At 39.1% G+C, this 60,417-nt stretch overlaps 1 protein-coding gene and 1 long non-coding RNA gene across 2 annotated transcripts; one reads left to right on the top strand and one right to left on the bottom strand.

Moving 5' to 3' along the window:
• Positions 1–1,258: 1,258 nt before the first annotated feature.
• Positions 1,259–52,364, bottom strand: PPP1R3F (protein phosphatase 1 regulatory subunit 3F). The gene is made up of 4 exons (XM_039350648.1): positions 51,155–52,364; positions 19,688–19,743; positions 16,129–16,205; positions 1,259–7,114 (listed from the first exon to the last, which is right to left on the bottom strand). The coding sequence occupies exons 1-4, from the start codon at positions 52,264–52,266 to the stop codon at positions 6,014–6,016; spliced, it is 2,346 nt and encodes a 781-aa protein (XP_039206582.1). The 5' UTR covers positions 52,267–52,364; the 3' UTR covers positions 1,259–6,013.
• Positions 52,365–52,725: 361 nt separating this feature from the next.
• LOC120311305 lies at positions 52,726–56,394 on the top strand. The gene is made up of 2 exons (XR_005557581.1): positions 52,726–52,848; positions 53,371–56,394. It is a non-coding gene; the product is annotated as an uncharacterized LOC120311305 (long non-coding RNA).
• The last annotated feature ends 4,023 nt before the right edge of the window (positions 56,395–60,417 follow it).

Here is a 60,417-nt window from a genome sequence, read left to right on the forward strand (position 1 = left end):
CTAAGCTCATAAGTAATGTATTATAGAATATTACATTGCTGGAAATGTGTCTGTCTTACAGGCTTTCCAAAAATATCTCCTTATCCACTGTGAAAAACAGAATATTGGACAGGCCTTTGTTTTGTTTCAGTTCTGATTACTATTGCTTTGCCTCATCTGGATTGGCTGTCATCCTATTATTTGTTCAAGGCACCACTTTGGATTGTCTACCTCTCAACTAGGAGAGACATGAAAGGAGAAACAAGATCTGGCCTAAGGGGCTGCATGTAGCTAATGTTCTTTTGTAAAGTAAAATATGTTGATTGCAAACTAACCAGAGCAGCAGTCTTCTGCAAAATAAATTCAATGACTTGCACACCCATAAACCTGGATATTTTGCAGTCATAAAATAGTCTTATACTCCTTGTACTGGCTGAAATTTCCCAGCCTTCATTGGTGATTTATTTAATAACTTTCTGTAAAGCATTTATTTGCTGTGATATTTTGCTTCTAATCAATTGTTTCTAGATGGAGCATCCCAAAGGGAGTGAAGACCATACACACAAAGCCTAATTTTTCCAAACATTGTAGAAGAAAAAAATTCTACACATGCTCAAATAAATTGTTACTTTGCCTATTTGGATTGACTTCTCACACTGTCAGAGTTGAGCATTAATGTCTGTATTGTTTACTAAACAGATTGTCATGTTCTTAGATATTAATAAACACTCCTTTCTTAGCCAAGTTCAATGCTTTTTGCAAGAGTCAGTTTAAACTAGCAACTATGTATTTTCAGGCATATTGAATTGTACTGTATTACCAAATACCATATTTCTCTATTTTTCTCCTGAAATTCATGAATTCCAAGTATCACTGAATCCCAGCATCCTTTATTACTGGCCATGTTAACCATGTTCAGAATCAGCAACATTGGGAGGACCCCAAATTTCCTGCCCTTTCCCGAGGTAGAATGTCAGATTTGCTTGGCTAGGTATTCCTCCTGCCAGGAGTCTTTTGAAGAACTTGGGGCAAAGTTAAAACTATTGCATAATACCAACAGTTAAACTAATTTAGGCTTCAGTGCATATCATCTATTGGGGAAGGACAGTCTCTTTGAAGTAATATCCTTGAGTCATTAACTGAATCAAAAGAAGGAAAAGGGGAATATGGAGGCAAATACTTGGGAGGGCTGCAGCTTCCAAATAATCACAGGAGGGCAGGTAGCAGTTATCCATACCGTTTGTTGCAGTTTCCAAAAAAATCCCAAGGACACAAGTGCTATAGTCAGGATGTTTATTAGTGCTTCTGAAGCAGGCACAGCTCAAAAGGATGTACACACATACACATGTAAACACACCCACACCCACACCCACAAATCCCATCCAATTCCTTGCTCTACAGTAGCAGATACATAACCCTGCCATGCTCCCTATAGTCTGCCATGCACAGATCTTTTTCCATAGCAAAAGACCTGGCTGAGGAACATGATCAAAGGCAGCAGCCTCAATCTAGAAGATGGAGTCCAAGACATCTAGAGGGCTCTATCTTGGGGGAAGGCTGCTCAAAACAAATAAGGCTTCTGGGATTGTAATCTAATTCCACACCATGGAGTGATTGCAAAATTGAAGAAAGAATGCAGAGTTGTTGCTTTTAAATCACAGACAAATGTACCACTGCCAATTCTCTTCTTTAGTGTTCTCCAGCAAGCTAAGTTTCAAGGGCTGAACAGGCATGATTTCTCATTCATAAATCCACAGCTTGATACTAATTCAACCTGCACAGCTTATTCCCCCACCCCACCCCACCTGCATGGATTCCGTCTGTTCACAGAAAATAAGTCTCTTATGGATAAAGCCACAAATACCAGTGGCCAAAGTGAAATCTCCACAATGCATTCTGCATGCATAAGTCAATTTGCATCAAGATAAGACTACTGGATAGAACCAGCTGCTATACTACAAGAAGAGGTCAGCACAGCCTAAAAAGCTAGCCACAAAAAGGATCAAATAAATCGCCCTCTCATCTCTAATAAATTAGACCTCTGGGCTATCGCAACCACTTATCTGATCATTTTAAAATAATTCCAAAATCTATCTCCAGTTAGTTTAACTTTGCAAATAATAAACAAACAAATAAATAAATAAATAAATAACTCTTTGACCATTAACAAAACTGTTGAACGTGGTAGTTATTCTTACACTGATGAGCTTAACACATGCAGTGTAATGTGTAATAAAACCGTTGATCTTTTGTTAAATTACTGATAATTTTTGAATTATTGGCCAGTATCTACAGATAGTTTTCAATGTTTCTGACCTTTCTTTCTACCAACTCCATTAACCTATTCTTCCAACTGGCTGTGAATATATAGTACTCTTGTCTCTATTCCAGATATCTAACAACGTGGACTATTATCCACAAAAATCTATGCTATATTAGATGTAAGCGTTCAGGATATCATAGGATTCATATTTGTTCCTGCTGTAGTATACTAGACTAGAATATAATGTTGTTCTGAAAATCACCTGGATTTTTGCAAATATAACATTGGAAATATAATGGGGTCCTGTGCATAAATGGAAGGAGTTATGAATTTGGCTCTACCTAGTTGTTCCTGGCTTGTATTTTTCATGACCCGGAAAAAATGTGTACCTTGTTAATGTAGTACAAACAGTAGCTGTAATTATTACACATGCTAACCTGTTGCATACAATTATATTGGTGCACTCTTACATCTATTTAGTTTCAACATTAATTATAAAGATTACCCAAACTTCCTATCTCCTCTGAATTACATTTTATTATTGCTGCTCAGAGAAGTGAAACCACTGATTTTTCTATAATAATGTTGTTGAAGAGTTAGTATACAGGATCCAGTGGGAGCAAAGATTTATACATTAATGCAGATACACAACAGTGGTTATAGAGATGATTTTTTATAACAACCTGAAATCTAGCTCTTATTGACACTATGTTTAAAGTACACAACCTTGAACTTGAAGGTAGGAGTTCATATTACTGAACATAATTCATTTAAAAGTAAGGAAGAATCTAGTATAACTTTCTTCCACAAACTCTAGCTTCCTAGATGCAGATGGAGAACCTTGAAATTACTGTACTCTAAATTGGCCAGCTGAATGCTGAAAATTAACAAAAACAATATAAAGTAAAAGTACTAAATTAAGCTTGGCTTTACAAGAGCTAATCCAAAATACTTTGAATTTGGGTATCTCCAAAGCCATAGAAACCTCTTATTAACATGAAGCACATCTCACATATAAATTCTCCTGCACATGTTAACTTATATGACCAGTTGTGCAAAAGCACAGGAATGTTCTATGCAGATATTATGCATTTCAATACAAGTTGTGCAGAAGAACTCTCTGAAGGATAAAACTCCATGATATATATTTATATCCCATTGTGTAGTCATTGTTATTCAACAATCTGCCACCAGAGGCAGCCTTGCTCACTTATGAAGATTTTGGCTTTGACCAAGTGTTTCTACAGAGGTATGAAGTATAATCAATGCTTGCTTTGTAGCCAAGTGGAGGTACCAAATAATTTTCAGAACTTGTATGGTGTGGAACATGTATAAGACATATTTGTCTGATGAAGGATCTGACAGTTTGAATAAGGCAGAAGGAACAATATTAGGACAACAAAAAATGTAACCATAGGACAATTAAGAAAAGTATGTGTACATTCTCTCTCTCTCTCTCTCTCTCACACACACACACACACACACACAGCCGTGACTGCTAATTACATTCTGATCTCAGCTTTTATCTGGAAAATGCAGATTTTTCTTATGACGACTGACGTCAGGACAGATCTCTCTTCATGAAGCACAAACAGTATTCCACTTTCCAAACCTCCCCATGTTCCTTAGTTAAGAGCATTCACCAATGGATAGGGAAAGCAGGACCATGTCTGGATCAGCAGACAGAAGTGGCTTCAGAACCCATACAAATATCTCCACTTCCTCCACAAGGCCCCACAAGCTATATCACAGCAGCTGCTGACAGTACAACATTCAAGAGGAAGTTAATGAAAAACATTTAGCAGCATGAAAGTGGGTGGGCTTTCTTCTTACAGCAAGTTCAGTGCCATTTCAACCTATTGCACATAAAGACACAGGATGTTTCCAATCTACTCCTTTGCTGCAGACATCAAACATGTATATATAAATTATTTTAATCTTCTGCAAACCCACCAGCCTGGGTTTGTACTGCTAGTTGTTAATAAATAAAATCTCTATCTTGGGATGAATTCTACGGTAGAAAAAGTCAGCCTTCCCACCAGGTACAAAAATAAATAAGGGGCCATCTGTTTTAGGGAGCTTTCCTGTAGTCCTCTGTGTTGGACCTTGCTAGTGGCAGAGAAGTATAGGATCCAGGAGTGAAAAGGGGTCCTAGAAGCACAGACAGTCAGCAGTCCAAAGTTCTTCCTAAGAAGCTGGGTATGGCTCAGGATTGGGGCATGAATGGAACTTGGCTGTGCGATTGTTGAGGCCATCTGGAATGGTTCTGATTGTATTTTGCAGAAGCTGTACGGACAATAAACTGAAAATGCTGTCATCTTCTTTGGAATGGAAAACTTCTGTCTGTCTCCCTGTTTCATTCAAATAATGGGAAATTACGGAAACGTGGAGCACAATCCAGGATTGCACAAATCCTTCTGAAATCAGGTGCTCAACAAAAGTGCTATTTTGCCTTTGGACTTTTCTTGTTAAATTCACTGAGGCTGGCACAGGAGAACATTCTGAAAGAAAGTGCTTCATGATATTTTCAAAACATATTTACAATTTCCCAGCCTCGTAAAAAATAAATGGGGATTAGGGGTCATCTATTAATTAGTCTTTTTCACGTTGATAGACTGCTATGTCACATGGTAGTCTATTCAGGTCTAAGCCTGCATTCTTTCCCAAAGAGCCAAGGGAACTTCCACAACAGATTAGCACTAGGTGTGGGGCCATTTTTAACTCAATGGGATTTTTGTTTGTTTGTTAATGCAGAATTCACTTAATTAGTAATCATTTGTATTTGCCCATGAGAAAAGCAAGATAGAAACTGAGCTAGCTAGTTGATTTCTCCAAATCTCTTACACAGAACAGGTTGGTATTTTGTAATATAATAAAAACAGAGGCTCCTCAGACTTACTGTACTAGGAATTTAGTTACCAAACGTTGCACTAATATTTTATAGAGAATGGTCAGACAGTACTTAAATAAAACGTTCTATCTTAAGAAGTTTTACATGGGCCATTTTGACTTTTTTCCCCTAAAAATGTAAACGTTTAATTTGTTAAGACTCTAAAATAGTCTGAAATTATCCCTTAATATTAATGTTTTGCTTTGTAACAAGTTACAGTCAAAGCCTGCTAAAAGCATGTATCTGTAAAAATATCAAAGAATATGGTCCTTTTAGGAAATGCTTGCCTCATTCCCAAATTGGAAATAAATTAATCTTATAAGTAAGCTAACTGGATTTCAGCCAAGTACCTGAAAGAGAAAGGCTGAAAACACAGAGATAAAGTCTACTAAATCTTAACAAGGAATTTTGTTTCTAGAGGTGGAAAAGGGAAACATATTATTCTGGCTCTTTTGAGTAGGATTTGAGGGCCTTTAGACAAGGCATCCTTAGTTGCCTCTCCATACTTGCAAATGACAGGATGGACAATGCTGTTGCTTCTAGCTTTCTTGAATGAACAGTGCAAAGGGAGAGTGGGAGGGCTATTGGGGCTTTGAGCCCTCTCTCACCTCCTCTGGGTCTTGCAAATGCTATCTCAGATCCAATTCATGGCAAGTTTTACATATAGCTCATTTTTATTGTCCAAGCAATTCATATCTTATACCAGATGATTTAATAAAAATAAATAGTTCTGAACCTTGGGAAATTTAGAATGGATGTGCTATTAACTCTAAAAAGATCTGACACTACTGCCAAATTTTTAGTTGATCAGGTGAAACAGGAATAGAGCCAAGTTACAGATCTTCTCAAGGGCCTTTTGGCACTTCTGAGAGTCATACCAATTATGAGAACCAATCCAAAAGGAGGTAAAGTGTAACGGCCACCAAAGGCATGCAGCTGTTGAAAACCACGGGAAGGAAGACAAAGAGGCTGAGGAACCGCAGGGAGCGTGTCAAGATCTTTTCAAGTTCATTATGAGGAACGGGATTGGTTTCTGAGGGCTTGTGGACATGAAGGCCCTCACCCAGCCAGAGGCTGCCATGCCCGATCAAGAAGCCCTGGCACCTGCCTTGTCCATGGGCATCAAGAGGGCTGGATGGCAGGTCTGTGGGCCACTTTGGTAGGGGCACTAGTGTCCGGGCTGGAACTACAAGGGGCATCACCATAGCCTCTGGAATTACCGGCCTCAACATGTTGGGTGCCACCACTCTCAAGGGAAAGGAGTCAGAGTCCTTCATTGGACTCTGTTGGAGATTTCCCTCTTCCAGATGATTTAGAAAGCAGCCTTCTAGTAAGACCGGTGGGCTATCACGGCCTGGTCCAACCACCTCAGGTGGTCCCTGTGTTGCATATCCTGCCATAATTCCCTCCTCCTCACTATCTCTGCAGTCATCGCCCCGTTGCTTAGCATAGTACAGTGTGATCTCTTTTGCCAGGGAACTGTTGAGTGCTCTCTCTGGGCCTGTCCAGTTGACTATCAAGTCACGATCAGTCAAGACATTCTGACGCAATGTAATGAGAGATGGTACAGGACTGGTGTTGCTGCCTGAGGTCTCCTCAGACCACTCTCCTCTTCCTCCAAGCTCCTCTGCTCGAAGCCGGCTCAGATGGGACAAGTAAAGCTGTTCCAGTTCTCTATCTATGGCATCTTCCTCCAAGCGATGGGGCATCTCTTGGTATCTTCTCAACTGTTCCTCCATGCATTCTTCCATGAAAGAGCCCTCTGTGGTGAGGTCACACTTGCTGAATTCAGGAGCATCCCACTGTCCCAAGGAATGGGTTTCAGTACCTAGCATGAAACCCCATGGCACTTTCAGCTCCTCATGAGATGTAGTGTGGACCCTGATGGCATGTCCCTGTGGGGAATCAGTAAAATCTACAAGATGATCTTTAGAAGGGTCCTTCTTTTCTGGTGAGTTAGTAGTGATTGTGAGTTCAGGAATCTAGGCCGTGAAAGAAAAAGCAGAAAAAATAGACAGAATGTGAAAAAGGAGTAGCAAAATAATACATTTATTTACAGTATGATGAATGCTCATAGCTAACTATGGAGTGGTAGAAACAGAGCATTACGTTTCATCAGGAGAGTAAGGAATGTGCCGTTCTCTGCCTTAGATGTTATGGCATAACAACTACAAAATTGCATGCCTGTAGAGGAAACATACTTTACTTTCCACTTCTATTTGTACCAATAGGTATTGATTTAATCTTTATTTCAAGCACACTACTTGGTAAAATATGCTGTAAGTCTGAAAAAGTCTACACGATAATTAATTGAACAATAGCTATTCTAAAAAGACCTATAAAAATCTGAAGTTCAAGCTCTTTTACTACCTATTTTTTAATTGTTCATCTTTAAGAGTAGAAAAATTATATTTTTTTATTTATTACGTTTTAACACCCATTTCTTCTGTGTGCTCAAGGTAGCATACATTGGTAGGATCACAATGTTATCCTGTGAGAAGTATGAATCAAAAGAAAGTGAAAGGCCAAAATCACCCAATAAGCTTCAATTATCAAACCTGGTTCATCCCTGTCTAACTCTGCAATTTTAACCACTATGTAACAATTGTTTGCTGCCAAGATTTGGTAGCTCATGACTGAAGGTGGAGGAGGCTACAAAAATTTTGGATTAGATACAGCCCACAGGTTTCAGGATCCCAATCTTATTAAAAATTTTATTCTTAGTCTGTATTAAAAGTGTTAATTTTTAGGATTAAAAAGATTACATTTTAGCAAGAACCATGGGGAAATAAAAACTGCTTATAGAGTTAATAATACATTCATTTTAAGTATACTTATTTCTCCTCAGAACGTACTGCTTAAATGAATGGACATCATATATTTCTACAAGGCAATGTTGATTAAGATAGTTATGTTAAGCAACAGGATAGTAGTCAAACTATATATGATGTATTATGAGAACATCAATTTTATTATAAATATTCTTCCAGAGATTTGGGATAAAGATAACAAATAAGAAGTAACTATTTGTAGCACATTAGCATTATGTACTGTACTATGATGTTAAAATTAGTAATTCAAAATTATAAAATACAAACCAGAATGACTTCATTAGAAATAAGAAAAAAAAAACAATTTAGTGTTTCATATGAAAATGTCCAGAAAAAAAAATAAAAACATTAATCCCCCAGTGAGAAAACAAATGTATTTTTTAAATGGCCTAACCTGCAGAATGGTAACAAATGATCTAAATACATAACAGTTTTTCAAATACACCGCCCTTTGGAGCTGTTTGCTACATTGTAAATTAATTGGGATGAGCTATGAATATGAATTGGTCAATCAATATCAAATCAATAAAAAAGAATGCTGTGAAGAACTCTTACTAGAAAGAAATGATATTGTTGAAGTTCAGAGGTTGTGGGTGTTTCATCACTGGAGCTTTCAAGAAGAGACTGGACAGCCACTTGTCAGAAATGGTATAGGGCAGGGGTAGGCAACCTTGGCTCTTTTATGACTCGTGGACTTCAACTCCCAGAATACCTGAGACAGCCTGGCTCAGCTTGGAAACCTCTCCCTTTCCCCTCAGCATGGCTGGCTCAGGAATTCTGGGAGTTGAAGTCCACGAGTCATAAAAGAGCCAAGGTTGCCTACCTCTGGTATAGGATCTCCTTCTTGAGCAGGGGATTGGACTACAATTGTCCCTTCCAATTCTGTTATTCTAAGTTTTAGAATTATGTAGTAGGTTGCATCTTCAGAGCATTGATGTAAGAATTTTTAAAATATTTGTATTTTAAAAAACAATTAAACCTAGTTTTCAAAATCTAAAAAATATTACTTTTGTTTAAAATACAATAAAATTATTTTAATTGAATCGTTTGAAGTTACAGTGGACTTCCCCAAAAGCTGCTTATGACCCAGTCCTGAAGTAAATGCTGCTGCCCTTATGACCAACCACAGGGATGCAGCAGTGCCCTCTCTGCCTCTATCCCCCCCCCCATTCCCCCACTGGGTGCCTGCAGGTCCTGAACCTGCTTCCCATTCCACCTGACCCCATACCCTTCTCCTCACATACCTTTCAAAGATCTCCAGAGCTCAGGCTATGGAAGGAGGGCAGGCCACTCCACTCCAGGACTGCATGGTGGGATCCTGGAAGCTGTCTCCATTTTGGGGAGGGCTGCACTGAATTGTGGGCACTCTGAAAATGGCGGCTGCTTCTGGTATTGCATTATGTGACTCAGGAATAGGAAAGGCTTGGCCTGCTTCCGTAACACAAGCTCTGGACTGGGGTGGACTGCTGCAGAGTTTTCTGGAGCTCACATTAAGGATGTAGAACAAGCCACTCTGTGCCTGAGTCTCATGGGTGATCCCAGATACAGCCACCATTTTCAGAGTGCTCACATTGAGTTGTGGAGATTCCAAAAACTGGCAGCTGCTTCTGGATTTTCATCATGCAGCTCAGAAATGGAATGGCTTGCTCTGTTTCCTTAACATGAGCTCTGGACTGCTGTGGACTACCAGTAAAATACAATTCAAGCTTTATATCAGCTGTAGCTATTATTTACTGTTTTATTATTTGCAGTGCTTCTTTGACCTTCTTTTTTCTAGGTGATATTTTTTGATCGGATATTCTTTGATTTTATTCCTCAGCTTCTTTTCTTCCTTCTCTTCTAGACTGATTGCACCTGATCTTAGCATGCTGATCTTATTTTCCAATCTGGTCTTCCATTTTGGTGGTGCACTTTCGTTCTTTGTTCATTTTGCATCCAAGATATTTAGTTATAACTGCAGGCATGCCATGCATTAGTTGGTTTGTTTCTTGCAGCAAGTTAATGCTTATATTTGATATTGCGCTAATGACATCTTTTAATATTTGTGCTTATTGTTTCTTTGTAACAATGCAGGCTAATTTATTCTATTGTTTTTGTGTTGTTCTAGATGCTCAGTTATTTTTTGTTTCAATAACAGATTACAAATTATTTTATCATTTCTTTGTTTTAGTCTTCTTATATTTGCAATGGGCATATAATTTTTCTTCCAGTAATCCTGCAGCTGCTGGCTCTGGGTGCTCAACCAACAGTTCTGAGTCCTGTAGAACAGCATTCCTCAACATTTCCGAGTTGGTGGCCTGGTGCAGGGGATGGGGCAAAAAGGGACAGGTTTTGTGCGAGGGGTAGGAATGCACACAGCTTCATTTGTGTGAGTGCTGTGTGTGTGTGCCCATCGCTTGTGCGGGTGGGCCTGCAAGTGCTGCGGCCCAGATTGGGGGACCCTTGCTGTAGATCAGGGGTGTCAAACTGCCGGCCCACGGGCCCTATGCATCATGACGAAACCGCGCCCACCCCATTGCTGACAATGGAAAAAAAGTCACGATATGTCACGATATATCATGTAAAGTTGCAAGTTTGACACCCCTGCTGCAGATCATTTAACAGAATAATAGATTTGGAAAGAACGTTGGAGGTCTTCTAGTCCAGCCCCCTGATCAGGCAGGAAACCCTATACCATTTCAGAAAAATGGCTGTCTAATCTTTTCTTAAAAACCTCCAGTGTTGAAGCACCCACAACTTCTGGAGGCAAATCATTCCAATGATTAATTGTTCTAATTGCCAGGAAATTTTCCCTTAGTTGCTTCTCTCCTTGATTAGTTTCCCTCCATTGTTTCCTGTCCTGCCTTCAGGTGCTTTGAAAAATAAGTTAACCTCCTCTTCTTTGCGGCAGCCCCATAAATATTGGAAGACTGCTATCATGTCATCCCGAGTCCTTCTTTTCATTAAACTAGACATACCCAATTCCTGCAAACATTCTTCATTTGTTTTAGTTTCCAGTCCCCATTTTTTATCAGATATCCAGGAACACCAACACCTAGCATGCCCTTGTTGACCTAGGCAACAATCAATCCAGTATAGGTATCTATAAATCACATCTCACCATATTGTTATTGGGAGAAGCCCTCTTTGTGTAGCTCCTCTGATGAGACTGGTTCGGTATGGTTGAAGCTCTATTGTAGCTCTTATTCTCTGTAGAGCATGCAAGCCCCATAACCATGTTAAGATTGTGCCTCACTGGAGGCATTATTCTAAGATGTGTGAGTGAAGAAAGTTTGGTGGAAATTTAATAACACAAGTCCTAATCAAGGACCTAAGAATTATTAAGGTACCGTAGCATCTAAGAATGTAGGCAGTTTCAAGCAAGATGGGGTTTTTTTGTAAAATTAAGGTATTCAGGTCTGATAAATTCAGTATTTCCCAATATTGAGAAAGCTCTTTTGGTACTGCTCTGAGCACTCCAGTCACAATTGATATAACAAGAGATTTCTTTTTCCATAAGAATTCAACTTCAACCTGTAAGTCCCAGTATTTTGTAACTTTTTCCAATTGTTTTTCCTCAATCACCTGAAATAGAGCATCAATTAATCAGACTTTCTTCTTTTCAATATTAGACAGGCATGTTATGAACAAGATGCCTGTCTGTTTGAATCTTAAAATCCCATAAGATCTTAAAATTTCCAAAATTTTCTCAACTTGATGATCCCTGTAGTTTTTTTTCTCCATTAAGATCCAAACTCTTGGCAAGGTCTCTAATGAATTCTGGCAATTCAGTCATGATGCTGCTTTGTAGTCAATTTTAAAATTTTTGCTGCAGCCACTGATCAAATGGTCAACTGTTTCATCTTTTTCAATACAAAGATGATATTTGCTGTTGTTTGTTACATGTTGAATTTTTGCCTTCATGCTATTAGTTGGCAAAGCATGTTCTTGAGTTGTTAAAATAAAGCCTTCATTTTATAATGCTCCTGATCTTAACCAACCGCACATGGATTTTTTTTATTGACTTTTGCTTCTATATCCTTCAAATATTAGCCAGGCATTGGTTTGTTCTTTCAATTAACAGATCAGTTTTGTTTCTTTTCTATATTCAGCCTCACAAAATCTTTCACCTTTGTTGTTTCAAGTAAGTTTGTTTCACCTGTAAGAGTCCTCTAACCCCTTCAGCTCTTGGCAAATGCAGCCAATCAATATCACTCTTTGGATCCAAAGCATGGTGCACTGTGATTAGTTTTCTTGCCTCCCAATCCAAGCTATCAAATTTTATCTAGGTCCAGTCAACTATTCTTGCTTCTATATTGAATAACAGAGAATTGCCAAGGCATTAATTGCTTTAATAATGTTTCCACCATTTAGCTGTGATTCCACCATTTTCTAAACACATTTGATATATTTGGAAGAAGTATTTTCTTTTACTTGATTCTGAATAAATTGGAAGCTTCCAAAATTCCCAGATATTTGTAGCCTTCTTCTGCTACTGTCTTAATCAAATCTTCATTGCTAAGCTGTATTCCATCATCCTCAACAATTTTGTCTGCCCTTGTGGCTATGGTCACATAATTCTCAATGCCAAAGTACACACCAATATCTTTTCTTAAGTCTTTTGTGTTTTTTAATAAAGAATCTAGTTCAACCTTTGTTTTTCCAGATAATTTTAAATCATTCATTCAGAGTAAATATGAAATTTGTACTTCTTTTTTGCCAATTCATATCCATAGTTTGTCTTATTCAAAACTGCCATCAGTAAGGCCATTGATACTTTACAGTAAAGCTGATAATGAGTCACCTTGGAAAATTTCCCCTAATTTTTCACCTTTATTTGTCAGCTTTGTTCATCAAAACTTCACGAAAGTATTCACAAATTGATGAATGTTTCTACTGATATTTCTCAATCCAGCTTTGTGAAACAGAATTGAATGCCTTTTTATTGTCTATTCCAAGCAATGAACAATTTTATGGTTTTTTTTTAATTGTTTAAAACCAGCTTATCAATTAATAACTGGTCCTTTGTTCTCTAAAACTTCTGCAGCATCCTTTTTGCTCTATAGCAGTGGTTCTCAACCTTTTTAATGCCGCGACCCCCAACCGGTCGTAAGTCGAGGACTACTCAACCGGTCGTAAGTTGAGGACTACTCAACTGGTGCAGCACCGTTTGCAGAATGGGACTTTGGGCGGGCTCAGCAAGGCAGAGACAGCCTGGACAATTCCTATTGGCTTTTGAAAGCCAATAGAATTAGACTCTCTTCAAGAGAGTCTATTCTATTGGCTTTCAAAAGCCAATAGAATAAAACGGAGTAGCGCAGCTAAGGAAAAGGGGGAAAAAATGGCGGACTGCGTTGTTTGGCGACCCCCGTGAAATGGTTGTTCGACCCCAAATGGGGTCCCGACCCACAGGTTGAGAACCACTGATCTATAGGGAATAAATCATTACTTTTCAAATAGCTGTCAACTTGTTTTGCAATTATGCCCATAAATAGCTTGTATTTGTTAGCAGACAGGCTATGGATCTATAGTTTTCAGATTCTTTCCCCTTCTCCTTAGAATTAAGAATGTCCTTGTAATTGTTTAGCCATTTTCTGGTTTTTGATGCTTCCAAAACCCTATTCATCTGGTCTGCCAACCTCAAGTGTAGATGAGCCAGAATCCATGCAACTCATCTGCTCCAGGAGCATTCCAGTTTTTACCTTCTGATTGCTTTCATACCATTTCCTCAATTACCCTAATGTTTTCCATATTGACAACTTCCACTGCATGTTCAACTTGCTTGATCCATGTTGTATTCCTATTGTTTTCGTACAAACATTTCCAAAATTTTAGGGTTTCTTCTTTGTCAGGCTTATTTGCAGTTAGTCCTTTCCCTTTTTCAAGGGTTTTGTAGAATTTATATTGATTTGCTCTAAATTGCAAAATCTGCAGGAATTGAATTATTTGGTTTTCATATTATGTGATCTTCCCTGCAATAGCGATGACTCTTTCTCTCAATTGTTCTACACCCTCTGAAATTCCTTTACCGTCCAGGTTGTACTTCACACACACACCCTCACACAGTTTTGATTTTTTTTTTCAAGGTTCCTTGCTTCAAATTCTTTAAATTGCTCATGTTTGGGCAAATTTTCTTTATTTTCAACTCTATTTGCATGTACCAATTAGGTTTTCCTTTCTTAATAACCTCATTCTTTTGTACGTGAAGCCCCAATTCCTCAGTAGTTGCATAACTATGGCATACATCAATCGGTTCATTTGGCCAATGTTTCAGTTGGAATAATTTTAACAACTTCTTAACTGTTTTAGCCAAAGTTTTGCTGCTAATTTGATTCCATTTTGGTACATGTATTTTTTCAATTTCTTTCATTCGATCTTTGACTGAGATGGGGTGCTGGTGGTAGGCAGGTGGGGAGAGTTCAAGAGAAGGCAGACCCTTACTTTATTGGGGCTCCGGGCTTGGAGGGAGCAAGCTGGGAATGGCTTGTATCGGGGTGGGTCCTCTTTTAACAACCAGTGGGATTTGGTTAACAATGGCAATGAGGACTGCCTGGGTTGCTGTTATCAAATGATGTGGACATGTGATGTCACACTTTACAACTGCATCACTTAGCAATGGAAATTCTGGTCCCAATTGCAATCGTCAACCAAGGATTAACTGTATACCACCATAGCCTTAGAAATTTTTTGGAGAAATGGATACTACATTGCAAAGATACTGTTGTCATTTGGAAGGGACTTCAAGATGCTGAAGAAACAAAAAAAATCTAATCAAAACATTAATCTGCAAGCAATAGTGGTAGGATCAACTACTAATTTCATACTATCAACTCCAGATTACTATTGTCACGACACCAGTTATATTAAACATAATATGCTAGGTGAGGAACTATTTATACAGGACATATTTAATAATGGAGCTTTCAATGAAGCCACTTCTCTGAAGTGGTGGAAACAGGCAGCAACATACCAACTTTTCACTGGACTGGTTTCCTTTGCAAGCCGAGATTATTGTCATCATTTGGTATTATTTGCTCAAAACAAACAAATTAACCAAGTGTTGAAAAAACAAGAACAATATATTTATTTCAGTCATGAATAAAAATAACAGTGTAATGGGCAATATGAGATCTATTTATGTAAATGTTAAGGATATGTACATTTAAAGCTGTGGTGACTTGAATATTAAGAATAAATAAAATTTAGGAAAAAAAGAATGTAAGGAAAATTGTCAGCTGAAAAATCAGAAAACTGCTCTAATGGAAATATGAAATATATATACAAAGTTTAAAATATAACTGAGTGCACTCTGCTACCGTATCTATGTCTGTATGATTTATTATTCCTTATATATTGTCATTAAGTATTATGTATCATTTGTACAATAGCATAATTATTACTTAAAATATTGCACAAATTATACAGATTGTCCTCTAGTTATGACCACTATTCAGTCAGTGATTGTTCAAGAATATACCAGTGCTGAATGAGATGGGTTTACAACCAGTTTATGAAATTGTGGCCTTTGCAGCATCCCCCATGGTCATGTGATTGTGATCTGGGTGCTTGAGTGCCTGTCTCGCAATTATGATGTCAGAATGAGCTGCAGTCATGTGATCACCATTTACAATCTTACTCTGTAGTACCTGCTTTGTGGTGGCCCCCACCAGCCCACCCATGCTCTGTAGTGCCTGTCTGCAGTCCCTGCTGTCCCACATATGCTCAGAATTACCTGCTCACAGCCCCTGCCATCCTGCCTGCATTCAAAAGCATTGCCCTGTGGCTCCTGCCAACTGCCTGCAGCCCCTGCAGCTTGCCCACATTCAAAGGTTATCACCAATGGCCCCTGTCAATCTGTCTGCACCCCTCCCCCAGCTGGCCCATGCCCTGTGTCACCTCCCCACAGCATCCACCTGCAGCACCTACCTAGCCACCCACCCTGCTCCTTGCCTGGGATTCCTGCCCCTTACCTCTTAACCACCTACATAATCCGGAGCAACTGTCATTGCTAAGCGATGCAAAGAATGTGTTTTACAACTATACTACTTAGCAATGGAAATTCTGCTCCAATTGCTATCATAACCCGAAGACTATCTTTATTCTCATGTGCTACACAAATACGTTTTGATGTGTACAAAGAATTATTGGTGGTAAAATCAGGGCGCTCTGACTTTGTTGCTCTTTACCTGTGTTATTGGAGTTGAAGGTTGCATCACAGAAGAGTTTGGAAATTCCTTGGATAGATTTCCTTCAACACTTGTTTCTGTGGTGAGAGAAAGACAGAGGAAATGTATGGAGAGTGAGGTGGGATAACAGGGAGAGAAAGTACAGAATCAGCATTCAATATAGAGGACTATTTATTTGCAACTCACATTCTCAGAACTGCTGGGTAGAATCAGTAGTTTGTACTTCTGTGAGCTCAGAATGGGATCCTAGACATCCAGTTTCTTAATAATCTTAGTTTATACATATTTTAAACATACTTTTAGAAGGCCTTACAGTCAGCACTGAGCTTATATAATGATTGAATAAACACCAATCTAATTAACAAATCTCAGGACTCAGCAGAAATACCCCAAATTCATTGTTTCTTCTTATTTATATCATAAGGTACATCAGGGTTTCTTAAACTGTTTTCTCTCAGGACCCCTTCCTTCTTTTAAAGTGTATGGAGGACCCCCCAAAAGCTTTTGTTTCTAAGGGTTATATTTATTGACATTTATCATAGAGGTCGTCCTTGACATACAACCACATTTGAATGCCCAAATTTCTGTTGCTAAGCAAGACAGTTGTTAAGTGAGTTTTAACACATTTTATGACTTTTCTTGCCACAATTGTTAAGTGAATCACTGTAGTTGTTAAGTTAGTAACACGGTTGTTAAGTGGAATCTGGCTTCTCCACTGACTTTACTTGTCAGAAGGTCACAAAAGCTTATCTCATGACCCCGGGACAGTATAACTACCATAAATACATGCCACTTGCCAGGCATCCAAATTTTGATCACGGGACCATGGGGTTGTGGTAACAGTTGTAAATGTGAAAAACAGTCATAAGTCACTTTTTTCAGTGCTGTTTAATTAAAAAAATTAAACTGAAAATTGTTTGATTTCAACAATAAACTGCAGAAGAAACAATTCAAAGGAACTGCTTGTGTGATTTGTTCCCCCAGCCATCAAGAATAGAGGAACATTTTGAATATTAAATTATTTTTCATTTTCTGTTGACAAGATACACTTTTCAATTTAATTTTAAAAAAGTAAACTGAAAATTTTTTGATTTCAACAATAAACTGCAGAAGAAATAATTCAAAGGAACTGCTTGTATGATTTGTTCCCCCAGAAGTGTATTAATTATTAAACTACAACAAGGTTTCTCATTACAACAATCTGAAGAACAGCTTCACATTCACCAAGGACTGTGAAACGTATTGTGGGAACTCTAAGCTCACCACCATCTTTTGAACTGCTGATCCCAACACTGCATACTTTTCTGCTGATACCATTGTTTCTAGTTGTTCACCTTGATTGACAAGGACAGAGAAAAGAGGAAGGAGAGAAATAAGTTTCAAGAAAGAGAAATCTAAATTTCTCTTAGAGGCACAGAGTTGATTTCTCAGCTCTTTGAGTCTAAGCAACTGGCTGCAATTGTACATACAAACTACTTCCAATTTATTATAATGATATGCAGCTAGCTTGCCTGCCATTAGATTGTTACAAGTGAGAACTTTAAAAATATAGCAATCAAATTCCCATAATGTTGTTGCGCTACATCCAAAATATCTATAGGATTCCATGCAGCTTTAATTGTGCTTGGAGTCCATAACTATTCCTTGCAACCCTTTCCTAGAACAACCTCTCTCTCTCTCTCTCTCTCTCCCCCCCCCCTCTCTCCTAGAACAACCTCCCTCTCTCTCTCTCTCTCTCTCTCTCTCTCTCTCTCTCTCTCTCTCTCTCTCTCTCTATATATATATATATATATATATATACACACACACACACACACACATACATACATACATACATATATATGTCTCTGTGTGTATGTGTGTGTGTGTGTGTGTTTTATATATATATATATATATGTGTTTTATATCTATTTTTGTAAAAAGAATAAAGGTGGGAGATGTGTGTGTGTGTGTGAGTGTGTGTGTGTATATATGTATGTATGTATGTATATGACATGGCAAACTATGAACTGTGGAACCTTCTTCCACTTTTGGTATCTTGGAGGTGGGCACAGCTGAGTGATTAATTTTGAGGACAATGTTAATCACACAAATGCCATGACTTACATACTTGCACCAGACATCAGGATACAAAACTACAACATTTTTATGAAGTTGTCAATACATATATGTCTGTTGCACTGAAACCACCTTTTGGCTTCCTCATGCTCGCTTATTGAAAATCCAGGAGCCCAAGTATTGGCTTTTCCTGGATATTGGCTGTTCACTTGCTTTGAATTTATAACTAAAACGTAGGGGATTACAGTAACCTGGCCAATGACATCCTTTTAACTTTTTGATTACTATGGAAATTGAGTCATTATCTTTCCTGTAGTATACAAAACACACAGAACTACATACCATTCATGCTTCATTTCTTCTCTTTTCCTTCTCTCTGTTTCCAATTCTTCCCCTCAGTCTAGCATTTTCACCAATACTTGACTTATTTGGCACCCCTTTGAAATGGCTTTACTATCAATTCTGTCTGCCCCTCTGAAAAATGGCCCTGAAAATACGATCTCACAGTAATTGATTTAAGAAATCATAAGAAAGGATCATATGTGGTTTCAGAACTATTTGCTGCTAGTATGCTGATGATATTTAGCTATATTTGTCCTTTCTTGCATGCTAAATTTGGATGTCTCAAAATCCTCCCTGTGCAAATCTCTAAAGTGCAAATAACTGGTTATGGAAAAACCAACTGAAGCTACATTTGGACAAAATGGACTTTTATTGATCCAAAGACTTAACTTCTTTAGATTCCAATACTGATATGCTTAACATGTCAATACAAGATTAGTTTACAGCTAATTTTGCTTTTCCAGTGGAGCCCAGTCTATGAAATTACTTGCAGATGGAGTTGAGGCTGTTCCTTGCATTGGTTCAGTTCTGAAAAAGTCTCGATACGTTTCTTTTTATTTAAGTTTTTCATATATTTTAATGAGTTTTAAGCAGTTTTTTACTCATCTAATATTTGGCTTTTAATGATCAGGTTTGTAATCCAAAGGCGTATACAGTTAAATACACATTCTTTCCATGTTTGGCAAATGCTGCTTTTTCTACTCTCCAAACATTTTTTCTCTTTTGTGGCTGGAACATGTCTATATTATATATTAAACTCAACGGTCATTAAGCTAATACTCTAACTTTAACTGTTCCTCTTTCTGTTTATATGTATCTGCTGAGTGCATTCCATGCCGCTGGCAAAATTACATTCTGGCATCCATCTGTACACATGTAAATTTGAATGGAACTGTGAATGGATGATCTGTTGTAACATTCCTAATTTTAAAAAACTCTAGAAGAGGAATTGAAGATCTTTTCCCAGTTTAGTAAACATAACAAAATAAAAGCTCTCCTGGATCTAATCCAAAAGCTTCATTTAATCCAATATCCTGTCCCAATGCAGAGGCAGCTTCAAATGTTCAATAGAATTATTTACTTTATCTGTATTGATCACAGCGACATTTTCTTCTTTGCCCTCAAATGCCAGACAAAGAAGATCCAGGAAGCAACTTACCTTCAGAATAAATATACTGAGCTATGTCCTCTACTTGCAGCTCATTTTCACCTGACCTGCAACAAAAAGACTTTGTGAATACTGGCTGTTAGAGACACATGAATTGTTGATATGATCCCTAAGACAAATAGGTATCAAATACATATTGCACAATAGGCACTTCTGATGCAGCCTGTATTCTCTGCAATGTAAAGGTTTCTTATTAATCAACTTTATAAAAGCATTGATCATGTTGCATTCCATGTGCTAAAGGGCACATTGGGGATACAGAATAGAATTGTTATGCACAAGTTCCTGATAATCAAGGACGTGGACAAATGTACTTCAATTCATTGCTTAACCGTATTAGACCAAACATAGCATATTTCTTTATATATTTCATTTGGAGATTTGAATTCAGTAGGGACTCTTTAATAGGAGTTCAGGATGTGCTTGTAAACATGTGTACAGAATCCCAAGTAATTAGCAGCAGGTCCCATTTAAAAAAATTGCCTTTGATGCAGAGTAAAGTCCTAGAACAGCTGTGAATAAATACTAATATATATTCATCATATTAATACATATGCAAGATAGCATTTCTATCTATACTGTATCTCTCTTCTATTTAAACTATAGCTTCAAGAGAGTGACAGGCAAGAGGGAGAAAACAAGTAGTTCCCTAGTCTGTTAAACATAAGAGTCTTAATTTTCTAACTATATGAGAGACAGGACATACACAGTATGTGCTTAAAAGTTTGTGAGCCCATTTGAATTGTCAATATTTTTGCATGACTGTATCTCTTGCCATTAGCTTTAGTGGTCCAAAGGTTCATAGATGGAAAGAGATAATGCAATCTCCAACACCCCTTCTCATCTTCTGGGACACACATTCTCTATTCTATCTCTCTAGAATGAATCTTGGGGTTGTGGCTTGGTTGGCAATTTATCAGCGATAAATTGTTCTACAGCAGGGCTTTTCAACCTTTTCACCCATTGTACCACTTTTGGGATATGGCAACATCCGAGTACCACCAGTTGTCTAGAAAGGTGTCAAAAACTTGACGACCCCCCCAAAAGGAAAAAAGTGATAAAATACAGGTAGTCCTCGACTTACAACAGTTCTCTTAGTGACTGTTCAAAATTACAATGGCACTGAAAAAAATGCCCCCCAAGCCACAGCCGAGCAAGACACCTGCCTGCCCACCTAGTGGTGCTCTTCCTCCTGTCCAAGGTTTTCATTGTTGTGAGCATTTCTGTGGAGGATTGGTAGCGGGGGTGGGGTGGAGTGTGTTTGGTTTTTATTCCCCCCCCGTCTGCTGGGTGGTTGCAGCAGGTTTTGGTCACTTCACATGACCCTGGGACACTGTGACTGTCATAAATATGAATCAGTTGCCAAGCATCTGAATGTAAATCACAAGACCCTGGAGATGCTGCAACATTCCAGCTGATTGGCGCTTCTTCTGGCCTCAACAAAAGCACCAGGATCAGTGCTGAGCTCCAGCTGGAGCCCGGCACTGATCCTGGCGCTTCCACTGAGCCCAGACAGCCCCGAAGCAGCGCTGATCCTGGTGCTTCCGCTGACAGCCCTGCAGCTCCAGCCATCTCTCGCTCAGGCTTGTGCGGTGCTGCCATCGGTTCAGCTCATTCCCCTCCCCCACTACCACTTTTCTAGGATGGTCACATACCACCTGCCAGGTGCCAATGTTCCAAAGGTGTACCTGTACCATAGGTTGAAAAGCCCTGTTCTACAGGATAGTACTGCAATCCTTGCTCTTGTATATCCTGTTCGTAGTGTCAAGAACTATCTGTTCTCTGATATGTAACTTCATCTGCTGGACCCAAATCTGGTCTAGTTATTGTTGACACATAGAAGCTTTTCAAGCTTTTCAAGTATATTTACTGATACCAGATAAGGTGTGCTCTTCTTTCTTTAGAAATTTAGCCTCCATAGATTTTTGGCTGAATTGGTCACTCAGCCATAGGCATTTTAAAATGTCCACAATTTTCTTTTTCTGGTTGAAGAGATAGCTTTCTTATTCATCTTTTTCAAGCTATAACAGGAAATGCTACCAAGAATCTTCTTATTGTTTATCCTCATAAGAAGTTATTAAATCATCTACATTAATTCAGGATAAAGGTCTCTTTATTACTTATAAATCTCAAGTTTAGGCAGGATCAGCCTTGCTTTGTTCAAATCCTTCCTTAAGCAATGTTTGGTTTAGTTTCTCATTTCATGCACTGACGGCCTGTTTTGGTTCATAAAAGCTTTTCTGTAGTTCGCTCATCAGGCTCTGAAAGAATTCTGGGGGCTGTTCCATGTGAATCTCTCCCTCTAATTCTCCCTGTAAGTGTTTAGACCCAGTTGGTCACCCTCTGTGTTTCTCCTGCTGCTATGCCTAAAGCATGCTGGCTGAGGAATTCTGGAAGTTGAAGTCCACAAGTCATAAAAGGGCCAAGTTTAAAGACCCTGCCTAAGAGCATTCTGACTAAAGTCACACTGTGAGTGAGATGGGAGGTATCTAAATTTGACAAATGAAATAAAAAAATAAAGTATGCTTCATAATAGAGGCAAAGTTCACCATAGTCCTCTCCCTAGTCTGAGATTATCCCTAGTCCAACCCTCTCGCTCTGTAGTGGTATACTCCTCCATTTCCACTGCATTTGTTCTTGAAGCCTCATCTGCATTGTATTGCCTTTATTCTGGCAGGTATGTATGTATGTATGTATGTATGTATGTATGTATGTATGTATGTATGTATGTATGTATTTTAGTTTAGTTTATTTCTATTTTTATAGATAACTCAAGACAGCAAATTACATAATACTCCTTCCTACCTATTTTCCCCACAACAACCACCATGTAAGGTGGGTTGAACTGAGAGAAAGTAACTGGCCCAACACACCCAGCCGGCTTTCATGCTAAGACAGACTAGAACTCGTGGTCTCCGGAGGCTGGCGCCTTAACCATTAGACCAAACTGGCTCTTGTTACTAGATGTTATTTATCTACTTGCCAAATGTTATTTTTGGAAAGAGTTTCCATCTCTTCACTTGCTTTCCAGTACTCAATTTCATGAATTGGCACTTTTTAGGTCTTTACCTCTTCATTTCTTTTCTCTTGGCTATAAGTAAGGGTTTAGCTGGGAGGAGGGGCATGTCTCTTTGTTAGATATATGTGAACTGCATCTCAGCTAGTGCTAGTGCTGAAGCAGGCTGTACTGCTGGTTTGAAACCACAGACAAGGAAAAACTGTGGTAGTGTGGCATACTACTGGCTGCTAAATTCAAATTCCCAGCTGGCTTTATTTTCTCATTAAAGTAAGTCACATTTACCAGTGGACAGATCTAGGATCCCCATATTCTTTTGTGTCAGCTGTATACCCATCCTTGTTCAACTATACTTCAGTTTCTTTCTTTTCTCTTTAGAAATATAACCCCATGCTGTAGATCCAGACATTCTAATATGATTTAAACCAAATTTTCTGTTGAACCATAGCTAATAAGGATTGGCTTTAATGACTAGCCTGTTTGGAAGATAGCAGAAATAGCTTCTTCCCGCCATTTCTGATCCACGCCTGAGTCAACTATCATACTCCTATAGAGAAGGATACTTTCTTTCTGCTGATCCATTTTGTTCTAGTGCAAAGGGAACAGATCTCTTATGAATAATCCCATTTTCCTTTAAATAATTAGATATCTGTAAATTCAGTTCCATTATCAGAACATAAATTGTCTTTTTTTCCAAAAGCATTTTCTATATAAGAAGAAATTGCCTGGATTGGTGACACTTCATCTTTATGCCCTATCAGACATAAACAGCAAAACCAAGATGTTTCATCAAAGAAAATTACAAATGTGGATTTGCTTATTCAGAATACTGCTGAGATGCAACATTTCCCGTGCTTTCAGTATTTTTTGTTATCTGTGATCCTTGAAGACATTTACTAGTTATATAAACGTACAGAGCAGCACAGATTGGCACATTTGTTGTGCATGATTTCGAAACTGATGGTCAATGCTTCGCTTTGTATCTGCCTGATTTGCTCTATATTCTGATGTTCTAGTTTTCTATGCCAAAATTCAGTGCAATTTCTCTCTCCTCCTTTTCAAGCTCAGTTGGGTTGCCTCTTATCAGAGAATTTCTCTGAAAAGTTCAGATTCTAACAATATTCCTTTCAACAACATATCCCCATCTCTTGTTCTTACTGAGCAATTTCCATCAGCAAATTAAACTGTATGTATCTTTCTGACTGCATAATTAACACTCAATCATTTGGAGCTCAAATCTAGAGAGCACACTACAACATGCAAAGCGATTGTCTTTTCATCAGTCTACATTTTATTAGCCTCCCTAATCTCTTGTGAGTTTATTTGCTGCCTGTTTGGTCCTGGATCTGCCCTTTGTAGCTTGTTTCAGGAGTTGCAAAACAATTCCTTATTTTAAAATAACAAAGAAGCTGTAAATAAACTGAGTTCAAACTACCAGTATTTTTCTTACTCTGAGTAATTCTTTCACAGAATGCACTATTTTTATTTATTTATTTATTTTGTCCTTTGGGTTTAGCTTTGCTCTCTTCTTCACCCTTTTCCCGTCCTGGCGATTTTTTCTTCCCTTGAGAGAAAAATCCTTAATTTTGGCTAGAACTCTCTCCATTCTAGAGAGCTGGCTAGGAGGTTAGACCCTTTTCAGGTAAAACCCTCAACTCTAATATGCTGTTGCAAATAAAGCAGGATTTTTCTCCAGTTTTCAAATTATCTCAGATAATTTCTCCTATTAGGAATTCCTGCACTCTATTTTGGATATTATCTCACCTAAAGTAGTTTTTCTATTGCTTGCTTCAGCATAGTAAAACATTGGGACAGAGAAGACAGACATCTCAAGAAAAGCAACTTCTATATAACTTCACCATTATTTTAAAATGGTTTACTTGGATCAAGCATTTGATACACATAGTCTAAGATACTTGTGCCATCCTGCCTTCTTAAATAGCACACAGTTTCTCATTAAGCAGATGGAACATGGGACTTGAGAGTTTTTATAGGCAAGTTTCTTTAATTAATCCCAAACCTCACTGACAGTTGTCAGTTCCTTGATATGAATAAGATATTGCTATTTCCATTTACATAAATATATATGTACTGAGGCTTTTCTGTTCCAGGCTTCCCAAGATCTTTGCCTTTTACCTCCAGGGAATTTTATTAGGTTTCTAGAACTCATCATTTTCCAAAAGTTTTGAAGAACAACTCTATATAGGAGACCATTTTTCCCAGTCCTGGCTTTTGAAATTTAAAATAAAGTAAGAGGTATGTTATCTTATTCAACTGCATTTTGCAGTTGCTTGCCAAGTATCAAAATTGAAAAGACCAATTGAAAATTCTAGGGTGGTATTTTGCCACCCTAATCCTGGGATTTCTGTGCTTATTTTGGTAATCTTTAACTCCAGATTACCTAGTAGTTCATAGCTTGGAAGCTAGTCTCACTCATAATCTTGTTTGAAGTCAGCATTACCCCTTGTGCTCCTGAACATATGCAGAGTACTAAATAATACTGAGCATCAGGTCCCATTCATAATGAAGAATGTTGATAATATATTTGACTTGGATGCAGAATATAGATGTAGCCCACCTATCAATGAAGAGACATAATATTTCAAGTAAAAGATAGATTTCTCGATACACAGGATAAGAAAACTGATTTTTTATCCGAACTACATCTTGAAAAGAAAGACAAGAAATTCCCGTCTCTTAAACACAGAGACCAATAATAGGCTAGGTGAGAGAAAGATATATGGAGAGTATGTAAAGCACTTCCTTCACATCTATGAGGACTGAATGAAAAGTACTGTCTTCAATGCTGTATGTCACCAGTAGATGGCAGTCCTGATGTGATAGAAGCTGTAACATATTCTTTAGCATCTGTTCTTTCATTTCTTGGTGGAAATTTGCTGTGAAAAAAAGTTGAGTTGCTGTGAAAAAAGTTGCATTGCTATTCTTCATGAAAAGGACGCCTGCAGTGGGTATCCATTGGTGCACTTTTAGCAACATGCTGTGATTGAATTGACTGCTGAAGAGGTCTCTCCAGTTGAAACTCACCACTGAATATAGGTTATTTATGGTGATGTCATGAATACTGTGCGTTGCTGGGCAAAAAATATATTTAAAGCAATGAACTTGGAAGAGCTGATTTGTATGATTGAGAATGAAGTGGACAACTTGTAACAGTAACCAACGGGTTTCATAGGAGAAATACTTGATGAACTGACCAGGGAAAATCAATGGATCATTTTAAAGGAAACTGCTGGCAAGTTTGGCATTGCACAGGAGTTTGTGGGTCAGATATTCCTCAACAACAGAAAGCTTTAGCAAGATGGTTTCTTGCAGACTGATGACAAAGATGAAAGCTTCAAGTCAACAATTGTTATTATACAACAAGAATGAAGGTGAAGAAGTTCTTTCCATCATTGTGACAGCCAATGAAACATAGGTCATTGTTATGACCAAAAACAAAGTTATCAGTCTGTGGATTTCCTTCACAAATCTGAACATGGAAAAAAAAAATCAAAACGAAAGGGGGTTTTAGAATACAAATGGTATTATTTACATGAATTTTACTGAACCTGGCATAAGTAGCAAGTCAGAACAGAACACTCAAAGCTTTTTTTTTTTTTTATTGAAAGTTTTATAAATTTTACAAAAAGACAAAAACAATACAAAACAAAAGACAACATATACAAAAAAGAAACTAAACATTACATATATAAAAAAAAAAAAACCCCATCCCCCACCCCTCACAAAAACCCTCCCTTCCCCCCCCTGAGCTTCCCAGAGCAGAATATAGGCTTAATTAAAAATTAAGAAATAAAAATAAAAAATTAAATTAAAAAATTTATATTTATATATATATATATAAAAAAATATCTATATATATATATATAAAAATAAAACTTATAAAAAAGCTATGTGATAATTTTCTAAACCAAATCTAAATTGTATAAATTTTATCCATTTGTCCCAAACAGCAAGGAACTTCTCTTGCGTTTGTTGCTTTAAGAAAGCCGAAATCTTTGCCATTTCCGCCAGATAAGCTACTTTAAGAAACCATTCCTGCAATGTAGGCAAAGATTCCTTCTTCCAATATTGTCCTACTAACAGCCTAGCGGCTGTAATCAAATTTAACATCAATACAACCTCCTTTGTATCACAATCTGTAACAATGCCTAACAAAAATAATTGCGGAGTAAATTTTACCCTCCTTCTAAAAATTCTCTGGATATTCCACCATATTTTGATCCAAAATGCTTTTATCTCTCTGCATGACCACCAAATATGATAATAGGAAGCATCCTTATAACCACATCTCCAACATTTGGGTTGCACGTCAGGGTACATAAGAGACATTTTTTGTGGATCAAGGTGCCATCTATAAAACATTTTATAAAAATTCTCCCTAAGGTTCTGTGCTTGTGTAAATTTGACATTTCTCACCCAAATGGTTTCCCAAATGTCCAATGAGACTGGGACACCAAAATTCTGCGCCCATCTAATCATACAATCTTTAATTAATTCCATTTCTGAGTCCATTTCAACTAATACCCCATAAATTCTCTTGATATGGGTTTGTCTTTGATCCTTAACTTGCTTAATAAGATTTCCATCTTCTCTAAGAAAACCCAATTTACAATCCACCTTCCATTTATCTACTAGTTGCCTATATTGAAACCAGGAATAAATAATATTTTCTTGCGCTAAATCTTCCCGTATTCTTAACTGCCAGTTTTGCCCATCCCATCTAAGTAACTGACTATAAGACACCATGTCCATTTTTACTCCTCTTTTTATTCCTTCTATCGCATGCCAAGGTATAGCCCATAATGGAACTTTAAAATCACTTTTATAATATTTTCTCCAAATCCTAAGTAAAGAAATTCTTAAAATATGAGATTTAAAGACCCAGTCCATTTTTTTATTAAATATTAAATAGGCATGCCACCCATAAAGTAAATCCCATCCCTCTAAATGAAGTATCTCAGGATTTGTCAAATTTACCCAATCACTGATTAGTAACACTCAAAGCTTTAAAACAAAATTAAACACAAGAAGAAATTTTGCTGCAACCTGACCAGTCTTCAAACCCAATAAGCCATCCAAGAGGCAATTGTGAAATTGCATATCGCTATCTTACCCTATCTGTCATAGGGTCCATACTTGGTACCATGCAATTTCTACCTTTTCCTGAAATTAAAAAAATGCCTCCACGGGCATCTGTTTGATTTAAATAAAGATGTAGACAGAGCCTGACTGAAAAGACAAAGTGTAGAGTTCTTTCATAGTGATTTTAAAAAGTTTGCCCATTGTTGGTAGAAGTATACAGCAAATGGATTATGGGGAAAAAGAAATACTAAAGAGCTCATTTAAAGGTTTATTTTCCTATTTCATTTATTAAAAATATCCCTATTTAAACTAACGTTAAATATCCCTATTTAACTAACGTTATGGAAGTGGAAGAATTACTTTCATTCAAGTCTCCGTTTGCCTTAATTGTCATCAGTTCTCTTAAATGCAAAGAAATAATGCAAACAATTTCAAACTCTGGATGTTCACTGCAGCACTCAACCGAAAACATGGAAATCAACTGCCATGATGAAATTGTGATTTGTGGTCAATACAAAAGAGACTCTGCCTTCAGCATGTGGGAATGTGATTTGTACAATATTCAAAAGCACAGCTTTAACAAAAGGCCACTGTGATAAATACATCAGTGATGACATTAAAAGTCAGGAGGTAGAATTCTGTCCCCTGTAACCTCTGCTTTTTCTTTTCTTTGTATTTTTAAAACTATGTTTTACTTATTACAGAAACTGCAAATGAAACTCTGAAAATCTGCTGCTAAAGCCAAGAGAGTGTCAGAAATCCAAAGCAAAGCTCTGAAGCTGGCATATTTGCATACTTCCCCCAGATTGTAATTATGTTACACAGCCCTCATAAGTTTCATACTGTGGTTTGTGGTAAAAAACACAGGCCTCATGTGTCTGTGCAAACATTTTGCTGAGAAGTCAACTCTTTAGAAACTCCCTTTGTCTGAGAAATACAGAAGCAGAAAATGTAAGGTTTGATCTCATCTCATTTCACAGCTGCGTAACCCTTTAGTTCTTGCTTCTGATTTAACCTATAAAAACTGGAACCAGAAGCTGTGAACCTCTATTTATATAGCAAGAGAAGCAGGTTACTTCAAAGCAATGGAAAGTAACTGAAAGATGAAGTACATGTTAGTATTTAAAGTGGATAGCAATAGCAGATCAATTTCTGTCAACAATTTATATAAAATTATGCATGTATAAATGTATACATACAAAAGTCTTGCAAAGGAGCCATTGAAATAGACTACTGGAGAAAAAGTATTTCTACCCCCTCCAATTATTCAAGTAATAATACAAGCTAATATAAATTGATTATTCCAATGTAAAGTAGTACAGAAATATAATACCTTACTATCTTAACATGAAAAGAAGGCAATTTATTCATAAGGTTTGTACTTTGCTTTCCTCCCAGGACTCAACATGTATGTAACACTGCTCATTCATTTTTTCCCCACAACAACTTGGTAAGATTTGCTGAGTTGAGAAATAGCAACCATCCCGAAGTTACTCAATAAGTTTCCTTAGTGGAGGATGGTTTTAAACCTGAGTCTCCCCATTTTAATCTTAATCATTACATCTTACTTTGCTTTCACTTTAGGACAATAAATTTAGGATGACCCAAACTGAAGACAATGTCCCTCCATAGAAAAAATATAGTCAAGAACCCGGATTTGTTATATCATTATCTCTGAAGGGCTGAGCAGTGATTTTGGTGATGGACTGGTGATTTTTGTTTAGAAAAGTTGGGTGGGGGCTGGAGTCACTTGTCCCTTCTTGGTATTTGGCTCCCTTCCCTATGGGATAGTATATGTATGGATGTGAGTAGCAAACTGGCCTGCTGAACCACATTTTTGGATGCTGAATGATTTGCAGAAGCATCCTGATGCCAGATACAGTCAGCTATTTCAGATGTGTGTCCTTGGTCACAGCATTCCTCCCCCCCCCCCCAAGAGCCCACTGGCCACAGCATCCCCACAGAGAGCCATAGCTTACCCTCACTGAGGTTCAGAAAGTGATTGAAAATTCAGCTGTTCTCTCAGGCCTTGGGGTAGAGTACTGATTGAGCCTGTCAAATGTTTACTTTCTGGATGCTTATGGAATAGGAATAGAATAGAGCTGAAAGAGACCTTGGAGGTCTTCTAGTCCAGCCCCCTGCTCAAGCTGGAGAATCTATAACATTTCAGATAAGTGACTGTTCAATCTCTTCTTAAAAATCTCCAATGATGGAGCGCCCATTATTTCTGAAGGCAAACTGTTCCACTGGTTAATTGTCCTCACTGTTAGGAAGTTTCTCCTTTTCCAGGTTGTTTCTCTCTTTGATCAGTTTCCAACCATTGTTTCTTGTCCTGCCTTCTGGTAGAGAATAATTTGACCCCCTCTTCTTTGTGGCAACCCCTCAAATACTGGAATACTGCTATCATTCACCCCTATTTCTTCTTTTCTTTAGACTAGCCAAACCCAAGTCCTGCAGCCGTTCTTCATATGTTTTAGTCTCCAGGCCTTGGATCATCTAATTGCTCTTCTCTGAATTTTTTTTTAGAAAGTCTCAACATCTTTTTTGTAGTATGGTGACCAAAACGGGTTGCAGTATTCCAGGTATGGTCTTACTAGGGTTTTATAAAGAGATACTAATACTTTGTCTTCTGTTGGCTATTCCTGCCAGTTTGGTGTCATCTGCAAATTTGATGAGTTCCTCTTCAATTCCCTCATCTAAGTCATTTATGAAGATATTGTAGAGTACTGGGCCTAAGACAGAACCTTGTGGTACCCCACTGCTTACTTCTCTCCATGTGGGTATAGTACCATCGAGGACTACTCACTGAATACAGTTTGTCAGCCAGCTACAAATCCATCTGGTGCTGATGTTGTCTCTTCTATCTCTTTCTAGCTTACCAAGAAGTAGGTTGTGGTCTACTTTGTTAAATGCCTTATTGAAATCTAAGTATACTACGTCAATGGCATTTCACAGGTTTACTAATTTAGTCACTTTATCAAAGAATGAAGTAAGATTGGTTTGGCATGATCTGTTTTTAACAAACACGTGCTGCCTACTGGTTATAACTTTGTTTGCTTCTAGTTGTTTGCAGATCTGTTTTTTGATTATCTTTTCCAGGATCTTCCCAGATATTGATGTTAGATTGATTGGTCTGTAGTTTCCTGGGTCTGTTTTTTCCCCCTTTCTTGAAGATAGGGACCACATCAGCCCTTTTCCAATCCTCAGGTACTTCCCGGGTGCTCCAGGATTTATGAAAGGTATGGTGCAATGGTTCTGAGATAACATCTGCCAGCTCCTTCAGAACTCTGGGATATAATCTGTCGGGGCCCAGTGATTTATATTCATCAAGGTGGGATAGGTATTCTCTTACCATTTTCTTGTTTATTTTAATTTTTGTTTCTAATTTATCTTTTGCAGTAGTTTTTTTGTATGTTGGGCTATAATTTCTTTCTGTGTGAAAACTGATGCAAAGAATGAGTTAAGCAGCTCTGCTTTCTCCCTACTGTCTGTTATTTCCTTGCCATCTTCTCTCTTTAGAGGACCTATAGTTTCCTTGACTTTTTCTTGTTATTAATGTTGAAAGAAACTTTTTTTTTTATTGTCCTTGATTTCTGTTGTAAGTCTTTGTTCATTCTGAGCCTTTGCTTTCCTGACTTCATCTTTGCATGTTCTGGCTGTCTGCTGATAATCAGCCTTAGTTATGTATCCCTCTTTCCATTTTTTGTACTTGTCCTTTTTGTCTTTCAGTTTGTCAGAGATATCTTTGTGCAGCCATGCTGGTTTCTTCTTGATTTTCTTGTTTTTCTTTTTCAATGGTATTGCGCTGGACTGGGCTTTTATGGCCATATTTTTCAGTGTTTCCCACACTTCTTGAGTTGTTTTCTCCTTTAGGATTTTCATCCCTGGAATCTTTTCTAGGTTCTCTCCGAGTTTGTTAAAATCAGCTCTTTTGAAGTTTAAGACACTGGTTGGATTATTTTCTATTGCCTGCGCAATAGAATTCAATATTGAATTCCAGTATGATGTGGTCAGTTTCGCCCAAGGTCCCAGCAACTTCAACTCCCTCTATCACTTCTTCTCTAGTAAGAATTAGGTCTATTATAGCTTTACTTCTAATTCCCTCCTCCGTCTTTTGGATGACAAAGTTGTCAGCTAGGTTGGTTAGGAATGTTTGATCTCCCACTCGCTGGAGAGTTGGTCTCCCAGTTGATATCTAAAATGTTCTAATTTTTTTTAATGTAAGTCATCTAGAGTCATGTGGAATTGGCAGCCTCTAGATTGTGTTCAATAAATAAATAAATACCACTCTAGTTTGTAATAGTGCAGATCCCCTTTTGAAGGAAAAGGGTGGGTTAAAGGGGGATAGGAATTATGTGGAAGAAAACAGACAGTAATATCATAGTAGTGATGGGCATGGAGAAATAGGGTAGGAGACAGGGTGGCATACTCTCAGGGAAACAATCACAATGCTTGGTTTCAGTGCAGTGTTCTAGCCCCCTGTGCTTAGCCCCGAGACCTAATCATCAGAATTTCACTGGCCCTGGCCTCCAGCTGCTGTTACATAATACAAGGTCAGCCTACAATAATGCCTACCTCATTCATGATTTTACCCAAGATATCATACTAGTTTTGGTAAAGCATACCAGATTGGTCCTCTCATCATCTTATCATTGGATGAGAAAACCCTTCCGATATGCATCACTAAAGCTGGTTTGGTGAAGAAAGGGGATCGTCTTTTGGAAATATTCCCATCTGGATTTGGCATGGGGTGCAGTGGCAAGAAATGGCTATTGTCATCCAAAAAGTTTGGTGGCTTCCAAGGATTCTGCTCCAGAGACAATGGATGTGAGATCCTGTTTGTGAAATGAGCGTTAAGATTTTGACGGGTAGCTGCAAATGTATTAGCATAGAGTGGTACAGAGAAGAAAGTATATGGTAACTGTTACAAACACGTCAGTTTAGCCTGGAAAGATAGGAGAAGGAGGAGGTCAGGAAGAAACTTATGACTGGCCCACCTTAACTCTCCTTGGTATAAAAGAGAGGGAAAAATAAACTTTTTTAAGATTCTGTTATTATAATCCATATCATTGAAGTAGCATTCCAATAGTTCTTGCAATGTCTCTTTCCTAATCTTATTTACCACAAAATACCACTTTCCTTGCCTACTTGAGCTGCTCAATACTATGGCCAAGTTTTGCCCAGAGTTCCCTAGACCAATAATTCTAGGGAACTTTAAAATGCCTTCTCTGGGCTCAAGATCAGCGGCAGCTTGGAATTTCATAGATACCATGGATTAAATCTAGGTTATTGGTGGCCTAGTTCACATATAAGAGTTTATTTATTTATTTTCAAATATTTATATGCCGCCCAATCCCAAAGGACTCAGGGCGGCGTACAAAGTTAAAACAATCATAAAACAATAAAATAATACAGTCATACCGCGAGTCCGATCATATCCCGCCCCCCCGGGGACATCAGCCCCAGGCCTGCCGGAACAGGAGAGTTTTAACGGCTTTCTTAAAGGCCGGCAGGGTGGGAGTAGTTCGAACCTCGGGGGGAAGTTGATTCCACCAGGTCGGAGCCACCACAGAAAAGGCCCTTCCCCGAGGGCCCGCCGGCCGACATTGTCTGGCCGACGGGACCTGAAGGAGGCCCAATCTATGGGACCTCACCGGTCTCTGGGAGCTGTGAGGCAGAATGCGGTCCTGTAAGTAACCTGGCCCTATGCCATAAAGGGCTTTGAAGGTGATAACCAACACCTTGAATTGCGTCCGGAGACCCACAGGAAGCCAGTGCAGCTCGCGGAGGATAGGTGACACGTGGGCGTACCTTGGCGCGCCCACAATCGCTCTCGCGGCTGCGTTCTGAACCAACTGCAGCCTCCGAACGCCCTTCAAGGGTAGCCCCATGTAGAGCGCGTTACAGTAATCCAGTCTTGAGGTGACAAGGGCATGAGTGACTGTGAGTAAAGCCTCCCGGTCCAAATAAGGCTGCAACTGGTGCACTAGGCGAACCTGTGCAAAGGTCCCCCTGGCCACAGCCAATAGATGTTGTTCCAGATTTAGCTGTGAGTCCAGGAGGACACCCAAGTTGCGTGCCTGCACTGAGGGAGGTAAATTTGCCTCCCCCAGGACTAAAGATGGACCATCCAGTTGGCCTTTGGGAGGCAAGACCCAGAGCCACTCAGTCTTGTCAGGGTTGAGTCTAAGCCTGTTCACCCCCATCCAGACCCTCACATCTTCCAGGCACCGGCACATCACGTCGACTGCTTCATTGAAAGGACACGGGGTGGAGATATATAATTGGGTATCATCCGCGTATTGATGATACCTCACCCCGTGTCGCCGAATGATCTCACCCAGCGGTTTCATGTAGATGTTAAAAAGGAGGGGGGACAGGACCGAGCCCTGAGGCACCCCATAATCGAGGCGCCTAGGGGTCGATCTCTGTCCGCCCGCCAACACCGACTGCGACCTGTCAGAGAGGTAGGAGAACCACCGCAATACGGTGCTGCCCAACCCCACCTCTCCGAGACGACGCAGAAGGATACCATGGTCGATGGTATCGAAAGCCGCTGAGAGGTCAAGAAGCACCAGGATAGAGGAATAACCCCTATCCCGGGCTCGCCAGAGGTCATCGGTCAGTGCGACCAAAGCAGTCTCAGTGCTGTAGCCGGGCCTGAAACCAGATTGAAAAGGGTCCAGATAATTGGTTTCATCCAAGGATCGCAAGAGTTGAGACGCCACCACCTTCTCTACAACCTTCCCCACAAAGGGGAGGTTGGAGACGGGACGAAAGTTCTTCAAAACAGCTGGGTCCAGGGAAGGCTTCTTGAGGAGGGGCCTCACCACCGCTTCCTTTAAAGGTTGCGGGAAAGACCCCTCCATCAAGGAGGCGTTGATTATCGCCTGGAGCCAGCCTCGTGTCACCTCCCTACTGGCAGAAACCAGCCAGGAGGGGCACGGGTCCAATAAACAGGTGGCAGCATTCATTGCCCTCATGGCCTTGTCCACTTCATCAGGGGTCACAGGCTCAAACTCGCTCCAGATAACATGACTAAGACCAGCCCCAGGCAACTCGGCTGGCACTGCCCAGTCGGAGTCCAGGTCTCTCTGAATCTGAGCGATTTTGTCCGAAAGAAACTGAACAAACTCCTCAGCTCTCCCCTGCAAGGGTTCCTCCGCCTCCTCCACTTTAAGAAGGGAGCGGGTCACCCTAAACAAGGCGGCCGGGCAAGATTCTGCGGACGCAATAAGTGCGGAAAAGTGAACATGCTTTGCCGCCCTTATCGCCACTAAATAAGTCCTAAGATAGGCTCTTAATAGTGATCGGTCAGATTCAGAGTTACTGGCCCTCCAACGTCGCTCTAGACGTCTCTTGTGGCGCTTCATCTCCCGGAGCTCCTCAGTAAACCAAGGCGCCCTCCGGGGACCACCACCACAGAGAGGTCGCAAAGGCGCAATTCGATCCAGGGCCCCGGATGCCGCCTCATTCCAGGCCGCAACCAGGGACCCGGACGAGTTGTGGACAAGGGAGTCAGGTATTTCCCCAAGCTCCTCCTGGAACCGATCTGGGTCCATTAGGCGCCTGGGGCGGAACCACCTAGTCGGCTCCCTCTCCCTGCGATGGGGGAGTGATGCTCTGAAGTCCAGCCTCAATAGGAAATGATCTGTCCATGACAAGGGCGAGATCTCTATTCCCCTTAATTCCAGATCATGTCTCCATTGCCCCGAGAGAAACACAAGGTCGAGTGTGTGACCACCCCTATGAGTTGGATCCTGAATTACCTGGGTCAGGTCCATGGTTGCCATGGAAGCCATGAACTCCTGCGCCACCTCTGAGCGATCGCCGAGTGATGGTAGGTTAAAGTCCCCCAGTACTATAAGTCTGGGGAACTCCACCGCCAACCCGGCTACTGACTCCAGCAACGCAGGCAGGGCTGTTGCAACGCAGCTGGGAGGTAGGTACGTCAGCAGCAAGCCCAACTGAACCCGTGAACCCAACTTCAATAGGAGGGACTCACACCCAACAACCTCCGGGGCAGGAATCCCACGAGGGCTCAAGGACTTCCGAGCGATGATTGCCACTCCCCCACCCCTGCCCTGATGTCGAGGCTGATGAAGCACCACAAACCCATCCGGGCACATCTCTGAGAGGGAAACAGCCCCCCTCAGGGCCCAGCCAGGTTTCGGTTATACATGCCAGGTCCGCCCCGCTGTCCAATATTAAATCACAGACAAGGGGGGCTTTGCTGACAACGGACCTGGCATTAAGCAACAGCAGCCTACAATTAGGGCCCTGGACTCCCCTGTCACCAGTACTACAGGATGAGCCTTTTGAGGGGCCGGAACAAGGAATCGCTCTAACATAGCGAGTCCTCGTTCCCCAAAGATGGCCTGCCCCTCGGCTCCCGCCATATCTGCCCATCCCAGTCATGACCGGGATGCTCCGACCTTCTCCCCTCCCCGTAGTACCCCCACCCTCACCAGCCTTCTCCCTTCCTGACCGAACTCGCTTTCCATACAGACCAAGCCCAAGGGTAAGTCCTGCCCCCGCCCTACTTTTGCTTTTGCACTCAGCAGAGGGGGTACCAGGCTCCACCCCCGATTCCACCATTGTCATACCCCAAACACTCAATACACATTCACACTCAATTTATATACATAGAAAATAAAAATATTCACATTCATACGCCCTAAATACAATAATAAAATTTATACATAACAGGGCCACCATTCATCTACATGCATACTCACACCCACAACAAACATTCTCTAAAAAATAGTATTGCCCCTCTGTGTCCCAGGCTGGGTTTTCTCTTAGAATTATAGTAACATGATCTAGAGCTGTGGCTGTTGTCATTAGTCACTCATCATGGACAGATCACTCCCTGCTGGCCTTGAAATTTTCTGTGGTTATCCATTGATGCAGGGAGAAAATATCTATTTGGTCAGCCTGCCTAGGCACTTGATGGGGACAGTGGGGGTCTAGAGGGTTGTCCCTGAAGCTTTGTTGCACAGCTCAGCTGAGGCCTTAGTCATTGTTTAGAATAAGCAGAAGACAATGGCCATGGGTCAGATCATGCCTATATGGATTCTGTCATGGCCTAAGGAGTAAGATCCAAAATGTGAGTGAATTGGGCCTGCCAGGTGCTATACCGTGGTAACCAGTATTGCAGGCTAATTCTGCAAACTGCCAACAGTTCAGTCCTGACTGGCTCAAGGTTGACTCAGTTTTCCATCCTTCTGAGGTCGGTAAAATGAGGACACAGATAGTTGGGGGCAATATGCTGACTGCCTAGAGAGGGCTGTAAAGCACTATGAAGTGATATGTAAATCTAAGTGCTATTGCTATTGCTACACCAACAGATTCATCAATGGCAGGCCTTTCCTCTGCCACCACCTGTTCAACCAAGCACTTCGCTCATGTGTGCTCAGTTCGATGCCTCTACAAGTCTTGCTGCAATCTCACTCCAGCACTTTCCTTGCAGCTCTCCCTCACTTCCCCACCATTGCATCTTCCGCCAAGCCCTCTCCCCAATTTGTGCTTGTTTCTAGCACCTCTATAAGCCTGACACGTGACTGCCACTTGCCAACCTGCTGCATGGACATTTGCCCCCTTGGTTAAAGCAAAGACATTCTCTGTGTATGTGGATCCTAGAGAACCTCCAGACTCTGAGAAATGAAGTGGCACAAGAGGCATGTAGACCATCACTGAAGAAAGAAAATATCATAGGCCAGGTTACAATACTGACCAGATTTATGAATTACTGGCAGGCTTGAAATGGGGATGTTTATATGTCCAAGCCCTCCCTGTTCTCTCAATTGCTTTTGACACCATCAATTATGGTATCCTTCTGTACCAGCTAAGGGAATTGGGAGCACTTCCCACTCAACTGTGACATTTACCCAAGAAACTACCACCACCGCCCCTCCCTGGCCCTCATCGGTCCATTTGGCTGCACTCTCCGTGGTCTGTAGGCTATTGCTCCTCATGCTGATGATGGAAAATAGGGCTCCCCCACCTGCACTGCTGCCCTGCCTCCTCTGCTGGCTCATACGAAGTGTTAATACCTTGATAAGACCACACTTGGAATACTGCATCCAGTTTTGGTCACCATGATATAAAAAAGGTGTTGAGATTCTAGAAAGAGTGTGGAGAAGAGCAACAAAGATGATTAGGGGACTGGAGGCTAAAGCGGTGCAGGAATTGGGTATGTCTAGTTTAATTAAAAGAAGGACTAGGGGTGATATGATAGCAATGTTCCAATATCTATGGGGCTGCCACAAAGAAGAGGGGGTCAACTTATTTTTCAAAGCATCTGAAGGCAAGACAGGAAGCAATGGATGGGAAACTAATCAAGGAGAGAAGCAACTTAGAACTAAGGAGAAATTTCCTGATAGTTAGAACAATTAATCAGTGGAACAACCTGCCTCCAGAAGCTGTGGATGTTCCAATACTGGACGTTTTTAAGAAGACATTGGAAGACATTGGACAACCATTTGTCTGAAATGTATAGGATTTCCTGCCTGAGCAGGGGTCCCAACCTTTGGGCCATGGCCTAGTACAAGGTCATGCAAGCAAGTGGCAGGCAGGCACATTCATGCACAAAGCTCCATTTGTGCTCACCTGCTATTCGTGTGGAACCAAACCCTCCCAAACATTTGCTAATTTTCAAATGCATTCATGCTTTTCAGCAGGAATATCTGCAGTCATGTAATATATATCTTTTGCCTATTTGCTCTTCAAAGTTTAAGCAACTTGACCCTAATTCAGAGGTAAGTATTTGGAAATTTTTTCCCTATTAATATGATATATAATACAGCATTTCTAAATATAATCTCTGTCCATATTCTTATGTAATACAATGACACTTGTTATAAATGCTATGCCAAACAAAACCTAAACTATATTACAGTAAGTCTATACTTGAGTGTAGTAATATTTTTATAAAATCTGTTGGAATAATTCAAGAATGCACAAAAACATACTAATCACATTTAATGTAGCAGAATATCTCAGATGTATAGTAAGATACTTCTATAATTAATTGCCAAATTCTATATAGGTAGTCTGCGATTGACGACTACAATTGAGCCCAAAATTTCTGTTGCTAAGCAAAACATTTGTTAAGTGAATTTTGCCTCATTTTATGACCTTTTTTGCCACACTTGTTAAGTGAATCACTGCAGCTGTTAATAACACGGTTGTTTAATGAATATGGCTTCCCCATTGACTTTGCTTTTCAGAAGGTCACAATAGGTCACAAACAGGATCTCAGGACACTGTAACCATCAGTTGCCAAGCATCTGAACTGTAATCACCTGACCATGGGGATGCTGCAATGATTGTAAGTGTGAAAGATGGCCATAAGTCACTTTTTTCAGTGCCACTGTAACTCTGAGAGTCACTAAACAAACTGTTGTAAGTCAAGGCTACCTGTATTGGTTTGCTTACTCCCACCTTGTCAGAAGAAAAATATTCATCAGTTTGTTCTCTATCTGAAGCTACATATATAAGGCAAGATCTTCTCTAGAAAGATCTTCAAAATGTAACTTTAGTAATTTAGTAAACTTAGATAAACTTTGAATCATATACTTAGCACAACATCAATTCTATTTAACTTCTATCTTCAAAGGAGCTCCACTTCTGCATAAATTTTCACTCTCTCTTGAAGTGGACTTTACCTGCAAAACAACTGCTCTGGTATCCAGATTAAGTTTCCAGTTCTATCATGTTCCAGTTCTGGGAATATGTTGTTCTTCTGTTTTTATACAAGGGTGAATCTTTCAGATATTTTCTAGCATGGTGTATGGTAAGGAAGGTTGGGAAAACAAAGTTCAAGTACATCTGGAAGACCACTGTTCCCCAATCAAAAAGGGGACACCCCACTACTTAAACAAAAAGTCTTTACAATCTCCTTCATACCAAGCCAGGAAAGTATAATACTTATATAGAAATCGTACTTCCTCTGAGGATAAAAAAATTAAAAATCTCCTTCTGTACTGATTGACTGGCTGGAGATAAAAGTTTTTTTTTTCTTTTACTAACATGGTCTTATCCAGTCTAATACACTCCAGACATTTTAAATTACAACTTTTCATTTTTTACACTAATGATTTGAACTGGGGTATTTGTGTGCAGAGCTAATGTTACTGTTCAACTGACTATCACCCTAATTTCTAGTATATCCACACACAAATGAATGCAAAGTATCAAAAGAATATTCCCATTGCGTCATTTGCGAAATATATATAAGAAAAATATAGTGTGTCCATAAGTAAAATATAAAATATGTCTGTAAATAAAATATGTATTAAAATATATTTATATTCATATAAATAACTCAGTTTCAAATGGTATCCAAATAATATTGCTTATCTATTGAGCCACTAAAATAATTTTCTGGAATTACGTTCTCATTATTTATTGCTATTTTCCAATATTTAGCCAAGATTAGGAGGATGAAAAATATGCGATGGCTCCAGGCATCTGTCTGCCAAAATCCCACAGTCACTTTTGTGCCAATAGTTTTGCTGAAGAAGTCCCGTGAGGTAGGAGTTGCTGGAACATGAATACAATGCTAAACTGGGGCAACACTGAGCTGGGTTTTTAGGCTCAATCCCGAAACTCAAACTACTGATTGGAAAGAAAGACTAGCGAAAGTAAATATATCCTCTACTTGAATGTAAATGCTTTTTAAAAAAATGACAGCAGATATCTGTGATAGGCAATAATAAGTTTGTAGCTTGCATTCTACTATTCAATGAAAACATGAATAGTATTTAATTCCTTTCTCTTCCCTGATTAGATAACAGGAGGTAAGTCACAAGTTGCATACTCTTCTGTTGTCTTAAAAACACCAAGATATGAAACATGAATCCAGATTCCCTGACATAATTAATTTAATGCAAAAGGCAATACATTTTGTTATAAAGTCTGAAATAATTTTGGGTACTGAGCTGTCCAGAGATTACAAATTGCATTTTTTTTTTAAATTTAAAAGCTATCGACTGCAACATAAACAGGGCAAGTTGTATGCTTGGAGATTATCACTGCTGCAACTATCCTGAAGTACTTTTAGCTATGGAGGACGTGGCTGTCGTCAGAAATGAGATCCATTAATTTATGACTCACACATTATACTCTTTACCCAAGGTGACTCTCACAAGGAAGCAGCTCACTGTAATGTTTAAGCCTGCAATATGTATCAGTGTCAGTTGTACAAAAAGAAAAATGCCAAGAATATCATGTGCTATAACTCTGCACCCAGTCTCTCAACCACAGGAGTATGGATGTGCTTTTTCTTCAAAGCTTTTATTAATCTTCACCCAGCACAAAATAAAGGTTAGAAAGCAGAAAAGCAGGTTTTATTATGATAAAGCCAAAAACACAACAAGTGGCCGATAACATCAGCATTCCTCCTTGTAGGTCTTACTTGCCTTTTTAAAGAGCCTAAAATTCTTATTCAAATTGAGTATTATTATCATCCAGAATATTGCCAACTAGCTCAATTACTCAACAAAAGGAGCAGCACTGGAATAGAAACTGCTTTGCCATTTTTCCAAGGCAAAGAGAAATTTTATAAAATAGAAACATTAGGAGAAAGAGAGGGAAGGAGTTTTAGAGGTAAAGTTTTAGAGAAAAGTACAATTAAAAAAAAACCTCCGGAATTAACTGCCACTTTCAATGCCACACAAAACCATATTGTCAGTAAATCGAAGCATATGCAGTATGAGTACATGTTAGAGGCAGAACTTTTTATAGCATGTCTCAAATAGATATTTCACTTGAATGTATAGTGATGTAATATATTGGTGGACAAAGTAGAAATGTGCAACTTCTTCATTCTAAGGCAGTGATGGTGAAACTTTTAGAGACCAAGTGCCCAAAACCTGCCTCCCACCCCTGCTCCGCCTCCTGCCCTGCCTGCTCCGCCTCCACCCAGCCCCTGCCCCACCCACCTGCAGGGCCACCCATTGCATCCATGGCCCACCGCAGATCACCCAGGCGGCCCTGCAGCGCCATGGCAGCCATGCCCTCCGCCCGCACCCTGCAACATCATCTGCGTGCGATGGGGCATGAGGGCGGAGTCTTGTCCCTGCTGCCCGACTGCCATGTCCTAGGCTGCGCTGTCCCATGCGGGCCACGCCCGGGGGTGACTCTCCTCCGGGGGGGCTGCTGGTGAGGAGGGGGTCATGGGGGGAGGTGGGGCTGGGGCAACAGCCCACAGAAAGGGCTCCGAGTGCCGCCTCTGGCACGCACACCATAGGTTCGCCATCACTGTTCTAAGGCAGGGGTGTCAAACTGCTGGCCTGCGGGCCGGTTTCATCATACCGGAGCAGCGCCCACTCCATTGCCGGCAATGGCGAAAAAGCTCCGATACATCGCGCAACGTCACGAGTTTGACATGCCTGTTCTAAGGGGTTCCAGGGAGTGTTCTTCAAAAAGTAAGTATGGCCAGAAGAAAACAGTGAATTGACTAAATTAATTCAATGTTAAACATAATTAATATTACATTAGTTATATGTAGCTATTGTGTTTACCCTGAGTATTTATTCATTTCCTTCTATGCACTGAGCAGCAATTTTGGAAGAACTGCATCCCAAACATTATAGGTTATATAATCCTGGTGCAAAGTGCCCAGAAGCAAAGGCAGGTGGAGTCTTGAATGCTTCAAGACACTTGTAGATTTTTCCATCTGAAGGAAAGCTTTGAAGAAATGATTCTATGATTTTCAGCCTGCTTTATTATGAACCAGGGAAAGGTCTGCTTTGAGAGATACCTGTTCGCTTATGGTCACAAGTACATAATTCCACCAGTATTGGCTTCTGTCATCCATAATTTCTTTGATTGTTGTGAACCACCCAATGTTGTTGGTAATTCGGCAACATGCAACTTTAACACATTATTAGTATAACATTGCTAGAAATTACTGGCATTACTAATATGTGTCAAGTATGCATGCGTAATTGAGGCATTTATTTTGAATTGACAACTGCCTAAATCTAACGGAAAAGCAAAATTGGACTTGATCCAGAATTCAGCACACTGATAGGTAAATGGGCAAAAAAATATTTATATACTTATATACTTTATTTATTTGGCCAAATGTGGTTAGACACACAAGGAATTTGTCTTGGGTACAGAAGAACTCAGTGTACTTGAAAAACAAATAATAACAACAACAACAACAATAATGTATACATCCAAAAAAGGGGAAAGCAAAAATAATGAAGGGTATAAATAATAATAACGCAGCCATACCCTATGGTTTAATATACATACACATTAGGCCAAAAAAAAAAAAAAAGCAGTCGTGTTTTGTTAACTGCGAGAATTAGGTGTTAAATCTGCTAAGCTATATCATCTTATGAGTAAAATAGTTGCCATAAACACTATTAAGACTTAAAACATTATTTCTGTCCTGACCCATATTCAGGATAAATTTGATGCACCAAAATCACTTTCTGGTGGCTGAGAATCCTGGAAATTATATTCCAACATATCTGCAGGCTCCAGAAGGGAAGGTTAGAAGAGACTTTTCCATAATTTCTTCCCAGAACTGAAAAGTGTCACCTGGCAAAGTAACTTACAAAGGTCATCACTGAACCCGCAATGAATGGTGGGTGGGGATTTCTGCTGAGAGTGAAAAATCAAGATGCAACCTACTCATTTTAAATACTAACATTAGAATAGTGACAGACCACAACGAATAGTTGTTCCCACTTGAGAGTGGGAGATTAAATCATATCTTGCTTTTTATTTTTTAATTCTTCCGTCTACAGAGACACCTTATAAATCACATTTAGAGGTTTTTGCAGACATATTTGCAACTTTTTTTAAAGTTAAAAAAAAATAAAAAGTATTTTCTCTTTAGATAATAGGTAAATTTCCATGTTTCTTTATATAATACACTCCCAACGTGTCTTCTTGCGTTTTAAATTGTATAAAACGTGTTATATACCCTAATATACAACATGAACCATGACAAGTGGCAGAAAAATGTGTTAAGTTCTTTATCTTTAAACTAACTACCAATACATAAAATGGAATTAATAGCTACTTGAAAAGCCACTCAAGTTGAGATAGTTGCTCACTTAAAATATTTAACTCTTTCCTGCCATCTACTGGTCACCTGGATTTTTACAGCCTAGATTTGCCAGTATTGTATTATGTTTGTATTCTATTTACAACTATTTCTGTAATCCTTGTGCCAAACTGTTCTACATTTTTCTTAATGTGTGAATCTGCTTCCTAGAACATCCATATATTGATCCTTCTCTCAAATCATATGAATTTTGCCTTAATATCCATCTGTTCCATGAAGATTTTGGCACTACCCACTTGTTCTAATCTATGCTGTCATGCCCGGTGTGAAGCTGTTTGCACTATATATTTAATGTGAATGCATACAGGTGGGCTGTACTTGTTTTAGTGATGATACTAAACAAATCATAGAAGCTCCTTTCAAAGTATGTTTAGTGTAGGGCTAGGCAACACATGTCACTGCAGCCCAAAGGCTACAGAGGGCAAGATGACACTATAATGTGGATGAAGCTGCCTCTCAGATGCAAGTGCAGGGGCAGAATTTTCCTTTCCACAAGCTCTCATGCTTCTTAAAGTTCTTTTAAAACTATATTATATGTAACTACAAACTGAAATAACTGCTACGTGTAAGAATTTTCTGGAATAAAAGAAAGTGAAATTAAAATTTCTGAGTAAAACATCAACAACCTCAGATATGCTGATACCACCACTCTGACAAATGGATGTGAGGAAGATTTGAGGAATCTCTTAATACAGCTGAAAGAAGAGAGTGCAAAAGCTATTCAATTATTTAAAAAACCTAAAATTATATCAACATGCAATGGTAACTTAATGAAAATAGGCAGAGAAGCAAGTGTAGTAGTAACAGATTTTATTTTCTTAGGCACAAATTTTTTTAGGGATGGTGACTGTGGTCATAAAATAAACAGATACCTACCACTTGAGAAAACGACTGAAGATAGATCAAGACAAAATACCAATGTACATAGATACATCATACTGACTACAGAGGTATGAACTGTCAAGGCCATGGTTCTCCCAGTTATATAACATTTAATTAGGAAAGCTGGGCTATCAGAACAGCTGAATGAAGAAAAATTATGGCTCTGAACTACGTGCTGGAGAAAATTGTTGAGAATACCACGAACTGTATGAAGAATGAACAATTCAGTATTAAATGAACTAAATCCAGACTATTCATTAGAAGTACTAATAATAAAGTTAAAACTTAAATATTTTGGATACATAAGCAAAGACAAGAATTACTGGAGGCTTAGAATGCTTGGAAAAAACAAAGGGAACTGAAAAAGAGGCAACTAGAAAACAAGGTGGCTAAATACTAACAGTGATGACACAAGCAGGAATTTAAAAAGAAGCAGTTACCAACAGACATTCCTAATATAGTAAGATTCATCAGGGTATAGAAAATAGAACACAACTAAACAACAACAACAAATTGATCATCCAGATTTTTGCAACCCAGATTGCAAAAAGCTGCAGATTCCATTCTGGCGTTGAAAACAAATTCCTGGATTAAAACTTTACTCAGCTACACTCTGATGCTTAATTCTGATTATTGAGGTAGGTAACTGTTTTGTATACAGTAGTACAAAATACCGATGGACATTGGCTTTCTAATTAGGCCAGCTAGATGCAGCAAGCCTAAATGATATTCATTTGATTCCTTTATTTTGCCACTGACTTGCAAAATTATCCAGAAGAGCAGGAATGATGGTGAGTAGCCTGAAGGCTAAATTCTATGAAGAATGGTTAAAAGAGTACAGGTATGGGTATGTTTCCCCTAAAGAACAGAAAGTTAAATGTGACACAATAGCAGTATTACAGTACAATGCCATATGAAAGGATATCTACACCTTAAAAACTTCTAAGGAAACTGACAAGGAAACCAAAACCCAGAGCAAACCTAAGCAATATCCATTTAGAGCTAATTGCAAAAAATACTTGTATTAGCAACATAGAATGGTGACAAACCTCCCAATGAAATTACATTTTTAATTGCCTCCTTTATTGGATAATATACAAGTGTCAAGAGGAATAATATCCCATACTTTTTCATGCTCATCTCCATCACGGCACCTGTAGGCACCAAAGTATTCAAGGACAACCTTACCTCCCATAGAGACCTCCATGCCTCACCTTAAAAACTTTTTAAAAAATGATTTCATTGAAAAAAAGGGAACCTGATATGCTTCAAGGCAAAGTCACAATCTCAAACATACTTATTTCTGGCCATGTTTCTGGGTCCTAGTCAAATGCTGGAGGTCTTTCCAGAACATAAAGCTAAGGGATAGAAAATACAATTATCTATTTATAAAGTTGCTCACCTACTAGGAAAAATGATTGAAATAAATAAAATATAGGAATTATCCTGGGACTCTAGAATGAGTAACTGAGAGAACAAGATCAATTTGCCTCCTAGTAAATTCCACCAGGAATTCCAGCATTGCAGGTAGAATGAGAAATCAATAAAAACAAAACACCATGGAAGAAGACAATGGAAAATCACTTCTATTGTTATCAAGAAACTATGGGAAATAGCTGTATGGTATTCATACAGGGGTTAACTTGAAAAATGTGGCACCAGTTTTGCAACAGTGCAACATGTCTGAAAATCCACACATCAGCCCCCAAAGTCAGTGAGGTCCACGAGATAATGGGTTGTTATGGTTTTAGAAATAATACTGAGGATTTTATCAGAAGGATCCCAAACTACAACAACAAACCTATGCTTAGGCAAGGAAAAACCTTGCCTCACATATAAATTCATCATGGCAAAACAATAGCTGAGTCCTTTATCATTCACACTGAACGCAATAGATACAAAATTGTTAAAATTCAGATTCCCTTTAAATTTTAACATTTCTTAAGGTGGTGGGGGGAGAATCTACATTTCTATCTAGCACTTCACATGCAGATAGATAGAATAATACTCATGATAAATGGACCCCGAGTGTTCAACCTCCTCTAGTCTTCACCAGACAGAAAAGTGCTATAATATAAATGCTACACTGCATTTAAAACATAGAACTGTAGAATTAGTATATTTTATCCATCTTGTAATGTATGTTTTTATTATTTCTTTATAAAGCAAAGTACCAGAGTCTTGGGGAGGCAGGCAGGCTAGATCATTCTTCCCCATTTTCCCCATGTTTTGATCTTTATGTGGGGTTTTGAATCCATTGACAAACCTATTCCTTGGTTCCCTTAATATGTTTGTAATGGACTGATCATTATTCACGAGCACGAGCACATAATTATTCATAAGGAAGTTTGCCTTAAGTCAAACTTCTCTTAACAATCCTAGTGGGAGTGTCTTCCTTTCTCCTGGACCAACAATTACTAAGAGAACATTCTGCAGCTACATTTATTGCTTCTCTGTATCAAATTCTAGATACCTAAGCATACGTTTTATGCCTTGTATTTTAAGAACATAAGTGGAGGGAAAAATCCTCCTAGCTACACACATTAAATAAACGGAATATGGTCTATGTCAGTATCATAAGAATCAAATATGTTGCTTCCAGACTAGAACTACTTAAGGCAGTTTTTTATACAGCATTTAGTATAATATTCAACAAATTCCTATATATAGTGGGTTTTCTTCTCTTTCCTTTCGGTTATAGGTAAATCTGATTCAGCAATGCAGGTTCTATCTATTGTGTTCCTTCCTGTGAAAAGTCTGGAAGGATCAATCATCAATAACCTCTTAACTGATCTTTGAATAGGCTCTCTAAAGTAATGCAACTTTAACTACTGTCCCTATAGGTTGAGGAAATGGAACCGGATATCACAGAGGAAGTAGTGTGAGCACTCAACCAGTTGCCTAACCGCAAAGCCCCAGGAGTTGATGGAATTCCTGCAGAATTGCTGTGACCAGTGCCAACAAAAGGACTGATAGCACTTTGCCAAAGTGTATGGAGGCCTGGTCACTGGCCAAAAGAATAGAAAAGGTTAATATTAATCCCAATATAAAAAAAGGTGATACAAAAGATCATTCCAACCACCAAACCATAGCCTTGATACCACATGTGAGCAAAACGGTCTTGAAGACAATTTAGCAAGGTTTGGATTCAACTGCCAATAGGGAACTACCTGATGTACAAGCAGAATTTCAGAAAGGAAGAGGAACGTGTGATCATATTGCCAATCTATGTTGGATGGTGGAAAAAGCAAATGAATACCAAAAAGATCTCTACATGTGCTTCATTAACTACCCAAAAGCCTTCAATTGTGTTGACCATGACAAGTTTGGAACCACCTGAAAGAACTGGGAATATCACCACACCACATCCAGCTCATTCAGTCATTGTACTCTGACCAGGCAGCCATTGTAAGAATGGAATATGGAGACATAAAATGATTCAGAATTGAAAAAGGCATTTGGCAAGGTTGAATCTTGTCACCTATACAATGAGATCATCGAAACAATAAAGAAATTCGTCTTCCTGGACTCTAAAAATCAACCAATGTCTAGCATGAATAACATCTGAAAGAGTAAAGACATCAGCCTCGCAACCAAATGCAGACTAGTTAACCCAATAATTTTTCCAATTACTACTTATGGCTGCAAAACTTGAACTCTAAAAAAAGGCAGATAGAAAAAAGGATGCATTTGAAGTGTGGTGCTGGAAGCGACTATTACACAGCCCATGAACTGCAAAAGTAAAGTCCTAGACAGAACCTCACTAAAAATATCACTTGAAGCCAAGATCACCAAATAGAAGCTGTCATACTTTGGTCATGTTATAAGAGCTGACTCACTCAAAAAGTCAATCGTGCTGAGAGAAATCAGTAGAAAAAGGAGAAGGGGCCGCCCTAGCACCCACTGGCTGGGCATTATAAATGACACTGAGATGACCATGGCGGATGTGAAGGAGGCGGTGTGAGACAAAGAGGCATGGAGAGCGCTGATCCATAGAGTGGCCAAGAATCAAACACGACTAAATGGCTGACGACAATAAGTATGGGTTGAGGAGATAATCCCGTCACAATCAACAAAAAACACAAATATGGACAAAACCAGCAAACAGGAAATCTTTAATTAAATGCAAAGAAAATTAAAAGTTTCAGTAGTGTTTTGTCTACCATGGCCAGGCTGATGCTAAAAAAAAGTGTATTTCTCCTCCCATGTGTAGATTCAAGTATCCATAATAGTATTAAACTCTACCTGAGAACAAAAAAATACTAAGCTACCAAATTTTAATGATTTTTCACATATTTCCCCAAGATATGTCCATGAACAAAGTAAGGCAATTCCAGGGAAAAAAGGCTATTGCAGAAACAGTTAGATGGGAAAAGCTATGGAATGCTATGTTTATAAAATATAGACCACTGGTGATTATCACTTGTTGGTGACAATCTTCTTTGTTACAGTACATAGAAAAGGAGTTGTGCTTATGTTGGTTCTCAGTTCTGGTCTAGAGAGGACTGTTTTCAGAAATGGCACTGAAAGGAACAAACTCACTTGCTGTGTATACACCAATATTTCTTGCACCATAATAAAAAAAAATATTTCCTATAATGAAAAAATACGCTGTTTGATCAAAATAAGATACTCAGAAATTAACGATTCAGTATTCTTAATGACACATCAAAAACTCCTGCATAGTTCATTAGGTAAAGTGAGCAAGATTGTGTCAGTCAGAAAATCTGGGGCTATCAGTAAGCATACAAGATATAGACAGGAAGCTATAAAATGGTGGTAGTTCATATAAACCCCTGCCATGACAGTGAATTGGTACAGTCCCTATATAGATTTACCTCTGAAATAAAAAAATGTTCTAAGAAACCAGAACCTGAGCCCAAGATGCATACAGGTAGTCCTCGACTTATGGTCACATTTGGGACAAGAACTTAGTGATATAATCATTAAATAAGTCGTGCCCAATATGATGACCTTTTTTGCTGTACTCATTAAGCAAATCACACAGTTGTTAAGCAAATCTGGCTTCCCCCATTGACTTTGCTTGTTGGAGACCAGCTAAGGTTATATATGGTGATCATATGACTTGGGAGACTGCAACAGATGTAAATACATGCTGGTTGCCAAGCACCTGAATTTTGAACATGTGCCTGTGTAGTCATTGCACCAGCCATAAGTGCGAGGATCAGTTGTAACTCACTGTTTTCAGCACCACTGCAACTTTGACAATCATTAAACAAACGGTCATGAGAATTACCTGTATGTGCATATTTTTTAAGCAATCCATTTTGATACATTTGTTGCTGGAAACAGTGCTGCATGTGCAGCAGTCGGCTTTACTGCATACATAAAGGTAGGGAACCTCCCATAAAACATTTTTATTTTTTTTATAATCTGAATACAAATTACTACAGTATGCATTTGCCTTAAAATAGTTGTCTTCAACTTTCTCTTTTTAAATCTTCACACTTTCTATAATTAGCAAAATGATGCTTTCTGGATCATGTGTGAAAATATTGAGGATTAATTGAAATGGGACAGGATGAATCTCACACCTTCTGTGCTGATTGCATTATTTTTACTGATACCCATTTCACATTATCAGAATGTTTATATATCAGGATAAAACAAAAAGTTCCAAGAATTCTGTCTTATGGTGAATATGTGTCTTTTCATTAAGCCACTTTTAACTTTTTACTAACATAAATACCTTAAATCCAGATATTTCTCCTTATTTATTGCTGTTCCATCATTGCTGATTCCTGACTTCAGCTCGATTACAGAGACATATCCCAAAGGTTATTCATACATCACAAAAAAAAAATCATTGTTCAGGCACTCCCACTAGCAGGAGGACTCAAGGAAGAGGGATTAAGCAGCATGCATCAGCACTCTTTTTCCTTCATAGTAAACTAGATTTCTTTGGAATGCTGGTTTCTATCAGAGTACAACTCATGAGTGTCATTTGCATAACTGAAGGAAACAGAATCTAGAAAATGGGCAAGAATTTGAAACAAACTTCTCTTTAGTTCCTAAATTAAATAACACTTTTTTCTTGTCCATTTGTGTTGTTAGCCTATGAAAGGTTCAAGGTACCTGAAAAAGAGACATAAATTAACTGATAACATAATATTAGGTAAAAAAAGAAAGCCCTAGATATAATTCTATGGGAATGGAGTAGAAGAGCAAAGATACTCAGGTCTTGGAGTAGAACTACAGCTCACTACATCTTTGGGATTGATGGGAGTTGTAGGCCGATTGTTCTGGAGGGCACTGCATTGAAGAAAGTTAGATTACAAGAATGGAACTGAAAACTCAAGAGATGCACTTTCTTCAAGTATATGAAGGGCACTGAAAGCATTACCTGATTTTGACTGGCCTCATACAGCTCTTGAGCCGCCGTGATTCACCTTCTTTAGAAGACCTTGTGGGTAGAACTTGGGTAGTCGATGCCCCCTTCAGTACCACACTATAATTCTTGCCCTGATTATTGGCCCAGTAAACTCCTTCTTCGGTCTGATAGCGAACCACAAAATCAAGCCGGGCTCCTCCTCCTTCCTCATCTTCCTCATCGCCAAACTCCAGGCGGAAGGCAAACCGGTCAGTCAGGCCTCCATCTGGTGAGCCCCCTGGAATATAGAGGGCGGGGTAATCCCGGTGACTTTGCCACCGGTCTCTGCTGGCCCGCACATGCACAGCCTTGTGGTAAGAAATGTTGAGCACACGCACAGTACCACGAAGCACTCGTGGCTCTCCAGGCTCTGGTGGCAAAACTTCTTCCAATTCTATCTTGGCCTGGTGCAGCCGTTCAAGCTTCTCATCCTCATCTTGCCCCACTGGTTGCAACACAAAAGATGGCAAAAGGTAGGGAGTGCTTGTGGAGGGAGGGAGGGAGGCCAAGGAAGGTGCCACCTCAGGGGGAGACTCTGGGGAAGGTGGGGGCCAAGGCTGGTAGCGCCGCCAGCGTGCCAAGGGCAAGCCCAAGGCATCAGCAAACAGCACATGCCGGCCTGCGGTGTGCTGAGAGGGCTCCTCCATGGGGGTGGCAGCTGCAGTGGCATTTTGGGAAAACAGTCCAGGGTGCCCTTGAGCATGCTGGGAGGGGAGCCCTCGGCAGTCCTGCACTGCATGCTGGGAAGGTGGCCCAGGCAGGCCTGTGGGATGCTGAGAAAGTGGCCTGGCCAAGCAAGGGTGCTGGTGGTGCCCATCATCCTCCCCGTCGTCCTCTGACGAAGAGCAGCTCTCTGGGGCGCTGGGGTGCTGAGGCCTGGGGACCGGGGAGGAGCGTGGCATGAGAGCCCGGGCTGGGGGATCTTCCTCCTCCTCCTCCTCCTCTCCGTCTTCTTTTTCGTCGTCGTCGTCGTCGTCTTCCTCCTCCTCCTCCTCCTCCTCCTCCTCGGCCGCCTCCCGAGTGAGAGGCAAGGGAGGTTGTGGCGGCGGTGGCGGGGAGGAGGAGGAGGCCCCCGCGCGAGCCATGGCGGGCGGCTGGGAGGACGGCGGACTAGCGGCGCAGACAGCTGCTGCTGCTATTGCCGAAGCTGCCGGGCGGGGGGCGGAGGACGACGACGACAGAGAGCCGGGGTGGAGCGAGCCGGGAGAGGGAGGTGGAGCGAGCAGAGGAAGCCGAGGAACGCGGGAGTCGCAAGCTGGTGTCAGGCAGGCTAGCGGCTGCACCAATCGGAAAGCAGACCGTAAAGGGGGGGGGAAAGACCCTCTTCTCCTTTACCCGAGAAAAACCCGCAGGCGGGCGACCCTAGCCGGCAGCAAAACACCGGGCAAAGCAGTCGAGACCGAAGCAGATCTATGCCCGCCGACACGCAGAGAGGGGAGGAATGGCTGCGCACGGCGTCGCCTCCCTCCTCCCGAGCCCCCTCTGGTCGGATGAACTCATCGAGGCTGATAGAAAGCCAGGAACACAATTTGAGCTTGATTGGTTGTGGAGGGCGCTTATTTTATAATCTCCGAACATCTGTCGGAGAGAAAACGGTGAGGAAAGAAAATAATATCAGCTGTGACGTGCGCCTGCATTTTTATACCAGGACATAGATCTAAGACGAGGTAAAGTGGCAGCGTAGTCTATCCCAGGAAAGACCCTCTTGATCCCGTGTACAGTCTCTCGGGGTGTTTTTAAAAATGATTTCTTTATCAGAGGCCATGCGAAATGAAACTAGAATATCATATAAATAATAGCCGTTGTGTTATCCTCACCTGTAATAAATGCATGCTTTTTATTGCACGACATTGTTCAAAATAAAAGTATTACAAATCCAATACTGTATGGGGAAGTACATTCACTAGATCCAGTTCTCAATCAGGTTGATCCGAAATACTTTTAACCCAACTGTATATGTGGCGTATAAATTCCAGGATTAAATTCATATTTATTGGATGACAGTTTAAATTTATAGGAATTAAATATGGTTTACTTGAACATTTTAAAGTATATCCAAAATGGTTATTTAACATTTACTAGTATGATAAAAACAGCAGCCTGGGTGGCAAAATTTTTGAATTGATATGCATAGACATGCTGTACGTAATATTGTGTCAAATAATTTTTATCTTTATTTTTTGCATTAGCATATTATGCAAGGAAGCAGAAAGGGGATTGTTTTCTCAAGGAAGAAATGTCACTTGGAAAAATGACCTTCACCATTTGCCCATCACCGAAAACTAATAGATTTGTTAAAACAACATTTCTTGGTTGACATAAGTGTGGAACCTCCTTCCCTCCACTCGTATAGAATGGAATACATCAGGTTTCATCACTGCTAGTTTTTAAATACTTTTGTTCTGTATATAGGAAAAAATAATTAAAATAAACGTAGTGTTAAAATATTCTTCCCAAAGAATTAACCTAGAAGTTTATGAAATGGTTAAGGTTATAGACAACATCAAATTATTTAAAAAGTTAAAAGAAAAAAGGTAGCAAAGAATTGCACAAAGACTCTCAATGGCAGAATAAGTATTTAACAAATGTGGTTCCACACATACATATAAAGTAGAAAAGGAAACATTTTTCTTCCTCATGCTACTAGAATCCAGGGTCTCCCAATTAAACTGAACAGTGAAAAATTCTGGAACAAATGATGTTAATGATTTATTAAATTTATATGATGCTCGACTGCCTAGTGAAATACACATTCATAAGTACATAAAGAATTAAATTCACTTCTATATGGTAATTGGAGAAATGAATGAAGCATAACATTAGCAAATCAATCAGAATACCGTAAATGCCGGCATATAAGACGACTTCCGCGAGCACTGAAATCGGCGCCAAAGACGGGGGTCGTCTTATACGCCGAGTCGTCTTATACACCGGAAATACTGGTAGTTTCCGGCGTATAAGACGACGTTCTAGGAATGTGGCCCGGCTATAAAGACAGGGGTCGTCTTATACGCCGGGTCGCCTAGTACGGCGGCATATACGGTAACTGTATGTGGCCTTCAGTATCAGTGTGAAAATGATGGTCTACTCATCCTACGTATAGACTTCCTGTAGTCATCTAGTTCAGGGGCCCCCAACCCCTGGTCCGTAGACCGATACTGGGCCGCGGCATGCCAGCAACCGGGCCGCACAAACAAACAAAGCCCTATCCGCAGGATGCAGGCAGCACACAAAACCACGCCCCCTCCGATCCGTGGAAAAACCTCTCTCCATGGAACTGGTCCCTGGTGCCCAAAAGGTTGGGGACCTCTGATCTAGTTCATTCACTCATTCAGTGTTAGCAGGGCAAAAGAATAAGCAAAAACAAAAAAGCCAGTGCTTCTCTTAAGACAATTGAAACTAGTTGACAATAATGTAAGGCAACGATGAGAAGAAAAAGGGGCACTAAAGATGCAGGAAGGAAGAGGATTTAAAACAGAATTATATTCTTATAGAGACTATACTAGGTCTAAAAACACTGGATTATTATGCATAATATCTATACTTCACACTGCACAAGTCAATTTGTTACCCAACTAACAAAATGTTAAAGAGATTTTCATATCAGGTGAAGAATTGTTTTCCCTTATATAGTTTATTTGGTCTTATTTGATCAGAAGTGACATAATTTCTTTAAAGTCACTTACAAGTGCAGAATTCTAAAGTTTCATCATGTTTTTAGGTCCCCTTTGTTTATTTTTACTTTTATTATGATTTTTGTTAGGCTTGTCAATAATATTGCTAATGAAGATTTTTATCATGCTTGTTCTGTTTTCAGAGCTCATGTTTAGAACTACTCTTATTGGCAATCTAGGAAAACATTAAATGTATATATGTATGAACGATTTGATCATTCCTTTCTAGACCTTTAATTCATTTGTGAGAAGTAGCTAATTGGGAGCCCTAGAAAGTGCACCTGCTGTTGTTATAAGTGATGTTTGCAGTCCATGTTCAATGTAAAAACACAATGTCAATAGGCAAAATCAAAATCTTTAGAGTGAAGATCATCCTGGAATTTGTGCCTAATAAATCAACTCCCAAAACTGAACTATTTGGAAATGGATTTACTGATGCTTGCCTCTTCACTTGCATATAACAAATGCAGTAAAGTATATGATAACAATATAATTTTATATGTTTTTATATATCAATTATATTATATTGTACTCTTCCCAGAACCCCCCATTGAGGGAAATACAGGTACTTTAGAAATATGAAAAACAAGCAAGCTAACAAACAAAAAATAAATTGACACTTTTTACCTCTGCCAAATCTAGACAAGTTATACTTCTTAAATCATGGGAAGTTAGATTTGCAGGTTGTATTGCTAAATTTCTGAAAATTGAGATATTGCACTAAAACCAGGAAAGAAAGCAGAACCTTAAAAAAGGGTGTGTTTTTTTTTACAAATGTGTTTATTGTTTGCTAAAAATTATATAAAATCAAAATAATGCCTCCATGGAGAAGTTCACATAGTAATTTTGTGGATCAGCTAAAGTTGGCTACAGTTTGGCATATCTATGGCATTATTATAAGTCATTTTATCATATACATAAATTCAAATGTACAAATGTAAGTATATTTTTTAAAAAGTGCATCTGAATCCTTTGCAAACTATTACATGTCCAGTAAATATATTCTTTCCTATTTCTTTTCTGTAGAGTTCTGGAGTTATATTTTTGGGTTTTTTTGGCAATGATTTTGAGTTGATGGGCAGTCTTGGTCTTTGGATAACATGTTGGTATGGGACCCATATTCCTATGTGTGTCCCATACAAAAAAAGTCAAATTTGATTTGATTAAATTTGAAATTAGTTTACTTAATTAGCAGGACATTCCACCACAGATCTCTAAGTAATTTGAAAAAAAATGTTATCGATGAAGTTGAGGGAGAAACTCAGGTCTCAATTGGTTTTTAACACATTATCATAAAATGCTTATAACAAAATACTTCTAATGTATCTTATTATATTATATCTACCCTGTCTTTCTGTCTTTTTACTCTTCCATCCCTATTTAAATTGTACTTCAGTCATGTCCCTCCATGCATCTGAAAAAATGAGCTGGGTTCATAAAAGCTTATGCCTTTTAATAAAATGTCTTTTTTGTATAACTTTTATAGAAGAAATTTTAATAAAGTAAAAAATAAAAGAAAATAAAGATACTAAAGAAAAATCTTTTTTTCTTTTTTCATTATTTACTATTTTTTATTATTTTTTAATAAAATTTCTTAGTCCGATCGGGACTACAACACTAGATTTCTAAGTTTCTCTTTGAAACGATTAACAAACTCTTTCAATTTCTTAACATCTTCTTGTTTACAGTGTCAGTGAAGTCATTGTTAGTGGCTTCCTGTGCAACCTAGAATATAGTCTCCCAATTTCTAGTGCATAAAATTACTCCTTTTGCTAGTGTATTTTTATTTAATTATTTTGATTGTAATTAAATTATAATTGTTGATTAAGAGATGAGATACCAAAATGAGTTGATCTGTAATGTGTGAGTTCTTTGTGGAGATTATTTTTTATTTGATTTTAAAAAAAACATGAAAAACTCTAGATTTAGACAGGCACAATCCTCAGGAAATGAAAATGCCAGGTTGATAAAAGCCTGAGGAAAATTTAGAGTTTCTGAAGCAAATTTCACTTTGCTGCTAATATCTTAATGTCAGTTATCTCAGTTTCTAGTATGATGGAGCTAACAAAAAGTTATAATTCAAAGTAATGAACAATAGTCTGTTATTTTATTACTATTACTTTAGCAAACCAAAGATTATGAGCACTTGTGCAAAACCTAGCACATCCTCTTTGTGAATTACAATTGTATTCTTAAATTATCTCCCCCTAACCCCTAATATTACAAAATGAAACATCAATGTATTGCACCAGCATTAGAGGCTTTAGAAAATAAGGCCAAAATATTACACTTTGGAAAACTAGATAAAATTACTTTATTAAAAGAATTTTAATTTTAAAAAGACACAGGTACTAGCTAGTTATTACAACAGGCAGAGAAAGCTAGTTCAGTTACATTACAAACAGGATTCATATATACTTATAAATATACTTAATAAACGAGGGCAATTCGGAAATAAACCTCCATTTGGTTATCAATGACAGACACTCAGTACACAACTTTTATTATACATACTAGAAAACTACATTACATTACTTTTTGACATAATCGCCATTCAAATTGAGGTACTTTTCATAACGTCTTACAAGGTTTGAAATTCCTTAGTAGTAGTTGCTTGGCACCAAATCTGGGCTATGGGGGGGGGGCTGATCAAAAACATCTCAATAGAACTGCTTCAAAAGTGCGTCTAGCGGTCTGCGGACGAGCATTATCGTGAACCAACACCACATCTGAAGTGGTGCCATAGAAAATCCTGCCAAATGTGAAGATGCCAAAGGAGTACTGCTAGTGAAGCTCACGGAGTGTGTTTCGACTAGCAATTCAGAAGTCTGCTGTGAAATGTTACAAAACCTCAGATGAGCCATCCATAACAAATGTCGGGGCATGCTGACTTCCAGTGTGGTGTTGGTTCACGATAATGCTCCCCCGCACACCGCTAGACGTACCCAAGAACATTTGAAGCAGTTCCGTTGGGATGTTTTTGATCACCACCCCCCCATAGCCCAGATTTGGCAGTGAGCAGCTACTACTAAGGAATTTCAAACCTTGTAAGACGTTATGACAAGTGCCTCAATTTGAATGATGTTTATGTCAAAAAGTAATGTAATGTTGTAGTTTTCTAATGTGTATAATAAAAGTTCTGTACGAATTGCCCTTGTACTTCTATAAGTATATTATAAGTATATAATATATACTGATTCATAAGTTGAAAAAATAATAAATTTCCCGAAAGCCCAAGATGAGGAGGATATTCTGAAAAACATGTAGAAGTTAAGCTAGTGATCTCATATTTTTATTTACTTATTTTTAAACCACCTAATTCCTAGTGGCTCTGGGCAGTTCACAGTTAACAACACAAGGGGAATAAAATAATACAACAATAGAAACAAAGAACAGAACATGACATAAACCAGACAACAACCAAAGCAAACCTGCAATACCAATGGCAGTCACCATTGCCAAAGCCCTGGGTGAACAGCCAGGTCTTCAAGTTCTCTGAAATACTGTCCAAGTGGAGGCTATTTGGATCTTTGGGGGAAATTCTGAAATGACCAATAATTTTCAAGAATAGATAGCTATTCTGATTAACTTAAGAACTAACAGTCAATGATCACAGACATTTCTGATAAACACTACATTTAATGTATATGTTTATATGGCGATCAGCAGACAGAGTACACTAAACATCAAATTGACTAATTGCCAAAAATAAGTGGAGCAATCAAAGACATGATCAGATGCAGGCTGCGGAACAGGTCATGAATTGCTTATCTGTAAGTTCTAAATTAAGCTAAAGAAGAAGAAAACTACTCACTTTCCACAATATCTTGAGTATGTACCCATCATTTTCAAGGAGATCAGTAGAAATTGCTTTGAAGTCCTGAACCTCACTTATAAGCAAACAAGAGGAACTGTGGAATTAACTTAAAGAAGCTGTTAAGGATGAATGTGAGAAGAAACTGCCAAAGATGAAATCGAAGAAAGCAAACTGGATGTCAGAACAAACCATGGAAATTGGCAAGAAGAGAAGCCAAAGCCAGGAAAGACAAAGACCTCAGGAAGGAATCGAACAAAGAATTTCAGAGAGTTGTTAGAAGAGACAAAAAGCAATATTAAACACACACACACACACAGACACACACAAAGAGAGAGAGAGAGAGAGATTCAAACAAGATCAAACAAAGATGGAAGGAGTATATTGAAATACTGTACAGTAGAGGTATCAATATCCAAGATATCTTAGGAGATAATTCCCTTTTTACAATAATCTCTAGCACTCTAGAAGATGAAATGAAATCGGTACTCCAGTCATTACCAAGCCAGAAGGCTTCAGGAACTAATAGAATAGCCACAAAAATATGATAAGCAACAGAAGAAAAATCAGTAAAAGTTCTAACCAAATTATGTCAGCAAATCTGGAAAACAATACTATGGTCAAAAGATTGGAAGAGATCAATATATATTCCAATGCCATAAAAGGAGACTCAACAGAGTGTGGAAGCTATCATACAATATCCTTAATTTCATATGTGAGCAAAATAATGCATAGGCTCATCCAGTGCAGCAAAGGGTGCTCCATATGAAAAAGGAGATGCCAGATGTTTAAGCTGGTTTTAGGAAAAACTGAGGAACATGAAATATTATTCCCAATACATGCTGGATAATTGAGAAAAACAAAGAATACCAAAAACAAGTCAGTGTTATTATAGAAAGGCCTTTAATTGTGTGGCTCATATCACGATGTGGAATGTGCTAAGAAAAATGGGAATCCCAATACATCCTATATATATATATATATATATATATATATATATATATATATATATATATTTTCTGAGGTTTTCGCGGGTGTTTGTATGTAGGTCTTTGGTTATTCGGGTTTTCTCACACTTCCAATTTTACTCACACTTTTTTCTCACACTTCCAATTTTACGTGGGAGAAAACCCGAATAACCAAAGACCTATATATATATACACACACACACATACCTCCATAGGAACCTGGAATGTAAGATCCATGAATCAAGGCAAGCTAGACGTAGTCAAAAAAGAGATGACAAGACTGAACATCAACATCTTAGGAATCAGCGAACTAAAATGGACAGGAATGGGTGAATTTAACTCAGATGACCATCAGGTATACTACTGTGGGCAAGAATCCCTCAGAAGAAATGGAGTAGCCTTCATAGTCAATAAAAGAATAGGAAAAGCAATACTGGGATACAATCCCCAAAATGACAGAATGATCTCAATTCGAATCCAAGGCAAACCATTCAATATCACAATAGTCCAAATCTATGCCCCAACCACTGGTGCTGAAGAGGATGAAATTGACCGGTTCTATGAAGCCCTACAGCACCTTATAGAATTAACACCAAAAAATGATGTCCTTATCATCATGGGGGATTGGAATGCTAAGGTAGGAAGCCAAAAGATAACCGGAATAACAGGCAAGTTTGGCCTTGGAGTACAAAATGAAGCAGGGCACAGGCTAACAGAATTTTGTCAAGAGAATACGATGGTCATAACAAACACTCTTTTCCAACAACCCAAGAGACGGCT

Source organism: Crotalus tigris, unplaced genomic scaffold (assembly GCF_016545835.1).
Source record: "Crotalus tigris isolate CLP2741 ecotype Arizona unplaced genomic scaffold, ASM1654583v1 scf7180000018343.506757, whole genome shotgun sequence".
In the NCBI taxonomy this organism is placed as follows: domain Eukaryota; kingdom Metazoa; phylum Chordata; class Lepidosauria; order Squamata; family Viperidae; genus Crotalus; species Crotalus tigris.

What these genes read in the sequence shown, in the direction of transcription:
- PPP1R3F (XM_039350648.1), bottom strand. Translation starts at nt 52,266, where the DNA reads ATGGCTCGCGCGGGGGCCTCCTCCTCCTCCCCGCCACCGCCGCCACAA. An exon ending in TCAGTATATTTATTCTGAAG is followed by an intron (nt 16,206 to 19,687) that starts GTAAGTTGCTTC and finishes CTCTCACCACAG; the next exon opens with AAACAAGTGTTGAAGGAAAT. An exon ending in CTTCAACTCCAATAACACAG is followed by an intron (nt 7,115 to 16,128) that starts GTAAAGAGCAAC and finishes TTCACGGCCTAG; the next exon opens with ATTCCTGAACTCACAATCAC.